The sequence below is a fragment of the Lycium barbarum genome, chromosome 6 (genome assembly GCF_019175385.1).
Source record: "Lycium barbarum isolate Lr01 chromosome 6, ASM1917538v2, whole genome shotgun sequence".
Lineage (NCBI taxonomy): Eukaryota > Viridiplantae > Streptophyta > Magnoliopsida > Solanales > Solanaceae > Lycium > Lycium barbarum.
Window position 1 is genome coordinate 1210218 of NC_083342.1, and position 72089 is coordinate 1282306.

General features: G+C 33.2%; 5 protein-coding genes and 3 long non-coding RNA genes across 8 annotated transcripts; 4 read left to right on the forward strand and 4 right to left on the reverse strand.

Annotated features, from left to right (window-relative positions):
* Nucleotides 1-16400: 16400 nt before the first annotated feature.
* On the reverse strand, nucleotides 16401-17278 carry LOC132599441 (uncharacterized). The gene is made up of 2 exons (XR_009566823.1): nucleotides 17138-17278; nucleotides 16401-16593 (listed from the first exon to the last, which is right to left on the reverse strand). It is a non-coding gene; the product is annotated as an uncharacterized LOC132599441 (long non-coding RNA).
* A 2942-nt stretch (nucleotides 17279-20220) lies between these two features.
* LOC132599443 (uncharacterized) lies at nucleotides 20221-21442 on the forward strand. Its single transcript, XR_009566824.1, has 3 exons — nucleotides 20221-20378; nucleotides 20462-20551; nucleotides 20966-21442. It is a non-coding gene; the product is annotated as an uncharacterized LOC132599443 (long non-coding RNA).
* A 35-nt stretch (nucleotides 21443-21477) lies between these two features.
* Nucleotides 21478-22193, reverse strand: LOC132599442 (auxin-responsive protein SAUR68-like). The gene has a single exon (XM_060312817.1). The coding sequence runs from the start codon at nucleotides 21916-21918 to the stop codon at nucleotides 21478-21480; it is 441 nt and encodes a 146-aa protein (XP_060168800.1). The 5' UTR covers nucleotides 21919-22193.
* Nucleotides 22194-38002: 15809 nt separating this feature from the next.
* Nucleotides 38003-39278, reverse strand: LOC132599444 (uncharacterized). Its single transcript, XR_009566825.1, has 2 exons — nucleotides 39121-39278; nucleotides 38003-38576 (listed from the first exon to the last, which is right to left on the reverse strand). It is a non-coding gene; the product is annotated as an uncharacterized LOC132599444 (long non-coding RNA).
* Nucleotides 39279-42207: 2929 nt separating this feature from the next.
* On the forward strand, nucleotides 42208-48989 carry LOC132600392 (DNA-directed RNA polymerases II, IV and V subunit 11). Its single transcript, XM_060313519.1, has 5 exons — nucleotides 42208-42366; nucleotides 42450-42539; nucleotides 45569-45647; nucleotides 46619-46714; nucleotides 48711-48989. Exons 1-5 carry the CDS (start codon nucleotides 42314-42316, stop codon nucleotides 48741-48743), a joined length of 351 nt encoding a protein of 116 aa, XP_060169502.1. The 5' UTR covers nucleotides 42208-42313; the 3' UTR covers nucleotides 48744-48989.
* LOC132600391 (auxin-responsive protein SAUR64-like) lies at nucleotides 43448-43888 on the reverse strand. The gene has a single exon (XM_060313517.1). The coding sequence runs from the start codon at nucleotides 43886-43888 to the stop codon at nucleotides 43448-43450; it is 441 nt and encodes a 146-aa protein (XP_060169500.1).
* Nucleotides 48990-61437: 12448 nt separating the features above from the next.
* On the forward strand, nucleotides 61438-65555 carry LOC132599445 (alpha carbonic anhydrase 7-like). The gene is made up of 7 exons (XM_060312818.1): nucleotides 61438-61591; nucleotides 61885-62105; nucleotides 63083-63189; nucleotides 63331-63433; nucleotides 63663-63830; nucleotides 64085-64138; nucleotides 65186-65555. The coding sequence occupies exons 1-7, from the start codon at nucleotides 61498-61500 to the stop codon at nucleotides 65267-65269; spliced, it is 831 nt and encodes a 276-aa protein (XP_060168801.1). The 5' UTR covers nucleotides 61438-61497; the 3' UTR covers nucleotides 65270-65555.
* A 1496-nt stretch (nucleotides 65556-67051) lies between these two features.
* On the forward strand, nucleotides 67052-69260 carry LOC132599446 (lysM domain receptor-like kinase 4). The gene has a single exon (XM_060312819.1). It carries the CDS (start codon nucleotides 67237-67239, stop codon nucleotides 69115-69117), a length of 1881 nt encoding a protein of 626 aa, XP_060168802.1. The 5' UTR covers nucleotides 67052-67236; the 3' UTR covers nucleotides 69118-69260.
* The last annotated feature ends 2829 nt before the right edge of the window (nucleotides 69261-72089 follow it).

Below are 72089 nucleotides of genomic sequence, written 5' to 3' on the forward strand. Positions count from 1 at the left end.
AATTAATAACACGCTAATCAAGAAATCTGACAATTTCCTATCTTTTCTTTCTGTTCCTAGTCATTCATTCTTACCTCTCAAAAAGAATATTAAATCTCCTGTTACGTACACACTTTCTTGATCACCCCTAGTCCATATTAGATCTCTACCGTTGGATTTTCTTGATCTAACGGTTGGGGAGTACAGTGATTCATCATCTATTACTTATCTAGAATTGGAAAAGTTAAAACTTGTGAAATTGCAGGCTTTTTTCTGAGAGGAATGAGAATTAGCAGCTTTTTTTTTTATTGGTAATTGTTAATATGGCTTCTGCACTGAAGCAAAAGATCTCTATGATTTTGGTAAAGAATAGTGTGTGTGTACGTGTAACAGACAAAAAAAGTAATGAACCAACGAAGGTCACGACAGAACAGTAAATAGTTCTTCATTTTTAATGAGAAATTTTAGCTTTTTTATTTTATTTTTACCCGGTGTCTATACTCATATTGAAATCTGATTATATTTAGATTAGAGCGGGTAAGACCTCATTCGAGGAGAAGAACTCTCTATCAAGAATTTTTTCATACTCAGAGCTCGAACCAGTAACCTCTAATTAAGGAACGAGCGCAGCTCCATCCGCTGCACTAGATCCTTTAATGGCAGAAATTTTGATTTTGAACCTCAGGGAATTGTCTTTATTAGAGTAGTGTTTTCTCCTTTCATATGAAAATTTTCAAAGTAAATTCAAATTTAATAGGGACCTCAATCAAGTACTCTCTCTGTTTCAGACTAAGTACTTTTACTGTTAGCTTGATTACCTATCTTAATAAAACTACTTACTATTTTTATTAATTTACTCTTAAGCAAATGTTTTAAAAAGTAGTTTTTAATGATTATTTGGTTAAGTACGTAAAACTTTAGTTATTTACATAAGGATAAAAATTGAAAGAAAAAATTTGATATTGATTTTGTGAAACATTATTTATTTTGAATAAAATTTAAAAAGTAAAAACACCACTAATTATGAAATTGAGATAACATTGACATCGGGCAATTTTTCTTTTTCTTTTTTAAGTACTCTCTCCTTCCATTTTTGCTTGTTTGCTTTAATGAGTCATAAATAAAATGACAATTTTACTATATCATCTGTAATTATTACAATTCATCTAATATTAAAATTAATCAAACACATCTTAAAAGTTATACAGTCACTAACAATTTATTTATATTTCTAATTTAATAACTAATAATCAAAATAAAATAGATATAAAATAATAAATTATTTTTTAATTTTATAAGTTGGACAAGTAAAATCAGACGGAGAGAATAGTAAAGAAGGCCCCCTGAGCGCACTCTCCGAGAAAGCTATTAACTCTAACAGGTGACGCAAATCATTACTATCCCTGCTCGTAGGTTATTACTATTGTCTTCTTTCTTCATTTGAGTTGAAAATAAATGTATATCTCCTTCTACTGTTTTCAATAGGTAAGTATTAATTGGCTTACAAGCCGTATGAATTTCTGTAAAAGCTTCTGCACATACATAAACATTCACTTTCTTCGTTTACACAGTTGAGTTATTTGACTATTAAATAGTGGAGTACATCGTTGAATAGCCTCTGTTTCTACGTAAAATTTCGAAGAAAAAAAAAAAGCCATAAGTATTCCTGCACCATAAAGAAATAGATTTTGTATATGACGCTACTCTAAAAGCTAGCTCAAATGAAAGAAGATTGTCTTAGTCATGTAAGGAAATCAATTAACCATTTCATATCCGATATGAAACTCTTAACACTCCTTCGCATGCTCAGACCTCGTTAACTGGAGCGTGAACAGTATAATGGGGCCTAACATCGGTTAACAAAGAATTGGAATGGTTTGGTTTGCTACCATGTAAAAAAATGAATTTTGAGTCTTACACAATCTCAAAAGTTAGCTCAAAGCAAAAAAAATTGCCCAACCCATATAAGGATACCAATTACACACTCCATATCGGATGTGGGTCTCTTAACATGCACTCCGACTAAATTTTCAGTTACACATTTAATCATTGAAGTCTTGTTAGCCGTTGAAATATTATGATGTAGCGTATGTATCTCCTTTATAATCACAACGTCTATAAATAATATACATAATCAGGATAAATAATTTTTACACCGTCAAATTACCCGCAACTACTCTTAAAAGAAAAAGGTATTTTGCCTCTAAAATCTGTTAAAGGTCCCGATGTGCTTTCTGATTAACTATTTTCTTTTTGTCCTTTTACTTTGCTTACATGTACTCTTGTGTAAAAGGAAAAGAACCCTAAATTTAATTGATTTGACAGAAACAATATTGAGAAAATATAGCACTCATTGCCGCGTTTGGATTTAGTTTTTTTCCTTTTCTTTTTCTGTATAGGTTTTTCGAAAACTCAACAAAGTATAGTGTTTTTTTCTCTTAATTTCTGTTTTACTTGAGTTGACCCAAATAATGAGAGGCTTTTAGTTTTGTTTCTGCTAATATACAAAACCTTCTTTCTGCCCAAATTAACTGTTCTACCTTTTGTGCTAGATGCCGACACATTTTCCTAAAACAAAGTTTTTGACATATAATATATCTCCCAAAACAAAAAACTTACAAGCCCCAAACAACAAATGTATCAAAAGTTTTAACTATATATTTTTTGTAATTTGTAGAGAGTTAGACAGCTACAACAACAATATAGTCAGTATAATTTTATAAATAGGATCTGAAGAGAGTCGAATGTATTCAGATCTTACCTTTACCTTTATGTATTAGAGAGACTGCTTCAGAATAGACCCTCGTCTATAGAGTCAGACAAAAAAAATGATTTTCAAATGTTATCATACTCACATATAATTAAGATTGGAGACCGAATTACCACCTAACATTTTTCTGTTAAACTTCAAAAGTAAAAGCTTTTTAATATAGGTACATAGTAGTTTTTGTTGGATCATTAAGGATATGATCGTTTTGTTTGCTAAACACAACTTGATCATCTAACTGAACAATTGGTTTACTTTCTCGTACGACAATTATATCATCGTTCAAAACGATCCCAGAGAGAAATATCCCATGACATTTGTTATTCCTTTAAATTTAGCTTTAAAATACAGTTCCTTCTACAATAATAGGAATAATTAATATAATAAAGCACTTCCTCCGTCTCAAATTACTTATCATGTTTCGTTTTTCGATAGTCAAACTATGTGTACATTTGATCAATATTTTAAAATACATATATTGTCATGATTTGAAATGAAAAAATGAGCTCTTATAGTACTTTTTGTGTAGTTTTTGACTATCTAAATTTTAATGCTAAAATATTTAGTTAATCAAATTCAACTTAATTTCAAAAATTAGTTAAGTAAATTCTTGAGAAGCGAAATATAACAACTAATTTGAAACAAAGATAATATATCTAAAAGAATATTATATCTGTGTACTTTTAACCTTATTGCACGTCTAATTTATTAGTGCTAGTACTTTCTCGTGATGAATGTCCTCTGTGTAAAAGAATTGACCAAAAAACAAAAAAAGAATGTACGCTCAATACACTTTTTAAATTACAACAAAGTGATCGCTGTGTATTTTTTGTTTTAGCTCTGGCAAACGAATAATGCTTCATATCAATTGGAACCTGCTTCATTACTTGTGGTGTAAAATTTGCCCCATTATTGCTAAATTACAAAAATATTCCTATGAATGCTGTTGATTTTCTAAAATACCTTATCCATCTGTATTTTTTATTTTAGATTTAATTTAGTATTATTATTTAATCCATAATGACATTTCTTAGGACTCACGCATAATTATTCTTTGTACAACAATCCCGTATTATTTATTCTTTCACAGAACAGATCTTCATGTATTTATTCTTCATTTTTTAAATTTGTGCATAACAATATCTCGTGTCGTTTATTCTTTCACATAACAATCTTCATATAATATTGTCCATATATTCTTATATTTTTTATATAACAATAGGGGTGGTTTTGTAGGTAGCAAAGAGACAACTTATTATTAATTTCGGCATAAGTTTTATCAAGTTCGGTAGTTAGCTAGGAAGTAAGTTATTCATGTATAAAATTAATGCGACGTTAGGTTTGCAATTTAGAAACCGACATAACTAATATATGTATAAATTATGAGGAATTTGTGTGTAATTTTAGGCAGGATAAAAGATGAAATAATTAATACTCGCCTAATTAATACTCACACAACTAATATCTACATTACTAATACTTGAATTACTAATACCTACATAATTTAACCATCTACCAAAAGATATGCATTACTCCCTCAATCCCATAATAAGTGTCACCTTAGCCAAACAAATATATTTCATAATAAGTGTCACCTTAAGAAATCAAGACATAAATTGGCTAGCTTTTTTCAACTCTATCCTTAGGCAAAAAATGACAAGTTAAAGTAACATCTAAATGATGATTGGGTAAGCCACATAATAACTTGATATTGTTAAATCCTCAATGTCAAAAGGATTTCTACTTGTGCATGCTCTAATCAAAAGGAAAAATAATTTATTTTTATTATATAATGATAATGTAGTAAATTTTATATTGTATTATTAATTTCTTAATATATTTTTTTTATTAAGATGACACTTATTATGAAACGGAGAAATTTTTATTAAGATGACACTTATTATGAAACGGAGAAAGTACCATTTATGTGTAAATAATCAATAAACCAAACCATCCTTTATGATGGAAAAAATAAAGGAGTAATAAAAAGTGCAAAAAGAACAATTATGGAACACTGTAAGGGTACTGAGGACTAGTAAAAATGGCGTCACTATATCACGTCATAACCAGAAACCCTACCAATTGGTACCCTAACCTCCTAACACTTTCCCTGTTACCCAACCACTTTTTCTTTGTCTAGCTACGAATTAATTTATTATTTGCTGCCTAATAATCTTGCTTTATATAATTGCACTTGAGATTTCGAGAAAATAACTGTAGCTTTCTGTATTGGCTTCTGTTAAACAGTTCTTCCGATTTCCGTAATTATTATAGTGTGATTGATGCAATTTAGTTCTCGGTATTTTATATTTTGGATACAGAAAAGGTCAAAAATACTTTATACTAAAAAAAAAAAAACAATTATTCATAATTTTCGTGCTTAGTTCTTATATGCGGATAGAGTCGCTTATTGCAAATAATCAAGATCTCATTTCTCCAATCATACACTGATCCCGTTGTACGTACTTCAATTTCGCAATCAATTGGATGCAATAAATGGATGACACTTCTGCTTCCTGGTTCTGCGGGATCAGCAGCTCATGCCAATTTTGCTAAGCCGTCGGCCTCGCTCATTGCTTTCCCGTGGAACTTGCTCTAATTCCCAGTTTTTGAATTTTGCAAAGAGGTCTGATATCTGTGTTTGATACTTCTGCATTCTGGGTTCTTTTATATTGAAAGTTTCATTCACCTGGTTAACCACCAATTGCGAATCACAGTGTACGTTGATACTTTATGCTCCATAATCCAGAACAAGTTTTAAATCTGCAACAACAGCCTCATAATCGGTTCATTGTTAGTATTTTTTGGGCATTTAATGGCTTGGCGGATAATTTCTCTAGTGGGCACTTTAAGCACTAAGCCTAATCCCGACTCACTTTCATTGGATGCCCCATCCGTGTATAGGGTCCATATCCCAAGGATGACCCCGAAGTTGCGATGGTCTCTTTTTCCACTTCTAAAGTTAATTTTAAACTAAAGTCTGCTACAAAGTTGGCAAGAATTTGCGATTTTATAGCATTTCTAGGTTGATTAGTAATATCAAATTCACTAAGTTCAATCACCCATTTAGCCAATCTGCCTGATAACTCCGACCTATGGAGAATGCTCCATAGAGGGAATATTGTTACCACGGCAATTGGATGACTTTGAAAATAGTGTCTTAATTTTCTAGTAGCATGTATTAAAGCTAAAGGCAATTTTTCTAAATGCGGATACCTTGTTTCGGTAGCTAAAAGAGTTTTACTAACATAATAAATCGGAGATTGATTACCTTCTTCTTTTCGTACCAGAACTACACTTACCAATACCTCTGAAACGGCAAGATCTAGAAACAAGTTCTCCTCGGGATTAGGTTTTGATAGTAACTGTGGACTGAAAAGATACCTTTTGAGTTCTTGCAAAGCTTGTTTACATTCTGGCGTCCACTCAAAATCTTGTTGTTTTTTCAGTACAGTGAAGAATTTGTAGCACCTCTCCGATGATCTTGAAATAAATCCAGATAACGCTGCTACGCGACCAGTCAAACTTTGCACCTCCTTTTTGCTGTTGAGATCATCGGGTATGATTTCTATCGCCTTTATTTGGTTTGGGTTTATCTCTATTCCTCGCTTTGAAACCATGAATCCCTAGAACTTTTCGGAAGACACACTAAATGCGCATTTTTCAGGATTCAGCTTCATGTTGAAATGCCTTAGTATTGCAAAGGCTTCTTTCAAATGAATCAAGTGATCTTCAGTTCTTTCTGACTTTACAACCATATCATCAATGTACACCTCCATTATTTTTCCCAGTTGATCTTTGAACATCGTTGTCACTAACGTTGATATGTTGCACCAACATTTTTTAGTCCAAATGGCATCACATTATAACAATGCAAACCCATCGGTGTTATAAATGTTGTTTTTGTCTAATTTGCAGGATTCATCTTGATTTGATTTTATCCTGAATAAGCATCAAGGAAACTCAACAATTCATGGACGGTTGTTACATCTATCATTTGATCTATATGAGGAAGTGGAAAAGGATCCTTTGGACATGCTTTGTTTAGATCTGTGAAATCTACACACATTCGCATCTTTCCATTCTTTTTTTACACCACTACTACATTCGATACCCACTACATATGCTCTACTGGTCTTATGGATCCGGCGTCTAATAATCCTTGTACCTCTTCCTCTATGAATCTACTTCTATCATCGGGAAATCTTCTTCGGGGTTGTTTCACATGTCTGTGATAAGGATCAATGTGAAATTTTGTGCGTTGCTATCTCCGGTGCTATTCTTGTCATGTTAGCGTGGCAAAAGGCAAAAATATCTATATTGTCACGTAAAAATGAAATATACTTACTCGGTTGGTGCAGTTTGCATCCGATGAATGTACGCTTTTTTTTAGAGATGTGTCATCAAACGACATTGGGTCGAGATTCTCAACTACCGCCGTTGATTATTCTTCTGTTAAAGGATTTTGTATAATTTCTCTTTCAGTATCGTTGATGCTTAATTCCGTTTGTTGCAGTATTTGGTAGACTTATTTATCCTTTTTACTTTCTCTTTCCGGTTCGAAATGCTCTACCTTTGGTATGCCTTTCTTTACCGCCACGGTGTAACAGTCTCTGAAAATTCTTTGCTCACCGTGAACTTCTCTGATGCCCCACGGCCTTGGAAATTTGACCACTTGGTGGTATGTTGATGGTACTGCTTTTATGGCGTGAATCCAGGGACGTCCAACTATCATGTTGTAATCCATCGTAGGGGACATGATTGAAAATGCAGTTTGCAGTTCCACTCCACCTGCTACGACTGGTAAAATGATTTCACCCAGAGTTCTTTCTGTTGAATTATTGAACTCAGTGAGCATGATGGATTTGTTGATTATTTTGCTCGTCAATTTCATCTCCTCTATGACTATGATGTTTATCATGTTGGCAACACTTCCCTAATCAACAAAAACACGTTTAATATCAGTATCTAAGATGCGCTAAGTAATTACTAACCCATCATTATGCGGAAATTGCATATCGTCGGCGTCGGCTTCATCGAAGGTAATACAATCTTCAACGAGAGCCAGTCTATCCCTTTTTTCACTTCTGGTGGTTATTCTTTTGAAGTTCACGCCTGAGGTGTAAGTGACTTTGTTGACATCCACCCCCCCCCCCCCCCTGTAATGTTGACATCTGCACCACCTGTAATAAAATTCGCTACTCGCTTTGGCTCAGGAAGTGGCGGCGGTGCTCCTTGCTCCCTGTTCCGATAATATGCTTGCTTGTCATTCTACGAAAGCAACTCCGTCAAATGTCCTTGCTCTAAAGATCGGCAACTGCCAATCGCAATGCATGACAATCCTCAGTCTTGTAACCATGTCCTTTGTGAAATTCACATAAATGTTCTGGATTTCTTTTACTTGGATTTGATTTCATTTTCTGGGGCCATTTGATCTTATTACCCAACTTATCCAATGTTACAACCACTTTTGATGTCAAAACACAGAAATTATAGTCCGTGAGTTTTGGAGCTTCGGTATTATAATTTTCTCGGGACGTCCCTGCTGCCGGTGGTGACCTATGCCGATATTGATTATTTCTTCGTGTACCTTCACGGATTGCTCGTGGATAATATGGATCATAACGTTCTCTTCTATGCGTTCTATCTCCATCGTTTTTTCTGGAATTGCCCCTACTCGACGTATCCCTGGTTGATGGTGTTGAGTTCCTCATGATCGGATTGATGATATCTTGCTCTATCCGAATTTTTGAACAGTATTTGTAATATATATCGTCCCATGTCTTTGCCGGGTACTCAATTAAGTGTTTGGCGATATCCTTTGTTGACGGCGTTCCATCGGGATGTAATGCATCGGAATGCAATTCCAGTCCATTTGTCTTCAATTTGCAGCAAGGTGTTGCGGTGTTTCTGGAAGCGATGCATAAATTCTTGTAAGGTTTCATCTCTCTTTTGTTTGATGTTGAATATATCTTCCATTCTTTTCTTTGTTTTCCTTGCTCCAGTGTGTGCCTCTTGAATTTATCTACTAAATTCGCAAAGGATTCAAGTGAATTTGGGGGTAATTTTGCATCCCGATCCAGCGTTCCTCCTGTCAATACTTGACCAAACTGTTTAATCATAACAGACTAAGTCATTTTTGGCCCAAGATCACAGGCCCGAATTGGATGTATAGGCAATAATGTGATCTTAAGGGGTCGGTGGTTCTGTCATATTTTTTGATTTTTGGTAATTTGAAACTTTCTGGAACGTGTTGCAAATCTGCAGAATCTTTTCATCGATGATATATGTAGTCACTATCGTCCTCTTTTTTGATAGTGGTATTCTACTGATTCTTTTCTCATGCAGTGTTTTAAAAGGCGGGGGCGTAAGGCGGGGCGTTTTACATACGCCTCGACGAGGCGTAAGCCTCGAGGCACGGGGCGTAAGCCCCATGGGTATTTAATTTTTAGTATTTCTTAAAATAATATAATTACAATAAATATTTTTAAATAGGTAAAATCACATAAAAAAATAAAAGAAAACTGTAAATAAATTAAATATATATATATATATATATAGATATATGTGTGTGTGTGTGTGCGCGCGCGCGCTTGATCGTCACAAAAAAATGATCAAAGCAATCCATTATACACCGCTTATAACTTGTAATTATATATAACATAATTTTACAAGTATAAACAATACAATGAAATAAAAGCTATTATGAAATGCAAATCAATTCTAACATTTTAACTTTCAAACACGGAAAAAAACATAATTTCTTAAAACACTATTACTATCATACTATTCATTTTATCTCCCTATAAGCAAATAATCAATCAAATTTATCAATATTACAATTAAAACATAACTTCTTCATGAACAAAAAATAAAATTATGTGATAATTTTGATACATAGAACTTATGACCAATGACAAGTGAAAATGTACAATTGCGCTATGTGTTTTTTTAAAAAAAAATTAAGTGATATTCACCCTCACGACGTTCTCAAATAGTAAATATCCAATACTACGACTTGTTATATGAGTTACACCCAATCTTCTATTTCTATAGATGAAAAACTATTAAATATCATTATTTTGTTAAACAATTATGAGGGTGAATGATTTTAATTAAGGAATTTAAAATATAATTTGTGTAAGAACTGTTAGGCGAGCCCTGGGCGTTGGGCGTTAGGCATGTTTAGGGCGTACGGTTGGGCGCTTAGGGCGTAAGCCTCATAGGAACTAAGCCCCGCACGCTAGCCCCAGGGCGTTTTGCCACTGTCCTGCCCCGAGGCGAGTCCCGGAGCGAGTCCTGACACTGCCTTTTAAAACAATGTTCTCATGTTCTTTGAATTTTTTCATATGTTCCTCGAACCGCTGCAGTATTGGAACAGGTATAATTGGATTGATATCAACATCGCCATGACTTGTTGCCTCTGCTATCACGCCGAGATCATTGGCGTTGGTTGGCTCTCCATTTAAGTTTCTTTGCTCAAGGGATATTGATTGACTTGAACCAGCAATCCCGTTCAATGGCGGTGGTTGCGAGGGATTTTGCCGAATTTCAATCATCATTTGTTTCATCACCCCCGCCATCTCTCCTTTCAGGAACTCCCGCAAATCCTCTATTGGGATTGAAGCTTGATTTGGGTCCGCCACTGATGTGTTTCCTGTTGTCCCGTTAGTTGGGTCAACCAGTAACTCTTCATTGACGTTTCTGTTTTCGTCAATGGATGGTGTAGATGTAACTCCTGTCATATCTGAATGCAAAAACAGAAGAAAATACTAAAGTAATAACACTTGCGTAATCAAAGATAAAGCAGAAATCAAACTACAAAGCCAACTGTAGAAATTCCCACAGACGGGTGCGCCAAACTGTTTGAGTCAAAATTCGTATTTTACCCAAATATTTGAATTTGTTCTACGGTTAACCACATTTGGTAGTAATTTGATACAGATGAAATAATTAACACAAGCAAATTATTAATTATCGATAAAGACTAAGTAAATAAAAAGAAGAAGTAGACTTATGCCAATTGTGATGAACAGTAGTAATGAATTTCCTCCTTTCCAAGAACGAGTAAGAACTTAATGATCAGAGAATAATGATGATGAGAATAAGCAAAACAATAATCAATAGCAGTATCTTCTTTTCAGTCAGTATTTGATGCTTAGGTATACAAGTGAAAATCCTATTTATAGGTATGTGATCCTATTTGGTGCCCTTCCCGTTGTATGTAAGTAACGGCAATCTTTAATTAATGAATTAATAATTTCATTTAATTCCTTGATTTTGGCCGTTATAAACCGTTTTGTCGTTACTGCATTAACTCCATTTAATGCGTAGTAAAAAAGATCTTGTATGTTGTTTCCGTTGATGTTCTCTTTGTTGACCAGTTCTTCGGTATTAGCTGTCTCTCCGTAATGCTATACTCGACATTACCATCTGATATCTCTACGTTACTGTAAAAATCAACACGTGTCGACTATGTTGATCCACGTTAGATGCATTTTTAACCCATACACCCAGATTTTTTTTTTTAAAAAAAATGTTGAATGCTGAGGTGCGACTCACCATCACTCAAAGACCGCACACGAAATATACTTCTGATATCATCTATAACGACTTAGACCAGTAATGATATTGTCCATTTTGACATTAAAATATATCACTAAAATCTAAAGCGTATTTCCACATATACTAAAACATCTCTCTCATATTTTGTCCATATTAAATTTGTCTAGAATGTCACCATATCTATGATGAAACTAAAAAAGATTTGCGTTCAAGAGAAAACTTTGGAAAGTTAAATGTGAGGTTTGTCTGCAGAGCTAGACTATATCCTACGGTTCGATCAAACACAATAATTTTGATTCAAAGTCTATATGTCATCTTTTTTTAACACATGTACAAATTATTAATTTATAATCACATCACTAATTTAAAAGGATTAAAATTTTAAATTCATAAATTTCAAATCATGACTCTGTGTAAAAAGAGGCTATACTATAGTTTTGATTGTTTCATTATCTTAAGATTTGGGGTATAACACTCAAAAAACATCACATGATGTCAGAAATATAATTGTGCTATACTTGCACGAAAATGTTGAATTGTATAACGGTCTCATACGAGTTGGGTAACATTTGTCAAGAGCTAGGACAAGTGCCACTGGCCAAGATGAAGTTGAAAACATATCGTTAGAAAATATCAAACCCTTCTAATAAATTGTGGAAACTAAGGAGTAACCCAGGGACCTTTTATTTTCAAAATTGCTGCATCAATAAGGTCACTTTCAACTTTTTCTCTTGACTATAATCATTAGAGTGTGATAGTTGAGGAGCCCCCTCCACTCTGCATTTCCAAAAAAAAAAAACAAAAAAAAAGGAAAAGGAAAGAAAAGAAAGTGATAATCTGCATAAGAAGACAATGATATTAAGCTGATCAAGTCTTTAAATTCACAAAGCAATTTCCTCACAATGGTCTATGGAATTCGCATGACGTCTCAAGTCCCTATAACTATTTTAGGATCAGGTATAACATGATGAGGATAATATTTTAGTACTATCAATTTTATTTGTAAATATTTATTCGCATAAGGTATTTACACCTAATCAATCATTTTAACTTTAGCTAACTAATAATTAAGGTAAGAATTTATATCGCTTATTCATGATTAGATAATAATTTTTTGTATGAAATATCTTAGATTTATTGATTGATCGTAAACACTCAATGCCGATAAATTTTTAACCAATTTATTTATATGTAGGGTATTCTTTCACATTGTTATGTTACTTAAGAGGTAATTATAATAAGTAATTATTCCTGATAAGTGACATCGATACCATACAAATATGACAAGTAATCTATTACATTAAAATAAATTGAAATATATTATAGGATAAACATTGTTTACACTATGAGTTAAAGGCAAAAGTTTATTCGTATTCTGTGTTCATATCAAGCCAATATATACAAGCAAGACATATGTTTATATGTAGATCTTTAGCACTTAATGAAGCTTAGTTAACATGTACTCTCACGATCTCATTCACTTAACTATAATAAATTTATATGTGTTGATATAAACACCTGATACAAGTGAGTATTAATTTAAGTAGGAGTTTGGACACGCAATTTTATCTCATGATTTGTCATGAGATAAAATTTCAAATCATCTAAAAAAAAAGGGATGAATTGAAATTTCAAATCTTAATTTCAAACCATGTAAAATAAAGAGCCGACCTCCTAACTACTTTGCACCCAATAGTACAAACGTGAAGCTGTGAAAAGAAACATAGGGTCAAGTTAATTGATTTTACAGTCACAATGACCCTTCATGGAATATAGACTATCAATTATTTAACTCAACAAATCAAATCAAAGTGGGGGCACCTTAGAACAAATCAGTATATATCTACCTATCTATAACCAAATTGTTCCTACACCGAATTGACAACCACACAATTTTGGACGGTCAATACACAAACACATAAAATTACATTGAAAAAGTGGGTTTATTAGGATTCTATATATGTAACATTAGAAAGCAATGGAAGGGCATGGGCCATTCTTTTTTCCACTAGAATAATAATCAAATTTAACCACGTTTGGAAATGTCTAGTTCTATCTAGTATTCATGTTTGGTCTCCACTTTAATAATTTTTAGTCTTCTATGTACATCAAGAAATGATGAATTGTCGTGCCTCTTTAATGGTATTTTGCCTAAATCCCATTATTATATCCACCTGTCTCCCATAATCAGTCATCTACTGAAAAAGATATTTTCAACGTGACAACTGTAATATTAGAAGGGACATGTAATTAATTGCATATACTTTCCTATATTATTGTTAGTTGATTAAAATTAAAGAAGTTTCAAATTTAATTGGAGAAAATCTGAGTATATAGGATACATGAGTTCATTCTCACCATTAAGAGTTGTGATGAGATAGATATGATTCCTCCTTAATACTCTTTTCGGATAAAAAAAAAGAGTTCACTTAGCCATTTGTACACCCCTTAAAAAATACTAACTCTTAGATAAAAATAGGTAATTTGACTAAACTACCCTTAATCAAATAGGCATTGAAATTTGATCATATAACACTTAATAGGGGCAAATATGGAAAAATAAGGTTAATTTTTTCTTGATTTGCTAAGTGGACTCTTTTTTTCATTAAAAAAAAAAGGCTAAGTGAACTCTTTTTTTGATCCGGAGGGAGTAATATATTTCGAGTTCGAAAGAATTAAAAAAGAAGAATGAATTTTACACAAATAACAGGTTGGATTCACTATTTATTTTTCACAGCCGGGATACATAGATTGTATACAATTATGCATATATTCTACATAAATTATACATATATTATATACCCACTATTCTTAGTTTAAGCGGTTAAGTGAGCCGCTATTTAGATTACTTCGTCATGAAAAATAATCCCGGTAGGAACACCTCCCCCTTTAATAAACTTTACACGGCGCAAATCAGAACCCTAAAATAGATAACAAACACCGAATCGAAAACAAAAGAAAAGAGTTCTCTCTGAAAATTCTTTTGGATCATAGCTTCCATTTATTGTGGTATTGAGACTTTGTTTAGAAAATTTACTAACACAGAAAAGGTGAAAAAGAGAAAAAAATTGAGTCTACTTCACGAAAGGACTCGGCCCAATGGACGACCCATTTGTATGGTTAATTAGAGTTTGTCGTGGATACATATTTCTTATTATATACCTTTTGTTATAAACCATTTGTCAAGTTGTAATTTGGATGTATTATTAATGATTATACAACTAGAAGTGTATATTATACGACTTGCACATTAAGTGATAAATACAACTTGCACTTGCAAGTTGTATCTTAGTTGTAGCAAGTTGTATCATAGTTGTATATTAGTTGTGCCAAGTTGTGTCCAAGTTATATAACAACTTGTACAAATTGTATATGTTATAGGTTGAGAGACAAAACTCTTCTATAAATACGGAGCTTTGCCTTCTCATTTGTAACACCAAGAAATGTGATAATACTCTCTCTACAATGTTATTGGTTTGCTTCTGTTAGTTATTTTCAATTATATATCATTTCATAACACCTTTTTCTTAGTTTTATTTGTTAGTGAACAATTGTCAATACCGTACCAAATTGATTTTGTTTAGTTTAATACAATCGTTTTGTCTTTGCTCAGTCTTTACTCCTCTGCCATAATAATTTTTTTATGATATTAGAGCAGTAACATTTACTTATTTTCTTCCCGTTAAATTAATGATCGTCCATCATAGAATTTTTGCATACGTTGGCAATAATTCTGAGGAGACAACTTTTTTTTTTAACTTGTTTTTTCAGGAGAAGGGAAAATGGGGAGGGGATTACAACGTAGGAATTCGAACCCTCACCAACAAAGTGAAAGTTCAGGTAGCCAACCGACTGAGCTACTAGATTCCTACCCGGAGACAACATTTTACTCATCACTTATCAGTAAATATTTTAATTCTATTTGAAATTTACCCTACATCATATTAGTTTACTATGATAAATTGAAGTGAAAATATGTATTAATGATTAATTATAATTTAATGATAATGTTGAATGTAAAGACACATGTGACGACATATTCATCTGGCTGATATAAACACAGTTATTTTGTCTGGTTGAAAATAGTCGACCGGCTGCTTCACTCAAGCAGCACTCAAACGAAAGAATAAGCAAGTGGAAAAATGAATTGGTTATCCATACAGAGAAAGAAAGTCTTCTTCTAGTTCCGCTTCTTGCTCTTCCATTTCAGAAAGACTTATCGGAAATCGCCAGTTGGATTGATCAAACTCTATACATCGTGTTACCACTTAACAGAGTCCTGTGTTTTTAATACACAGTCGCTACCCCCGGTATGTGCCGCTGTGACCCAGTGAGTAACTTTTTTGCCTTAATTGTTGTACTTGATTAACAGTCAAAACAGGTTATAGTAATTGCCAAGTCTCAGGTCGTATCATGTCAAAAATGTGAAGCCCTCATTTAAACTGATTTTGAATAAATAAGAGGATTGTTTGGGCCTCTTTGTTGTGCAATTTTAGATCAGAAGGAATAGATGAGATGAAAATATATGCGGTCCATTTCCTTGGGTGCTGTTCTAAAGTTAGCTCACTGTAAAAGGATTTGGCATGGCAAGGGTAACCCTTTTATATTTTACAATTTACACTATATAACTTGAACCATAACTACGTTTGCCTAATATTAGAGATTTTATAATATTAATAATGCATGGAGACTAGAGTAGACCCACAGGTTGATTAACCAAAGCTTCTTTTTATTTAGTACAAACAACATAAGCACACATGAAATTTCTACTACCACCACTTTATAGACAAAGCTTCAACATAAAAATTACAACACTTCCCACTGCAACATTATTAGACAGAAACAGGAAAATTAAAGTTAGTACCATATTTACTAGTAGTAGCTACTTCAAGTCTACAACCATGAAGGTTTATCATTATTTCTATTTAGGTACCACTTAAAATACACAACCGTGCAAGCATATACATTAATTATCTAACTTCAAGAGCAACCGAAAGCTATTTGTTCCGCATAATTCAGTAGCTTTAGAACTTGCCAGCATCGATCTGTATCATGTCCTCGATCCTTTAGGAACAGTGCCCCCATCACCATTGTTGAAGTCTTGCCTAGGTTTATAATGGTGATTATTCACATTTGTACTTCCTTCCTGCCAAACACCATTATCATCGTCTTCTTTATTGTCGATTAATTTTCTGCTCGTGGCCAAGCTAGAAGTCATCACCAACATAACTAAAACAACCACAATGAACCTCATAACTATTGTACCCTTCATATTTTGTACCCTGCAAATCAAGAATGATAAATAAATTAAACCATACGTTTAGTCATATATTGGGACGATGCAACTAATCAAAAACGTGAATATATGCTTTTGTAGTAAAGATATATAAGAACATGATTATCGATAACTTCCATAATAATAATAAAAAAAAGAGGACTAATTAGGGCTTATGGATCATCAACACACCGGCTAAGAAAAAACAGGTAAATTAAGATACGCCTTTCAACTATCATGTCTTAATTAAGCACGAGAGTTTTGTTCCAGTTTCGTGGAAATACAAGTAGAAAAGGGAATAAAATATAATGATAATTTGATTGTTTGTTGCAAAACAATTCAAAAAAAATAAAGATGTATCATAAATCTCTTCACACTTATTCCAAGCTCAAAGTATCATTTATCAAATAAGAATCCCCTCTGTTACATGGTTTCTTTTTCTTGAAGCATCGTTTAATTAACCAAAAAAATTGTTTGCATGACGGGATGATTTTCTTCTCTTATAATGGCACAATATATATACTATCTAATGCTATGAAATTTAATCTTACCTGGCTAAAGACAAGAAGAACTAAAGGATATATATTTGAAGTTAATTTGCTGTGAGGTATATGAAATTTCTTACGTTGTTTATATAGTTGAATCTAGCTAGAGATCATGTAATTACTATTCATCTTATCTAATTTAGAAATGGGAACTCCACCAAATGAGGCAAAAATAAGTGGGATTGCCATATTAGACAAATAAATGATGGTATTTTTCCGTGGTTTCCTACTGGGTGTTCGGTACTTGTTTTAGGTCCCGAATAATCCAGATTCACGCTTGAAAGTTTCATTTTAGGGGATAAAGCTTCCTACCAAAGACGACTTCATCCCTAGGACTCGAACCTAAAATGTTTAGTTATAGATAGAGGAATACTTAACTCAACGACGTGCTAAATGGTGAATTTTAAGGAAATATCATCTGCATTTTGATATATTAATTAAAATTTAACCCCACATTAATGTCAGTGGGTTTTATGATAAACCAAAAGTCAACTAGTAACAGTTGTATTACTGTATTACTACATGCCTAATTATGACTAACATAATCTCTGATGTTTCTTTGGGATTTATCTATATCTATGTTGTGATTGAATCCTATTCTAGACGAGTTTATGATATATATATTGTTAGTGTAAATAACTTTTTATATTTTCAAGTCTTTCGAAATAAATTTACATGTAAACCTCATTTAAATGTGAGATTTGTAATTTTCAAAATAAGGCTAGTGTATGAGTAAAAATTGCAACTAACAGGTGGACCAACATATGGCTGACACATGTCAGTTAAGGCAATGACGTAGAAAGACCTAACGGTAATGCCGAGCATAGTAATTACGGAGAGGTAGCTAATACCGATGACATGGTCAACGAAGAGAACATCAACAGGAACAACATACGAGATCCTATTGATTACGCATTAAATAGAATTAATGCAGTAACGGCGAAACGGTTTCTGACAGCCAGAATCAAGGAATTAAATGACAATCAATTCAACAATTAATGATTGTCGTTACCTACTCACAACGGGAAAAGCACCAGACATGACCAAATACCTATAATAGTACTTTCACTTGTATACCTGGGCATCGAATACTCACTAAAAAGAAGAGACTATTCTTGATTACTTTCTGCTTATTATTATTATTATTATTATTATTATTTGATCATCAAGCTCTTGTTCATTCTTGGCAAAGGAGAAGTCCATTACTGTTATTCATCATAATTGGCATAAGTTCACTCTTTCTTTTTATTTACTATTTCTTTATAAATTTTTCAGTAACTTGCTTGTATTAATTCAACTATTTTTATCAAATTATTATCAACTGTGGTTAACCTTATTTAACTTTCAATACAAATTTAACTATTTGATCAAAGTACGATTTTTTACTCAAACAGCTAGTTACCACTACAACAGACAAAAATGATCATAGTTTGAAAATTCTTTCTAGACATATGGAACTTGCATGATTAAAATCGTCCATTTTCAAATGCATAGTAATTTGCACTCTGCCTAGTTGTTGTTCTAAAACAAATAAAAAAAATAAAATTATGATCAATTATTTGTCATGCTTCTCCGCCGCAAAAAAAATTGAATGGACTAATTTTGGCATCCAATTTGACAACTAATTATGTTCATTTGCCTTTTGATGAGTCCTTTTGCAATATAACAAAGAGAAAAAATACCTAGGAAGGGATATATGACTTTCCAATTTCGTCCACTTTTATCATGAGTTAATTGTTTGTATGATCTGGGAATTTTGTTCCGATGAGGAAAAAAGTAAACTATGAGTAAATATATTGTTATAAAAAAGTAATTTTACTAGGTAATTTTTATAGTTTGGATGACCATAGAAGTAACTAACTCTTCCTATTAGCATAGTAATTATTTCTCTGATGATACCTCTATCGAAATCCGGGACAATGTTATGGAGTTCAACTCATACGGTTGAAATTTCAGGACCCTGAAGGAATTTGTAAAGATTCTAGAGTGCAAACTTATAAAGGTGAACTCAAATAGTCAAACACATGAAAGTTTTCGGAAATATGAATGGATAAAAATTGAAACTTCATATTTTATTTTGAAATTTGAACCGTATCAGTTTTAACTCCAAGAACATTTCTCATAGTCCTGTACTTCAAGTTGCATGGTGAATATCCAAAGTTTTAAGAGTTTTTTAAATTTTCATATTAAAAAGTGGCTAAAGTTTAATTAATACTATTAAAATGCTAGCCAAAATTTGATGGCAATTTGTAGTCTTTAATTTTTGTCCCTTTAACTTTTTGTCCTTAGCCTAAAATACCCCAAGGTTCTGGGTTCGAATCCAACTTAATCACAAAAGAAAAAATCGCAAGACAAAGTTTCTTAGCAAAATTAGACTTATTCAAGCAAAAGTAACTGTTGTAGAATTCCAACAGAGCAAAAAATAAAAAAGGCAAACCTTTGCCTTATAAAGCACTGCCTTATAAGAAAGAATTTTCGCGAAGCGAATCCGTGCAAAAAAAAAAAAAAAGAAATTAAAAAGTGACCAAATGTCCATTTCTCCTACTTTGAGAGGGCCAATTTGCACGATTGTACTTCATACGGACTGGTCTTTAATTTTTATATCTCAATTCGCTGGTCTTTAATTTTTGTCCTTCGCTTAAAAAGGCGTTCGAAAATACCTCGAGATTATGAGTTCGAAACCAAGCATAGTCGCAAATAATAATAATTTCGCAAGGCATAGGTTCATAGAACCTATTCAGTCAAAGTTACATAGAACCTATGCCCCGAGATGGCAGACTTTGCCTTGTAAGACAAATTTTTTGCAAAAGTCTTGCCTTGCGATTTTTTATTTTTTTGATTGAGATCAGCAACTTTTACCTTGTGATTTTTTCTGTTTTGTTTTTTTCACTGAGCTGAGGTTCGAGTCCAGAATCTCAGTATATTCTCAGCTACTTTTTTAAGCGAAGGTAAAAAATTAAAGACCACAAAAAGAAAGACAATCCGCGCAAAAATAATAAAAATAAAAAAAAAAGCTTTGACAAGTCTTACAACCCAGTGGGCTCATTGACATGTTAATATAGTTGGATTGGATTGGGCCTGTTCAGCAAAACAAGTCCTCCAGCTCCCCTATATATTTGTTCTTCACAAAGCTTTGAAGAAAAGAAGAGCTGCATACGAATTGAAGACGAACAACAACGAAAAAAGAGTGAAAAATGAATGCACCGGATCGTTACGAACGATTTGTTGTACCAGAAGGCGTTAAAAAGTAACTACTTCATTTTTCTCAATACTCTTTTACCTTCTTTTTTTAATGGGTGTAATTTTTTTTTAATTTTTTTTTTGGGTTAGGGTTTCGTATGAGAGGGATACGAAGATAATGAATGCAGCAACATTTACTGTTGAAAGAGAAGACCACACTATTGGCAACATTGTTCGCATGTAAGTGAACACACTAATTACTCTCTTTTTTTTTTTTTTTGTTTGGTCTATTTCTATTGTAAGTTTTATGTTACTTTTATAAATGTTATAAAAAATGAGAAATTTTGACTCCCCCCCCCCCCCCCCCCCCCCCCCTCCCCCGAATTTGTTAAATGCTGAGGTGGATGGTGGGTGAGGTGGGGGGGGGGGGTTGGTAGTGGGGGTGTGGGGTTAGGCCGTGATGGGGGTAGAGTTGGTTTGGGGTGAGCGTGGTGTGGTGGTGGGTGGTGTGGGGTGAAGGAAAATATTTTAGGGAAATTTATGCTCTATGTCTATTGGGAGAAAATATTTACACGCTTTAGCCCATATTTTGAGTTTGTTATCCAGTTTAGCTCGTATTTGTGTATAAACACCTTTTTATAAACTTTATACAAGGTTGATGGTGGGTGGCTAACTGGATTAAACAGTATTGTGCCTGAAAGATGATGCATGACAGTCTTCACCACTATGTATTTGAATATGAATGACCTATTACCAGAAATCAAATCCATGTGATGATGGGGTAGTATGATTCACAGTGAACCATTGAGCATTTTTGTTACATTCCAAATCATTGTATCCTTGTAATATAACTCGCTTTTCAATTGAAATCTTCATAGTTGATTTTCATATAACTAAGACTTGTCTGGGCACGATTTGTGTATCTGTAAGTTTTGATCGAAGAAATTGACTACTTGGATAAAAACAAGTTTTTTTTCCCCTATATATAGTGCCATCCCAAGATGAGAATGCTAGAAGATTTTAATCACCAATTGAGAAATGAAAGATTTCAATCTGGTTAAATTTCATATAAATCTCAATTCCATTTGTATACACACTTTCAACCACCTACTTTTAATCTGATAATCTATTTTGAGCTATCATTTACTAAAGATAATGAACATGACTCAACAAACAAGGAGTTGCTGGTTTCTCCATTCTTGGTGCAATGAAGAAGTTGAAGAGCAACTTGAACTAAGCAAGAGGATCAATGCTTTGTGAAGATCTTCAGCAGTTGCACCTTTCTTGATTAGTGAAACAAGGTACTCCATGAAGGCTGAATCACACAGTAATTTAATAGGACCGCCACTTGGCAGACCAAACTCTTCTTCAGACATATTTAAAAGTTGCAAAATGAGCTCATTTTCTAGACAAGCCAATGGAATCACAAAGTGCTTTTGATCAGTTGTGTACACTACAAACTGGCCTTTTCCGGCCATAAATGATGAAGATGTACTACAACTGTCTGCATCGCTTCTATTTCTTGGAAGTGAAATCCTCTTCCTCTGCTTGGCTGCAAACTTCTGCCATTTCCTAGCCATCTTGATATGTTTCTTAGCACTTAGCATTGTTTTTTCTCTTGAAGATTGGAAACAAGAAAGTTAGAGACGCTTGATAGCTGAATAGATAATGCTTGTGGTTGATGAGGAAAAGGCTTTTTTCTGAGAGGAATGAGAATTAGCAGCTTTTTTTTTTATTGGTAATTGTTAATATGGCTTCTGCACTGAAGCAAAAGATCTCTATGATTTTGGTAAAGAATAGTGTGTGTGTACGTGTAACAGACAAAAAAAGTAATGAACCAACGAAGGTCACGACAGAACAGTAAATAGTTCTTCATTTTTAATGAGAAATTTTAGCTTTTTTATTTTATTTTTACCCGGTGTCTATACTCATATTGAAACCTGATTATATTTAGATTAGAGCGGGTAAGACCTCATTCGAGGAGAAGAACTCTCTATCAAGAATTTTTTCATACTCAGAGCTCGAACCAGTAACCTCTAATTAAGGAACGAGCGCAGCTCCATCCGCTGCACTAGATCCTTTAATGGTAGAAATTTTGATTTTGAACCTCTAGGGAATTGTCTTTATTAGAGTAGTGTTTTCTCCTTTCATATGAAAATTTCAAAGTAAATTCAAATTTAATAGGGACCTCAATCAAGTACTCTCTCTGTTTCAGACTAAGTACTTTTACTGTTAGCTTGATTACCTATCTTAATAAAACTACTTACTCATAGAAAGTAAGAAATATTTTTATTAATTTACTCTTAAGCAAATGTTTTAAAAAGTAGTTTTTAATGATTATTTGGTTAAGTACGTAAAACTTTAGTTATTTACATAAGGATAAAAATTGAAAGAAAAAATTTGATATTGATTTTGTGAAACATTATTTATTTTGAATAAAATTTAAAAAGTAAAAACACCACTAATTATGAAATTGAGATAACATTGACATCGGGCAATTTTTTTTTTCTTTTTTAAGTACTCCCTCCTTCCATTTTTGCTTGTTTGCTTTAATGAGTCATAAATAAAATGACAATTTTACTATATCATCTCTAATTATTATAATTCATCTAATATTAAAATTAATCAAACATATTTTAAAAGTTATGCAGTCACTAACAATTCATTTAAATTTCTAATTTAATAACTAATAATCAAAATAAAATAAATATAAAATAATAAATTATTTTTTAATTTTATAAATTGGACAAGTAAAATCAGACGGAGAGAATAGTAAAGAAGGCCCCCTGAGCGCACTCTCCGAGAAAGCTATTAAATCTAACAGGTGACGCAAATCATTACTATCCCTGCTCGTAGGTTATTACTATTGTCTTCTTTCTTCATTTGAGTTGAAAATAAATGTATATCTCCTTCTACTGTTTTCAATAGGTAAGTATTAATTGGCTTACAAGCCGTATGAATTTCTGTAAAAGCTTCTGCACATACATAAACATTCACTTTCTTCGTTTACACAGTTGAGTTATTTGACTATTAAATAGTGGAGTACATCGTTGAATAGCCTCTGTTTCTACGTAAAATTTCGAAGAAAAAAAAAAAGCCATAAGTATTCCTGCACCATAAAGAAATAGATTTTGTATATGACGCTACTCTAAAAGCTAGCTCAAATGGAAGAAGATTGTCTTAGTCATGTAAGGAAATCAATTAACCATTTCATATCCGATATGAAACTCTTAACACTCCTTCGCATGCTCAGACCTCGTTAACTGGAGCGTGAACAGTATAATGGGGCCTAACATCGGTTAACAAAGAATTGGAATGGTTTGGTTTGTTACCATGTAAAAAAATGAATTTTGAGTCTTACACAATCTCAAAAGTTAGCTCAAAGCAAAAAAAATTGCCCAACCCATATAAGGATACCAATTACACACTCCATATCGGATGTGGGTCTCTTAACATGCACTCCGACTAAATTTTCAGTTACACATTTAATCATTGAAGTCTTGTTAGCCGTTGAAATATTATGATGTAGCGTATGTATCTCCTTTATAATCACAACGTGTTTAAATAATATACATAATCAGGATAAATAATTTTTACACCGTCAAATTACCCGCAACTACTCTTAAAAGAAAAAGGTATTTTGCCTCTAAAATCTGTTAAAGGTCCCGATGTGCTTTCTGATTAACTATTTTCTTTTTGTCCTTTTACTTTGCTTACATGTACTCTTGTGTAAAAGGAAAAGAACCCTAAATTTAATTGATTTGACAGAAACAATATTGAGAAAATATAGCACTCATTGCCGCGTTTGGATTTAGTTTTTTTTCTTTTCTTTTTCTGTATAGGTTTTTCGAAAACTCAACAAAGTATAGTGTTTTTTTCTCTTAATTTCTGTTTTACTTGAGTTGACCCAAATAATGAGAGGCTTTTAGTTTTGTTTCTGCTAATATACAAAACCTTCTTTCTGCCCAAATTAACTGTTCTACCTTTTGTGCTAGATGCCAACACATTTTCCTAAAACAAAGTTTTTGACATATAATCTATCTCCCAAAACAAAAAACTTACAAGCCCCAAACAACAAATGTATCAAAAGTTTTAACTATATATTTTTTGTAATTTGTAGAGAGTTAGACAGCTACAACAACAACATAGTCAGTATAATTTTATAAATAGGATCTGAAGAGAGTCGAATGTATTCAGATCTTACCTTTACCTTTATGTATTAGAGAGACTGTTTTAGAATAGACCCTCGTCTACAGAGTCAGACAAAAAAAATGATTTTCAAATGTTATCATACTCACATATAATTAAGATTGGAGACCGAATTACCACCTAACATTTTTCTGTTAAACTTCAAAAGTAAAAGCTTTTTAATATAGGTACATAGTAGTTTTTGTTGGATCATTAAGGATATGATCGTTTTGTTTGCTAAACACAACTTGATCATCTAACTGAACAATTGGTTTACTTTCTCGTACGACAATTATATCATCGTTCAAAACGATCCCAGAGAGAAATATCCCATGACATTTGTTATTCCTTTAAATTTAGCTTTAAAATACAGTTCCTTCTACAATAATAGGAATAATTAATATAATAAAGCACTTCTTCCGTCTCAAATTACTTATCATGTTTCGTTTTTCGATAATCAAACTATGTGTACATTTGATCAATATTTTAAAATACATATATTGTCATGATTTGAAATGAAAAAATGAGCTCTTATAGTACTTTTTGTGTAGTTTTTGACTATCTAAATTTTAATGCTAAAATATTTAGTTAATCAAATTCAACTTAATTTCAAAAATTAGTTAAGTAAATTCTTGAGAAGCGAAATATAACAACTAATTTGAAACAAAGATAATATATCTAAAAGAATATTATATCTGTGTACTTTTAACCTTATTGCACGTCTAATTTATTAGTGCTAGTACTTTCTCGTGATGAATGTCCTCTGTGTAAAAGAATTGACCAAAAAACAAAAAAAGAATGTACGCTCAATACACTTTTTAAATTACAACAAAGAGCCTGTTTGGATGGGCTTATGGCTTTAAGCTGAAAACAGCTTATAAGTCAAAAAAAATAAGTTGGGGTAGCCCAACTTATTTTTTTTGGCTTATAAGTTGTTTTCAGCTTATAAGCTGCTTTAGATAAGTTAAGTCAAATTGACTCAATTATTTTTTTGAGCTTATTTTAAACACAAAATGACTTTAAGCTAGTCAGTCAAACACTCAAAAAAGCTAAAAACAGCTTATAAGCCAACTTATAAGCCAATCCAAACGGGCTCAAAGTGATCGCTGTGTATTTTTTGTTTTAGCTCTGGCAAAAGAATAATGCTTCATATCAATTGGAACCTGCTTCATTACTTGTGGTGTAAAATTTGCCCCATTATTGCTAAATTACAAAAATATTCCTATGAATGCTGTTGATTTTCTAAAATACCTTATCCATCTGTATTTTTTATTTTAGATTTAATTTAGTATTATTATTTAATCCATAATGACATTTCTTAGGACTCACGCATAATTATTCTTTGTACAACAATCCCGTATTATTTATTCTTTCACAGAACAGATCTTCATGTATTTATTCTTCATTTTTTAAATTTGTGTATAACAATATCTCGTGTCGTTTATTCTTTCACATAACAATCTTCATATAATATTGTCCATATATTCTTATATTTTTTATATAACAATAGGGGTGGTTTTGTAGGTAGCAAAGAGACAACTTATTATTAATTTCGGCATAAGTTTTATCAAGTTTGGTAGTTAGCTAGGAAGTAAGTTATTCATGTATAAAATTAATGCGACGATAGGTTTGCAATTTAGAAACCGACATAACTAATATATGTATAAATTATGAGGAATTTGTGTGTAATTTTAGGCAGGATAAAAGATGAAATAATTAATACTCGCCTAATTAATACTCACACAACTAATATCTGCATTACTAATACTTGAATTACTAATACCTACATAATTTAACCATCTACCAAAAGATATGCATTACTCCCTCAATCCCATAATAAGTGTCACCTTAGCCAAACAAATATATTTCATAATAAGTGTCACCTTAAGAAATCAAGACATAAATTGGCTAGCTTTTTTCAACTCTATCCTTAGGCAAAAAATGACAAGTTAAAGTAACATCTAAATGATGATTGGGTAAGCCACATAATAACTTGATATTGTTAAATCCTCAATGTCAAAAGGATTTCTACTTGTGCATGCTCTAATCAAGAGGAAAAATAATTTATTTTTATTATATAATGATAATGTAGTAAATTTTATATTGTATTATTAATTTCTTAATATATTTTTTTTATTAAGATGACACTTATTATGAAACGGAGAAAATACCATTTATGTGTAAATAATCAATAAACCAAACCATCCTTTATGATGGAAAAAATAAAGGAGTAATAAAAAGTGCAAAAAGAACAATTATGGAACACTGTAAGGGTACTGAGGACTAGTAAAAATGGCGTCACTATATGACGTCATAACCAGAAACCCTACCAATTGGTACCCTAACCTCCTAACACTTTCCCTGTTACCCAACCACTTTTTCTTTGTCTAGCTACGAATTAATTTATTATTTGCTGCCTAATAATCTTGCTTTATATAATTGCACTTGAGATTTCGAGAAAATAACTGTAGCTTTCTGTATTGGCTTCTGTTAAACAGTTCTTCCGATTTCCGTAATTATTATAGTGTGATTGATGCAATTTAGTTCTCGGTATTTTATATTTTGGATACAGAAAAGGTCAAAAATACTTTATACTAAAATAAAATAAAAACAATTATTCATAATTTTCGTGCTTAGTTCTTATATGCGGATAGAGTCGCTTATTGCAAATAATCAAGTATCTCATTTCTCCAATCATACACTGATCCCGTTGTACGTACTTCAATTTCGCAATCAATTGGATGCAATAAATGGATGACACTTCTGCTTCCTGGTTCTGCGGGATCAGCAGCTCATGCCAATTTTGCTAAGCCGTCGGCCTCGCTCATTGCTTTCCCGTGGAACTTGCTCTAATTCCCAGTTTTTGAATTTTGCAAAGAGGTCTGATATCTATGTTTGATACTTCTGCATTCTGGGTTCTTTTATATTGAAAGTTTCATTCACCTGGTTAACCACCAATTGCGAATCACAGTGTACGTTGATACTTTATGCTCCATAATCCAAAACAAGTTTTAAATCTGCAACAACAGCCTCATAATCGGTTCATTGTTAGTATTTTTTGGGCATTTAATGGCTTGGCGGATAATTTCTCTAGTGGGCACTTTAAGCACTAAGCCTAATCCCGACTCACTTTCATTGGATGCCCCATCCGTGTATAGGGTCCATATCCCAAGGATGACCCCGAAGTTGCGATGGTCTCTTTTTCCACTTCTAAAGTTAATTTTAAACTAAAGTCTGCTACAAAGTTGGCAAGAATTTGCGATTTTATAGCATTTCTAGGTTGATTAGTAATATCAAATTCACTAAGTTCAATCGCCCATTTAGCCAATCTGCCTGATAACTCCGACCTATGGAGAATGCTCCATAGAGGGAATATTGTTACCACGGCAATTGGATGGCTTTGAAAATAGTGTCTTAATTTTCTAGTAGCATGTATTAAAGCTAAAGGCAATTTTTCTAAATGCGGATACCTTGTTTCGGTAGCTAAAAGAGTTTTACTAACATAATAAATCGGAGATTGATTACCTTCTTCTTTTCATATCAGAACTACACTTACCAATACCTCTGAAACGGCAAGATCTAGAAACAAGTTCTCCTCGGGATTAGGTTTTGATAGTAACTGTGGACTGAAAAGATACCTTTTGAGTTCTTGCAAAGCTTGTTTACATTCTGGCGTCCACTCAAAATCTTGTTGTTTTTTCAGTACAGTGAAGAATTTGTAGCACCTCTCCGATGATCTTGAAATAAATCCAGATAACGCTGCTACGCGACCAGTCAAACTTTGCACCTCCTTTTTGCTGTTGAGATCATCGGGTATGATTTCTATCGCCTTTATTTGGTTTGGGTTTATCTCTATTCCTCGCTTTGAAACCATGAATCCCTAGAACTTTTCGGAAGACACACTAAATGCGCATTTTTCAGGATTCAGCTTCATGTTGAAATGCCTTAGTATTGCAAAGGCTTCTTTCAAATAAATCAAGTGATCTTCAGTTCTTTCTGACTTTACAACCATATCATCAATGTACACCTCCATTATTTTTCCCAGTTGATCTTTGAACATCGTTGTCACTAACGTTGATATGTTGCACCAACATTTTTTAGTCCAAATGGCATCACATTATAACAATGCAAACCCATCGGTGTTATAAATGTTGTTTTTGTCTAATTTGCAGGATTCATCTTGATTTGATTTTATCCTGAATAAGCATCAACGAAACTCAACAATTCATGGACGGCTGTTACATCTATCATTTGATCTATATGAGGAAGTGGAAAAGGATCCTTTGGACATGCTTTGTTTAGATCTGTGAAATCTACACACATTCGCATCTTTCCATTCTTTTTTTACACCACTACTACATTCGATACCCACTCCATATGCTCTACTGGTCTTATGGATCCGGCGTCTAATAATCCTTGTACCTCTTCCTCTATGAATCTACTTCTATCATCGGGAAATCTTCTTCGGGGTTGTTTCACATGTCTGTGATAAGGATCAATGTGCAATTTTGTGCGTTGCTATCTCCGGTGCTATTCTTGTCATGTTAGCGTGGCAAAAGGCAAAAATATCTATATTGTCACGTAAAAATGAAATATACTTACTCGGTTGGTGCAGTTTGCATCCGATGAATGTACGCTTTTTTTTAGAGATGTGTCATCAAACGACATTCTCAACTACCGCCGTTGATTATTCTTCTGTTAAAGGATTTTGTATAATTTCTCTTTCAGTATCGTTGATGCTTAATTCCGTTTGTTGCAGTATTTGGTAGACTTATTTATCCTTTTTACTTTCTCTTTCCGGTTCGAAATGCTCTACCTTTGGTATGCCTTTCTTTACCGCCACGGTGTAACAGTCTCTGAAAATTCTTTGCTCACCGTGAACTTCTCTGATGCCCCACGGCCTTGGAAATTTGACCACTTGGTGGTATGTTGATGGTACTGCTTTTATGGCGTGAATCCAGGGACGTCCAACTATCATGTTGTAATCCATCGTAGGGGACATGATTGAAAATGCAGTTTGCAGTTCCACTCCACCTGCTACGACTGGTAAAATGATTTCACCCAGAGTTCTTTCTGTTGAATTATTGAACTCAGTGAGCATGATGGATTTGTTGATTATTTTGCTCGTCAATTTCATCTCCTCTATGACTATGATGTTTATCATGTTGGCAACACTTCCCTAATCAACAAAAACACGTTTAATATCAGTATCTAAGATGCGCTAAGTAATTACCAACCCATCATTATGCGGAAATTGCATATCGTCGGCGTCGGCTTCATCGAAGGTAATACAATCTTCAACGAGAGCCAGTCTATCCCTTTTTTCACTTCTGGTGGTTATTCTTTTGAAGTTCACGCCTGAGGTGTAAGTGACTTTGTTGACGTCCACCCCCCCTGTAATGTTGACATCTCCACCACCTGTAATAAAATTCGCTACTCGCTTTGGCTCAGGAAGTGGCGGCGGTGCTCCTTGCTCCCTGTTCCGATAATATGCTTGCTTGTCATTCTACGAAAGCAACTCCGTCAAATGTCCTTGCTCTAAAGATCGGCAACTGCCAATCGCAATGCATGACAATCCTCAGTCTTGTAACCATGTCCTTTGTGAAATTCACATAAATGTTCTGGATTTCTTTTACTTGGATCTGATTTCATTTTCTGGGGCCATTTGATCTTATTACCCAACTTATCCAATGTTACAACCACTTTTGATGTCAAAACACAGAAATTATAGTCCGTGAGTTTTGGAGCTTCGGTATTATAATTTTCTCGGGACGTCCCTGCTGCCGGTGGTGACCTATGCCGATATTGATTATTTCTTCGTGTACCTTCACGGATTGCTCGTGGATAATATGGATCATAACGTTCTCTTCTATGCGTTCTATCTCCATCGTTTTTTCTGGAATTGCCCCTACTCGACGTATCCCTGGTTGATGGTGTTGAGTTCCTCATGATCGGATTGATGATATCTTGCTCTATCCGAATTTTTGAACAGTATTTGTAATATATATCGTCCCATGTCTTTGCCGGGTACTCAATTAAGTGTTTGGCGATATCCTTTGTTGACGGCGTTCCATCGGGATGTAATGCATCGGAATGCAATTCCAGTCCATTTGTCTTCAATTTGCAGCAAGGTGTTGCGGTGTTTCTGGAAGCGATGCATAAATTGTTGTAAGGTTTCATCTCTCTTTTGTTTGATGTTGAATATATCTTCCATTCTTTTCTTTGTTTACCTTGCTCCAGTGTGTGCCTCTTGAATTTATCTACTAAATTCGCAAAGGATTCAAGTGAATTTGGGGGTAATTTTGCATCCCGATCCAGCGTTCCTCCTGTCAATACTTGACCAAACTGTTTAATCATAACAGACTAAGTCATTTTTGGCCCAAGATCACAGGCCCGAATTGGATGTATAGGCAATAATGTGATCTTAAGGGGTCGGTGGTTCTGTCATATATTTTGATTTTTGGTAATTTGAAACTTTCTGGAACGTGTTGCAAATCTGCAGAATCTTTTCATCGATGATATATGTAGTCACTATCGTCCTCTTTTTTGATAGTGGTATTCTACTGATTCTTTTCTCATGCAGTGTTTTAAAAGGCGGGGGCGTAAGGCGGGGCGTTTTACATACGCCTCGAGGCACGGGGCGTAAGCCCCATGGGTATTTAATTTTTAGTATTTCTTAAAATAATATAATTACAATAAATATTTTTAAATAGGTAAAATCACATAAAAAAATAAAAGAAAACTGTAAATAAATTAAATATATATATATATATATATATATATAGATATATGTGTGTGTGTGTGTGTGCGCGCGCGCGCGCGCTTGATCGTCACAAAAAAATGATCAAAGCAATCCATTATACACCGCTTATAACTTGTAATTATATATAACATAATTTTACAAGTATAAACAATACAATGAAATAAAAGCTATTATGAAATGCAAATCAATTCTAACATTTTAACTTTCAAACACGGAAAAAAACATAATTTCTTAAAACACTATTACTATCATACTATTCATTTTATCTCCCTATAAGCAAATAATCAATCAAATTTATCAATATTACAATTAAAACATAACTTCTTCGTGAACAAAAAATAAAATTATGTGATAATTCTGATACATAGAACTTATGACCAATGACAAGTGAAAATGTACAATTGCGCTATGTGTTTTTTTTTTTTTTTAAATTAAGTGATATTCACCCTCACGACGTTCTCAAATAGTAAATATCCAATACTACGACTTGTTATATGAGTTACACCCAATCTTCTATTTCTATAGATGAAAAACTATTAAATATCATTATTTTGTTAAACAATTATGAGGGTGAATGATTTTAATTAAGGAATTTAAAATATAATTTGTGTAAGAACTGTTAGGCGAGCCCTGGGCGTTGGGCGTTGGGCGTTAGGCGTGTTTAGGGCGTACGGTTGGGCGCTTAGGGCGTAAGCCTCATAGGAACTAAGCCCCGCACGCTAGCCCCAGGGCGTTTTGCCACTGCCCTGCCCCGAGGCGAGTCCCGGAGCGAGTCCTGACACTGCCTTTTAAAACAATGTTCTCATGTTCTTTGAATTTTTTCATATGTTCCTCGAACCGCTGCAGTATTGGAACAGGTATAATTGGATTGATATCAACATCGCCATGACTTGTTGCCTCTGCTATCACGCAGAGATCATTGGCGTTGGTTGGCTCTCCATTTAAGTTTCTTTGCTTAAGGGATATTGATCGACTTGAACCAGCAATCCCGTTCAATGGCGGTGGTCGCGAGGGATTTTGCCGAATTTCAATCATCATTTGTTTCATCACCCCCGCCATCTCTCCTTTCAGGAACTCCCGCAAATCCTCTATTGGGATTGAAGCTTGATTTGGGTCCACCACTGATGTGTTTCCTGTTGTCCCGTTAGTTGGGTCAACCAGTAACTCTTCATTGACGTTTCTGTTTTCGTCAATGGATGGTGTAGATGTAACTCCTGTCATATCTGAATGCAAAAACAGAAGAAAATACTAAAGTAATAACACTTGCGTAATCAAAGATAAAGCAGAAATCAAACTACAAAGCCAACTGTAGAAATTCCCACAGACGGGTGCGCCAAACTGTTTGAGTCAAAATTCGTATTTTACCCAAATATTTGAATTTGTTCTACGGTTAACCACATTTGGTAGTAATTTGATACAGATGAAATAATTAACACAAGCAAATTATTAATTATCGATAAAGACTAAGTAAATAAAAAGAAGAAGTAGACTTATGCCAATTGTGATGAACAGTAGTAATGAATTTCCTCCTTTCCAAGAACGAGTAAGAACTTAATGATCAGAGAATAATGATGATGAGAATAAGCAAAACAATAATCAATAGCAGTATCTTCTTTTCAGTCAGTATTTGATGCTTAGGTATACAAGCGAAAATCCTATTTATAGGTATGTGATCCTATTTGGTGCCCTTCCCGTTGTATGTAAGTAACGGCAATCTTTAATTACTGAATTAATAATTTCATTTAATTCCTTGATTTTGGCCGTTATAAACCGTTTTGTCGTTACTGCATTAACTCCATTTAATGCGTAGTAAAAAAGATCTTGTATGTTGTTTCCGTTGATGTTCTCTTTGTTGACCAGTTCTTCGGTATTAGCTGTCTCTCCGTAATGCTATACTCGACATGACCATCTGATATCTCTACGTTACTGTAAAAATCAACACGTGTCGACTATGTTGATCCACGTTAGATGCATTTTTAACCCATACACCCAGATTTTTTTTTTTTTTTAAAATGTTGAATGCTGAGGTGCGACTCACCATCACTCAAAGACCGCACACGAAATATACTTCTGATATCATCTATAACGACTTAGACCAGTAATGATATTGTCCATTTTGACATTAAAATATATCACTAAAATCTAAAGCGTATTTCCACATATACTAAAACATCTCTCTCATATTTTGTCCATATTAAATTTGTCTAGAATGTCATCATATCTATGATGAAACTAAAAAAGATTTGCGTTCAAGAGAAAACTTTGGAAAGTTAAATGTGAGGTTTGTCTGCAGAGCTAGACTATATCCTACTGTTCGATCAAACACAATAATTTTGATTCAAAGTCTATATGTCATCTTTTTTTAACACATGTGCAAATTATTAATTTATAATCACATCACTAATTTAAAAGGACTAAAATTTTAAATTCATAAATTTCAAATCATGACTCTGTGTAAAAAGAGGCTATACTATAGTTTTGATTGTTTCATTATCTTAAGATTTGGGGTATAACACTCAAAATTTCACATGATGTCAGAAATATAATTGTGCTATACTTGCACGAAAATGTTGAATTGTATAACGGTCTCATACGAGTTGGGTAACATTTGTCAAGAGCTAGGACAAGTGCCACTGGCCAAGATGAAGTTGAAAACATATCGTTAGAAAATATCAAACCCTTCTAATAAATTGTGGAAACTAAGGAGTAACCCAGGGACCTTTTATTTTCAAAATTGCTGCATCAATAAGGTCACTTTCAACTTTTTCTCTTGACTATAATCATTAGAGTGTGATAGTTGGGGAGCCCCCTCCACTCTGCATTTCCAAAAAAAAAAAAAAAAAAAAAAAAAAAAGGAAAAGGAAAGAAAAGAAAGTGATAATCTGCATAAGAAGACAATGATATTAAGCTGATCAAGTCTTTAAATTCACAAAGCAATTTCCTCACAATGGTCTATGGAATTCGCATGACGTCTCAAGTCCCTATAACTATTTTAGGATCAGGTATAACATGACGAGGATAATATTTTAGTACTATCAATTTTATTTGTAAATATTTATTCTCATAAGGTATTTACACCTAATCAATCATTTTAACTTTAGCTAACTAATAATTAAGGTAAGAATTTATATCGCTTATTCATGATTAGATAATAATTTTTTGTATGAAATATCTTGGATTTATTGATTGATTGTAAACACTCAATATCGATAAATTTTTAACCAATTTATTTATATGTAGGGTATTCTTTTACATTGTTATGTTACTTAAGAGGTAATTATAATAAGTAATTATTCCTGATAAGTGACATCTATACCATACAAATATGACAAGTAATCAATTACATTAAAATAAATTGAAATATATTAATAGGATAAACATTGTTTACACTATGAGTTAAAGGCAAAAGTTTATTCGTATTATGTGTTCATATCAAGCCAATATATATAAGCATGACACATGTTTATATGTAGATCTTTAGCACTTAATGAAGGTTGGTTAACATGTATTCTCACGATTTCATTCACTTAACTATAATAAATTTATACGTGTTGATATAAAAATCTGATACAAGTGAGCATTAATTTAAGTAGGAGTTTGGATATGCGATTTTATCTCATGATTGTCATGAGATAAAATTTTAAATCATTTAAAAAAGCATAATTTTAAATTTCAAATCATAATTTTAAACCATGTAAAATAAAGAGCCGACCTCCTAACTACTTTGCACCCAATAGTACAAACGTGAAGCTGTGAAAAGAAACATAGGGTCAAGTTATTTGATTTTACAGTCACATTGACCCTTCATGGAATATAGACTATCAATTATTTAACTCAACAAATCAAATCAAAGTGGGGGCACCTTAGAACAAATCAATATATATCTACCTATCTATAACCAAATTGTTCCTACACCGAATTGACAACCACACAATTTTGGACGGTCAATATACAAACACATAAAATTACATTGAAAAAGTGGGTTTATTAGGATTCTATATATGTAACATTAGAAAGCAATGGAAGGGCATGGGCCATTCTTTTTTCCACTAGAATAATAATCAAATTTAACCACGTTTGGAAATGTCTAGTTCTATCTAGTATTCATGTTTGGTCTCCACTTTAATAATTTTTAGTCTTCTATGTGTATCAAGAAATGATGAATTGTCGTGCCTCTTTAATGGTATTTTGCCTAAATCCCATTATTATATCTACCTGTCTCCCATAATCAGTCATCTATAGAAAAAGATATTTTCAACGTGACAACTGTAATATTAGAAGGGACATGTAATTAATTGCATATACTTTCCTATATTATTGTTAGTTGATTAAAATTAAAGAAGTTTCAAATTTAATTGGAGAAAATCTGAGTATATAGGATACATGAGTTCATTCTCACCATTAAGAGTTGTGATGAGATAGATATAATTCCTCCTTAATACTCTTTTCGGATAAAAAAAAGAGTTCACTTCGCCATTTGCACACCCCTTAAAAAAATACTAATTCCTAGATAAAAATAGGTAATTTGACTAAACTACCCCTAATTAATTAGGCATTGAAATTTGATCATATAACACTTAATAGGGGCAAATATGAAAAAATAAGGTTAATTCTTTCTTGATTTGCTAAGTGGACTCTTTTTTTTATTAAAAAAAAGAAGGCTAAGTGGACTCTTTTTTTGATCCGGAGGGAGTAATATATTTCGAGTTCGAAAGAATGAAAAAAGAAGAATGAATTTTACACAAATAACAGGTTCGATTCACTATTTATTTTTCACAGCCGGGATACATAGATTGTATACAATTATGCATACATTCTACATAAATTATACATATATTATATACCCACTATTCTTAGTTTAAGCGATTAAGTGAGCCGCTATTTAGATTACTTCGTCATGAAAAATAATCCCGGTAGGAACACCTCCCCCTTTAATAAACTTTACACGGCGCAAATCAGAACCCTAAAATAGATAACAAACACCGAATCGAAAACAAAAGAAAAGAGTTCTCTCTGAAAATTCTTTTGGATCATAGCTTCCATTTATTGTGGTATTGAGACTTTGTTTAGAAAATTTACTAACACAGAAAAGGTGAAAAAGAGAAAAAAATTGAGTCTACTTCACGAAAGGACTCGGCCCAATGGACGACCCATTTGTATGGTTAATTAGAGTTTGTCGTGGATACATATTTCTTATTATATACCTTTTGTTATAAACCATTTGTCGAGTTGTAATTTGGATGTATTATTAATGATTATACAACTAGAAGTGTATATTATACGACTTGCACATTAAGTGATAAATACAACTTGCACTTGCAAGTTGTAGCAAGTTGTATCATAGTTGTATATTAGTTGTGCCAAGTTGTGTCCAAGTTATATAACAACTTGTACAAATTGTATATGTTATAGGTTGAGAGGCAAAACTCTTCTATAAATACGGAGCTTTGCCTTCTCATTTGTAACACCAAGAAATGTGATAATACTCTCTCTACAATATTATTGGTTTGCTTCTGTTAGTTATTTCCAATTATATATCATTTCATAACACCTTTTTCTTAGTTTTATTTGTTAGTGAACAATTGTCAATACCGTACCAAATTGATTTTGTTTAGTTTAATACAATCGTTTTGTCTTTGCTCAGTCTTTACTCCTCTGCCATAATAATTTTTTTATGATATTAGAGCAGTAACATTTACTTATTTTCTTCCCGTTAAATTAATGATCGTCCATCATAGAATTTTTGCATACGTTGGCAATAATTCTGAGGAGACAACTTTTTTTTTTTAACTTGTTTTTTCAGGAGAAGGGAAAATGGGGAGGCGATTACAACGTAGGAATTCGAACCCTCACCAACAGAGTGAAAGTTCAGGTAGCCAACCGACTGAGCTACTAGATTCCTACCCGGAGACAACATTTTACTCATCACTTATCAGTAAATATTTTAATTCTATTTGAAATTTACCCTACATCATATTAGTTTACTATGATAAATTGAAGTGAAAATATGTATTAATGATTAATTATAATTTAATGATAATGTTGAATGTAAAGACACATGTGACGACATATTCATTTGGCTGATATAAACACAGTTATTTTGTCCGGTTGAAAATAGTCGACCGGCTGCTTCACTCAAGCAGCACTCAAACGAAAGAATAAGCAAGTGGAAAAATGAATTGGTTATCCATACAGAGAAAGAAAGTCTTCTTCTAGTTCCGCTTCTTGCTCTTCCATTTCAGAAAGACTTATCGGAAATCGCCAGTTGGATTGGTCAAACTCTATACATCGTGTTACCACTTAACAGAGTTCTGTGTTTTTAATACACAATCGCTACCCCCGGTATGTGCCGCTGTGACCCAGTGAGTAACTTTTTTGCCTTAATTGTTGTACTTGATTAACAGTCAAAACAGGTTATAGTAATTGCCAAGTCTCAGGTCGTATCATGTCAAAAATGTGAAGCCCTCATTTAAACTGATTTTGAATAAATAAGAGGATTGTTTGGGCCTCCTTGTTGTGCAATTTTAGATCAGAAGGAATAGATGAGATGAAAATATATGCGGTCCATTTCCTTGGGTGCTGTTCTAAAGTTAGCTCACTGTAAAAGGATTTGGCATGGCAAGGGTAACCCTTTTATATTTTACAATTTACACTATATAACTTGAACCATAACTACGTTTGCCTAATATTAGAGATTTTATAATATTAATAATGCATGGAGACTAGAGTAGACCCACAGGTTGATTAACCAAAGCTTCTTTTTATTTAGTACAAACAACATAAGCACACATGAAATTTCTACTACCACCACTTTATAGACAAAGCTTCAACATAAAAATTACAACACTTCCCACTGCAACATTATTAGACAGAAACAGGAAAATTAAAGTTAGTACCATATTTACTAGTAGTAGCTACTTCAAGTCTACAACCATGAAGGTTTATCATTATTTCTATTTAGGTACCACTTAAAATACACAACCGTGCAAGCATATACATTAATTATCTAACTTCAAGAGCAACCGAAAGCTATTTGTTCCGCATAATTCAGTAGCTTTAGAACTTGCCAGCATCGATCTGTATCATGTCCTCGATCCTTTAGGAACAGTGCCCCCATCACCATTGTTGAAGTCTTGCCTAGGTTTATAATGGTGATTATTCACATTTGTACTTCCTTCCTGCCAAACACCATTATCATCGTCTTCTTTATTGTCGATTAATTTTCTGCTCGTGGCCAAGCTAGAAGTCATCACCAACATAACTAAAACAACCACAATGAACCTCATAACTATTGTACCCTTCATATTTTGTACCCTGCAAATCAAGAATGATAAATAAATTAAACCATACGTTTAGTCATATATTGGGACGATGCAACTAATCAAAAACGTGAATATATGCTTTTGTAGTAAAGATATATAAGAACATGATTATCGATAACTTCCATAATAATAATAAAAAAAAGAGGACTAATTAGGGCTTATGGATCATCAACACACCGGCTAAGAAAAAACAGGTAAATTAAGATACGCCTTTCAACTATCATGTCTTAATTAAGCACGAGAGTTTTGTTCCAGTTTCGTGGAAATACAAGTAGAAAAGGGAATAAAATATAATGATAATTTGATTGTTTGTTGCAAAACAATTCAAAAAAAATAAAGATGTATCATAAATCTCTTCACACTTATTCCAAGCTCAAAGTATCATTTATCAAATAAGAATCCCCTCTGTTACATGGTTTCTTTTTCTTGAAGCATCGTTTAATTAACCAAAAAAATTGTTTGCATGACGGGATGATTTTCTTCTCTTATAATGGCACAATATATATACTATCTAATGCTATGAAATTTAATCTTACCTGGCTAAAGACAAGAAGAACTAAAGGATATATATTTGAAGTTAATTTGCTGTGAGGAATTTGCTGTGAGGTATATGAAATTTCTTATGTTGTTTATATAGTTGAATCTAGCTAGAGATCATGTAATTACTATTCATCTTATCTAATTTAGAAATGGGAACTCCACCAAATGAGGCAAAAATAAGTGGGATTGCCATATTAGACAAATAAATGATGGTATTTTTCCGTGGTTTCCTACTGGGTGTTCGGTACTTGTTTTAGGTCCCGAATAATCCAGATTCACGCTTGAAAGTTTCATTTTAGGGGATAAAGCTTCCTACCAAAGACGACTTCATCCCTAGGACTCGAACCTAAAATGTTTAGTTATAGATAGAGGAATACTTAACTCAACGACGTGCTAAATGGTGAATTTTAAGGAAATATCATCTGCATTTTGATATATTAATTAAAATTTAACCCCACATTAATGTCAGTGGGTTTTATGATAAACCAAAAGTCAACTAGTAACAGTTGTATTACTGTATTACTACATGCCTAATTATGACTAACATAATCTCTGATGTTTCTTTGGGATTTATCTATATCTATGTTGTGATTTAATCCTATTCTAGACGAGTTTATGATATATATATTGTTAGTGTAAATAACTTTTTATATTTTCAAGTCTTTCGAAATAAATTTTACATGTAAACCTCATTTAAATGTGAGATTTGTAATTTTCAAAATAAGGCTAGTGTATGAGTAAAAATTGCAACTAACAGGTGGACCAACATATGGCTGACACATGTCAGTTAAGGCAATGACGTAGAAAGACCTAACGGTAATGCCGAGCATAGTAATTACGGAGAGGTAGCTAATACCGATGACATGGTCAACGAAGAGAACATCAACAGGAACAACATACGAGATCCTATTGATTACGCATTAAATAGAATTAATGCAGTAACGGCGAAACGGTTTCTGACAGCCAGAATCAAGGAATTAAATGACAATCAATTCAACAATTAATGATTGTCGTTACCTACTCACAACGGGAAAAGCACCAGACATGACCAAATACCTATAATAGTACTTTCACTTGTATACCTGGGCATCGAATACTCACTAAAAAGAAGAGACTATTCTTGATTACTTTCTACTTATTATTATTATTATTATTTGATCATCAAGCTCTTGTTCATTCTTGGCAAAGGAGAAGTCCATTACTGTTATTCATCATAATTGACATAAGTTCACTCTTTCTTTTTATTTACTATTTCTTTATAAATTTTTCAGTAACTTGCTTGTATTAATTCAACCATTTTTATCAAATTATTATCAACTGTGGTTAACCTTATTTAACTTTCAATACAAATTTAACTATTTGATCAAAGTACGATTTTTTACTCAAACAGCTAGTTACCACTACAACAGACAAAAATGATCATAGTTTGAAAATTCTTTCTAGACATATGGAACTTGCATGATTAAAATCGTCCATTTTCAAATGCATAGTAATTTGCACTCTGCCTAGTTGTTGTTCTAAAACAAATAAAAAAAATAAAATTATGATCAATTATTTGTCATGCTTCTCCGCCGCAAAAAAATTGAATGGACTAATTTTGGCATCCAATTTGACAACTAATTATGTTCATTTGCCTTTTGATGAGTCCTTTTGCAATATAACAAAGAGAAAAAATACCTAGGAAGGGATATATGACTTTCCAATTTCGTCCACTTTTATCATGAGTTAATTGTTTGTATGATCTGGGAATTTTGTTCCGATGAGGAAAAAAGTAAACTATGAGTAAATATATTGTTATAAAAAAGTAATTTTACTAGGTAATTTTTATAGTTTGGATGACCATAGAAGTAACTAACTCTTCCTATTAGCATAGTAATTATTTCTCTGATGATACCTCTATCGAAATCCGGGACAATGTTATGGAGTTCAACTCATACGGTTGAAATTTCAGGACCCTGAAGGAATTTGTAAAGATTCTAGAGTGCAAACTTATAAAGGTGAACTCAAATAGTCAAACACATGAAAGTTTTCGGAAATATGAATGGATAAAAATTGAAACTTCATATTTTATTTTGAAATTTGAACCGTATCAGTTTTAACTCCAAGAACATTTCTCATAGTCCTGTACTTCAAGTTGCATGGTGAATATCCAAAGTTTTAAGAGTTTTTTAAATTTTCATATTAAAAAGTGGCTAAAGTTTAATTAATACTATTAAAATGCTAGCCAAAATTTGATGGCAATTTGTAGTCTTTAATTTTTGTCCCTTTAACTTTTTGTCCTTAGCCTAAAATACCCCAAGGTTCTGGGTTCGAATCCAACTTAATCACAAAAGAAAAAATCGCAAGACAAAGTTTCTTAGCAAAATTAGACTTATTCAAGCAAAAGTAACTGTTGTAGAATTCCAACAGAGCAAAAAATAAAAAAGGCAAACCTTTGCCTTATAAAGCACTGCCTTATAAGAAAGAATTTTCGCGAAGCGAATCCGTGCAAAAAAAAAAAAAAAGAAATTAAAAAGTGACCAAATGTCCATTTCTCCTACTTTGAGAGGGCCAATTTGCACGATTGTACTTCATACGGACTGGTCTTTAATTTTTATATCTCAATTCGCTGGTCTTTAATTTTTGTCCTTCGCTTAAAAAGGCGTTCGAAAATACCTCGAGATTATGAGTTCGAAACCAAGCATAGTCGCAAATAATAATAATTTCGCAAGGCATAGGTTCATAGAACCTATTCAGTCAAAGTTACATAGAACCTATGCCCCGAGATGGCAGACTTTGCCTTGTAAGACAAATTTTTTGCAAAAGTCTTGCCTTGCGATTTTTTATTTTTTTGATTGAGATCAGCAACTTTTACCTTGTGATTTTTTCTGTTTTGTTTTTTTCACTGAGCTGAGGTTCGAGTCCAGAATCTCAGTATATTCTCAGCTACTTTTTTAAGCGAAGGTAAAAAATTAAAGACCACAAAAAGAAAGACAATCCGCGCAAAAATAATAAAAATAAAAAAAAAAGCTTTGACAAGTCTTACAACCCAGTGGGCTCATTGACATGTTAATATAGTTGGATTGGATTGGGCCTGTTCAGCAAAACAAGTCCTCCAGCTCCCCTATATATTTGTTCTTCACAAAGCTTTGAAGAAAAGAAGAGCTGCATACGAATTGAAGACGAACAACAACGAAAAAAGAGTGAAAAATGAATGCACCGGATCGTTACGAACGATTTGTTGTACCAGAAGGCGTTAAAAAGTAACTACTTCATTTTTCTCAATACTCTTTTACCTTCTTTTTTTAATGGGTGTAATTTTTTTTTAATTTTTTTTTTGGGTTAGGGTTTCGTATGAGAGGGATACGAAGATAATGAATGCAGCAACATTTACTGTTGAAAGAGAAGACCACACTATTGGCAACATTGTTCGCATGTAAGTGAACACACTAATTACTCTCTTTTTTTTTTTTTTTTGTTTGGTCTATTTCTATTGTAAGTTTTATGTTACTTTTATAAATGTTATAAAAAAATGAGAAATTTTGACTCCCCCTCCCCCGAATTTGTTAAATGCTGAGGTGGATGGTGGGTGAGGTGGGGGGGGGGGGTTGGTAGTGGGGGTGTGGGGTTAGGCCGTGATGGGGGTAGAGTTGGTTTGGGGTGAGCGTGGTGTGGTGGTGGGTGGTGTGGGGTGAAGGAAAATATTTTAGGGAAATTTATGCTCTATGTCTATTGGGAGAAAATATTTACACGCTTTAGCCCATATTTTGAGTTTGTTATCCAGTTTAGCTCGTATTTGTGTATAAACACCTTTTTATAAACTTTATACAAGGTTGATGGTGGGTGGCTAACTGGATTAAACAGTATTGTGCCTGAAAGATGATGCATGACAGTCTTCACCACTATGTATTTGAATATGAATGACCTATTACCAGAAATCAAATCCATGTGATGATGGGGTAGTATGATTCACAGTGAACCATTGAGCATTTTTGTTACATTCCAAATCATTGTATCCTTGTAATATAACTCGCTTTTCAATTGAAATCTTCATAGTTGATTTTCATATAACTAAGACTTGTCTGGGCACGATTTGTGTATCTGTAAGTTTTGATCGAAGAAATTGACTACTTGGATAAAAACAAGTTTTTTTTCCCCTATATATAGTGCCATCCCAAGATGAGAATGCTAGAAGATTTTAATCACCAATTGAGAAATGAAAGATTTCAATCTGGTTAAATTTCATATAAATCTCAATTCCATTTGTATACACACTTTCAACCACCTACTTTTAATCTGATAATCTATTTTGAGCTATCATTTACTAAAGATAATGAACATGACTCAACAAACAAGGAGTTGCTGGTTTCTCCATTCTTGGTGCAATGAAGAAGTTGAAGAGCAACTTGAACTAAGCAAGAGGATCAATGCTTTGTGAAGATCTTCAGCAGTTGCACCTTTCTTGATTAGTGAAACAAGGTACTCCATGAAGGCTGAATCACACAGTAATTTAATAGGACCGCCACTTGGCAGACCAAACTCTTCTTCAGACATATTTAAAAGTTGCAAAATGAGCTCATTTTCTAGACAAGCCAATGGAATCACAAAGTGCTTTTGATCAGTTGTGTACACTACAAACTGGCCTTTTCCGGCCATAAATGATGAAGATGTACTACAACTGTCTGCATCGTTTCTATTTCTTGGAAGTGAAATCCTCTTCCTCTGCTTGGCTGCAAACTTCTGCCATTTCCTAGCCATCTTGATAAGTTTCTTAGCACTTAGCATTGTTTTTTCTCTTGAAGATTGGAAACAAGAAAGTTAGAGACGCTTGATAGCTGAATAGATAATGCTTGTGGTTGATGAGGAAAAGGCTTATAGAAGGGGGATTATTTATATACTAGGGGCTGGAGAAGGATTTGAGTTGGAGTTGAAATTTTTTCCGCTAACCGATTAGGCAAATCCATCTGCTATTGTCTGTTAGTCATGCTGATATGGGGCTCTTAAATTTGTGGATGAAGCTAAGATTGAATGTATGTGGCCTTTCAAAACGTTTGATTACTTGCTGTCTGGTTGATGATTGATGTGGCTCATGGAAGAAGTTTATTGAGATTCTAGCTAAAGTTGCCACACTCAGTTAGTTAGGCAAAGCAAATCATGTGTTGCTGTTTAATGTGGGACCTTTGGAATTCTGGACATGGCTGGTTGTCTAGTGTTAGGCAAAGAGGTTGATGCATTTCTTTCATTTAAATTTCTGTGTGGAGTAACAACAAATAGAGCTAAAGTTTCTTATTTGTCAAATTTCACCCTTCTTGTGACTTGTCGGTTGTGGTGCTTGGGGTGAGGGTGGATGGGATGGCATGGGTGGTATGAAGGAAAATATTTTTAGGCAATCTATGTATACTGGGAGAAAATACTTACGCCACATAACCCATATGTTGAGTTTGTTACGCGGTTTAGCTCATATTTGTGTATAAACACCTTTTGTACACTATTATACACTTCTATAAAAGGTTGATACATTACGTATAGAGCTTTCCACCCAGGTATGTTGTTGTATAATATTGTATATTGGGCCACAAACATAATGTTGAGTTTTCTTTAATCTCTTTCATAATTGGTGAATATGAACCAACAACAACAACAACATACCCAGTGAAATCCCACAGTATGGTGAATATGAACCATTACATAGATATTATGGTATAAAAAAGAACATAATTGGGAGACAAGGAAGAGGACGACAAAAGGATCCTGATGGGTTTTTATTCTTAGTCCACAACAAGTACTCTTGTTTCTTCTTCAGTATATAGCCAATAGAAGCCTTTTTTCGTTCGGACAAGAATTCTCTTCGATGTTTCTCTTTTGGGATTTTCTTGGTGAATATCCTTTCTACTCCACTTTCAACCCCGTAAAGTAGTCTTCGTTGGTATTATCCACACTTAAGGACAATCACTGTTCTTCTGTTTCAAGCATCTGAACAACTATCTAATGTTATGTTTTATGTCAAAATATGGTTCTGATCCATTAACTAATAGATAAAGGGACGAATGGAGAGTTGGTCGTGGTGGCGGTAATGGTGGCAATGGTGGTGGAGGGGAAGAAAATTTTAGTGGCGGAAGAACAAATAGAGGGGAGGGTAAAATGGGTTAGGGGTGTTGAGGTGGCATGCCACGTGGCATCCATCTCATCAGATGTGTGGCAGCCACGTAGGATTGGATGTCCACCTTGGACAACTTTAACGGTTGAGGGGTATATTTGGCCCCAAAGTATAACGGCAGGGGTATATTTGACCCCAAAGTATAACGAGGGGTATATTTGGCCCTTTTCTCATAGTACAAGGGTGTATTTGGCCCTTTTCCGTTTTGAAAATCCCTTATTTCTATTGGATTTTCAGTTATTTTTCTCATATTCTTGGTAATGACCTGATTTTTTTGGTAATATTGACATGATTTTTGAAAATAACAGGCAACTGCATAGGGATGAGAATGTCCTGTTTGCTGGATACAAATTGCCTCATCCTCTTCAGTACAAAATCTTGCTCAGGGTATTGTGCCTTTTTTCTCACTTTGTTGTGTTTTTTCCTCGTATAATTGCGCTATTGTTAGTTTCATTGTAGTTTTTGTTAGTCGCTTTTTTGATATGTTGCGCTTAATTTATTTATTTTTAAGTAGAAAAGTTCATTAAATAGCATCCAGGGGACGCAAGATAAAGAGTGAGCTCCATTAGTAGGTATTACTAGACTAGTTCTAAGGAGCTATCACTATTATGTACACTATGCAATTTACTGTAGTGAAAAAGGTTTAAAAGACACCTCGTTTTTAGAGAATTAATTGTAGTTAAAATTCCATTAAAACATCTAGGCTTCCTCTCTGTCCAACAACAACAACAACAACCCAATGTAATCCTGCAAGTGGGGTCTGGGGAGGGTAGGATGTACGCAAACCTTATCCCTACCTTGAGAAGGTGGAGAGGCTGTTTCCGATAGACCCTGGCTCAAAATACACCAAAAAAAGCATGCAGGGACTGACTGCCAAATCTTCTTGATGGCTTTTCCAGCATCCACAATCCCCAGCTTGTGTATGCATCCTTTATGTGAAGGGCACATGACCAATGAACCCCAAAAATGGATAAAAATAAGTTCCAAATGTAACATTTAGTTTCAGATTCATGCTGGCACATGTAGCATCTGTTACTTAGTGTAAATCCTCTCTTGCATAGGTTATCTTGCATCAGGTGAAACCAAGGCCAATTTTCTAACATTCCAAGGTTGTATCTTCTTCAGTGGTGTAGGAAAAATAGAATCTTTATTCGGCTAGCAATATTCAGTTGTGATCATTCTCCCTGTTCTGGGGCGTATATCCTGAAACGGTTGCTGCTCGAGCAATCGTGTCTTTAATCTCTTTACAAATTGTTTATAATTTGTCTGTTGGATACTATGATGTTTTTACTGCAACCGTGTTTGTTTATGCACTTTGATCTCTCTGGATTTGACCTATTGATTTGTTTGATTGCCAGATTCAAACAACAAGCCAGTCCTCACCTATGCAGGCATATAACCAGGCTATAAATGATCTTGATAAGGAACTTGATCATCTTAAGAATCAGTTTGAGGTACATTTATCTTTTAAATTTTTAGTCTAGCTTGTTTCAAGTAGACTGTGTCTATATATTATCATAGTAATTAACGCACGCTTCTTCTCTGGCTTTGAGTTTTTAGATATTCTGTAATGTTTCATTGTTTTAAGAAGAAGAAAATCAAGAGAGTTATAGTATATTAGGAAGTCTTAAATATTTGGACAATCTTAAATAGATAATCCAGCTTGTATTCTTGCAAGTTCACTTTTTACTTGAATACTTATATGGTTCTTCAGTACTTCTTTCGTTTACTTTTTTTTTTTTTCCGGTTGGTTTCTTATGGTTCCCGTTTTTTCAGTACTTAAGATGAAGCATCACTTCAAAATCTTTTATGTAGTGTTTTCTTTATTTTTTATATGAAAGGCTATGGTTCTATGCTGGGTTGGATGCAAAGTATTTGAAATGAGTTTGAGCTTCTTTACCGTCTTGAGATACAATAAATGATAGGGAGGACAACCTGTTAGATAAGCTCTTATACTGAAGTTCTTACAATTTCTTAGCTCGAACTTGAAACTGATTTAAAAACTCAATTTAAAAGCTGATATGAGAATGTGTAGTGATGCCTATTCTTCCAGAGTTCCTTATTACTTTTCAAAATGGATAGCTGGGTCCTATGGCAGTTCTCCTGGTTGATATTTCATGTCGGGACAGCTCAAACTCAAAGAAACTCCTTAATATTTCCTTCCCTTTTCATGCACCAACATGCCCAGTTTAGTCTCGCCATGATTGTCTTCCCTTTTACCACCTAATGATCCAAAATGTAATAAACCCTTGAACAGACAAAAAATACTTGTTACCTTTCTCTCCCTTCCCTATTGCTATTGAAGGACGATTCCACTTATTCGCTATCAGTGACCTTGTCCTAGAAGCTGCTCAATTATGCCTTGAAAAAGCCTTGTAGGTCTTAAACCTTTGAGACTGAACAGTGGTGAGTGGTGACCATGGACTGGGTTGTCGTACTTCCACCACTTGCTTTACCTTGGTCATTGATGCCACAGGAAAGCAAACAGCATTTATAGACTCCATTACATAACTTATGTGAAGGTTAAAATGATGAAAGGAGAGAATGTGAAAAGTCCTCTTTGCTGGCCTCCTTTTCCGTTTTCTAAAACATTTAACTTTGAGAACCTTCAAAATCTAGCCATATGAATGGGAAGATTGAAGAAAACATATCATTTTATCTCTATATCCACTATGACTACAGTTAGACCGAAAAGAGCTGATTGAATCTAGTTGGAAAAGAGAGATGAAATAGAGAGAGAACGATAGCTGTTGCCACAGGAAGAGCTGCTGGCTAGTCTTACACTAACCTAAGCCTTCTAACTCGGAGGAGTTTCCAGAGAAAGAAAGTATGTAGAAGGGACATAAGGCGTGTCCGTGGCTATTAAGCTATAACTCAAATCTTGTGAGAGGTTCTTCACATGATTTGAGAAGATTAATGAAAATTTTGCTTCGTGAGGTTAGGATATCAAAAGAAAGAAAACAGAAGTCAAGTTAGTTCTTTGCATTTTACCTTTGATTCTCTAATCCTGAATTATTTGTGTTGATAAAACCAAAAAAAAAAAGCTAAATAGTAAAGATGAGTGAATCCGAACCCTATTATCACTAATTAGAATAGGAATCTCATCGACAAACAAAATCCCCCTATCAGGGATGCTATATTCCTTTTTTGTGTTTGTTGTTTTTCATATTACTCCTTCGCTTTAGTAATACCCTGGTCCGTCTGGTCATTGTATGGGAAAATATTCCTACATATATTTGAACTACTTACTATCTGGAGAGTTGAATTCATCGGAAGAACAGGCTCTATAGATGTTCTATAAAACTTCCCAACAGAGTTTTGAAGTCACTCTATGGGCTTGTGTCAGATGTTGCATTTTCGTTTTCCCATGGTGACAAGTGAATGATTTTTACTTTAAACATTTCTTTAAGCGTTCATACTAATAATGCTAAGTTTGTTTCTCGACTGTAGACTGAGTTGGCCAAGCACACGAGGGACTACTAATCTTTCAACAGTGATATTTGGTTCTCAACAACCGTCGCCTCGTGAAATTTCCTGGTTCGGTGTAGGCTAGGAGTTTGTTTTGTCAAGTCTTGGGCTGTATGTAAGTCTTGGTCTGTATGTATGATGTTCAACTAGTAGCTACAGTTTGGCCTGGTTTTAAAGTTGTACTTTGAGGGTCTGGTTTATCCCTCAAGTTTAGGTTCAGAAATTGCTTGTGCAGGTTTAATTTAAACTATTTGGCATGCTTATGGTGTCTATTTGGTTTAGTTTGGTTTTCAACATAGCATGTCAAATTTGTTATATGTGTCTAGTGAGTTGTGAGTGTATACTTGCTTTGCATGATAGTGAAAGGTGCACTACTTATCAGGAAAGAAAAAAAAAAGTGCAATACTGGCACACTTGCTTCTTAATGTAGGTGGGTGCCTGCAAATTCTGTGTGTGAAACATACGTGTGTGAGAAGGAAACTACTTTAGTGGTTGTTGCATGGGTGTTGGTGTTTTCCATATAATATCAAGATCATAAGATGCTTGGTAAATGTGGCTTTCATTGGAGCAATCAACTTATCTGCCAAGGAGATATGCTGCTCTCCGACTAGCTGTTTTTCTTGTCTGACCTTGAGTACGTGGTAGCTCAGTTATATTTCTAGAAAATTTCTGCCTTTTCATCGTTGATGAGCATACAAAACTCAAGATTTTTTCTTAACCAACTATACTAGGCCTGTTAGTGTCACACGCATAATGTAAGTAATTCTGCTAATTAAGAACACTCATTCCTGAAATTGTCCAGTTTCTTGTCCTGCCGGTCATTTGTAGTTATACTACACTGACTGTTACTTCTATTTTTTTTCTTTCTTAATAACTGCTCATAATTGAGTTTAAACCTCTGCATTATAATATGAACCAGTAATATCTATGGACTTAACATGCTGAAAGGGAGTTTTGAAAGCAACAGGGAATTGTTGTACCTCACTTCCTTTTCGATGTTTGCTTAAAAAGTGTGGATGCTTAAAGATGGAGACCAAAAGAAATAGGCTGAAAGGAGTTAAAATTTGCATCATAGATTACAAATTTTTGTCGGGGCAGGGGATTTGATGGTAACTAGTACACACAGCTGTCATTAAGGGTTAAAAGCATTTATGATAAACATATTTAGTCCTCGAGGAAAGCAGAAGTTTCTTTAATTAGATTGGTCATTTAGTTTAATTATATATGTCTCTGTGTGTTTGTGTGCACACATACAACCACCGCCTCTCGGTGAGAGCCATTATCAATTAACTTTCAGTAAGTCTTTCGTGTAACCTTGCTCCTCGAAGGGCATTAACAAAATGAAGAATTCTTGGAATAGTTAAGCTTTTTGTTTCATTGTAAATTAACTAGTTTTGAGATGGTGGTCAACCCACAACGCTCCTCCTTTACTGGGTTTGTGACTGGCAATTTGATAAGCTCACATGGATGGAGTTTAATATGGTCTAAGATGAGCTCAATTTTCCTGGGATTGAGGCATAGTTTTGTTGTTGTTAAGCTTTTGGTTTATAAGAACGAGTTGGAAGAGGGACGAGGGTGTTTAGTTGAGTGGAAGAGCTAAACCAATAGCTAAGTCTTTCAACTTTATTAGGAAAAGCTTTTGTGTGGATAATTCTAACTATTTGACATCAATTGTCAGAAATATTAGCTGAGTTTTAACTATGGAGTTGTGGTCTTATCTTTGGCAGCATTTTGAGATTGTTTCAATGCAATAACTACTGGTCAATCCAAGCTGGATTGCTTCACATATTTTTAAAATGATTTGAGAATATTTGGGATATTGTTGAAGTTTGAATTGCTGCCTATATGGGATTCTTTTATGGAACTGTTGAGACTGTGGTATGGAGTGCAAAAATTAATGGAAGTAGCGCGTAGAGTATGGAATAAGTATAGCTTGCGTACTTGCATACGAGCGTTCCATCTATTTATAAGTCTTGTTATCCCGGTAGCTTCTTGTTTAGAACTATATGTATTTAACCCTATTTAGCGTCTCATTGTTTGTGTGCATGGTATAAGCCATTATGTGGTCATCGACCGATCATGAAGTCGAGATGGAATAGGTCATTGTTTCAACTTATTTTCATGCATTACTACTAGTATAGGGTAGAATGATTTTTTCCCCTAACGCACAAAAAGTAGCCACCACATTGTGACATGCCATTCATCTAATTTAGCTCGACACAAAATTTTACTTGGACAAAAGTAGGATATGCATTCTAAGTTAAAATCTGGAAGATTTTGTGGGCTTCAGTTGCAACTTGGAAATTGGACCTTCTTAAGGTAAATTAAAGTTAGCAAAGTTGATGAATTAATATGGCTAATTAGTATCTTATGAACATGAAATTGGCATATAGAGACATGCTGTGCTTCACACAGATTTCTTGGACTTGTGAAGTTATCTGTGTAATTGTCGCAAAGAGGTTGACCTTTTCTCATTTGCTCAATTACTGTAAGCTACTGTAATAAGTTATATTCTCACATAAGTTCATCCTTTCCTTGTCATTATTTTATTTTTGAGAAGATTAGAGACCAGATAGAGTTAAATAAATTAGGTACTTGTGGTCATATCATAATTGGAACTTTCGGTAGACAGTTCACTATACATCGAATTGGGACCCTTTGTGGTATAACCGTTCATGGATTAGCCTTCATTTCTGTGAATTGTTTCACTCATCATTGCTTCAGTTTTGAAATTCCATATATGTTATTACTAAATGCATGTTGAAAGGTTTATTATCAAACATGGACTATCCTTCCTTGTTGTGGATTGTTTCGTTCATCACGGTTTAGTTTAGGTTGTGGACCAACATATATATTGTTATTATTATTATTATTATTATTATTATTATTATTATTTATCTTAACAACTGTTAAGTAAGAGCCCGTTTGGATTGGCTTATAAGTTAACTATAAGTTGTTTTCAGCTTTTTTGAGTGTTTGACTGGCCAGCTTAAAGTCATTTTGTGCTTAAAATAAGCTCAAAAAATTAATTAGACTCGTTTAACTTAGCTTATCTAAAGCAGCTTATAAGCTGTTTAGCCAAAAAAAAATAAGTTGGACTACCCCAACTTATTTTTTGGCTAGCCCATCCAAACAGGCTCTAAACGAAGTTTCAAGTTTTCTACAGTCGAAAAAATAAAAAGAAAGAAAGCACTCCTATATAATAGTGATAAAAGTATGTTTCAACGTCTGTCTGCTTCAAATTTCTTATTCATAGAGCATCAAAATCAAATGAATGATTATTTTGTATGTATATTTTTTGATATGAGAAGCTGAACAATTTCTTTTTCTCTTTGTTTATAACTATAAACTCTTCTTGTAGGAAACAAAAATATTTTCTGAAAAATACGAAGGTTAATTTCTAAGACCTACCTCCGGGTTTAATTTCATAATAGTAACCTCTTGTAATTTTGTAATATTATATTTACTTCTATTATTTTGATTTTTTGTAACAATTGGTTTATCCTGCTTGTAATTAATACTTATATTTAAAATATGACTAATTTACCCTTTTTAATGCCAATGAACACAGAATTCAAGCAATCATTCTAAAATTGATAACTAATACTCCTTCCGGATCAAAAAGAGTGTTCACTTATCCTTTTTTTCCTTTTAAAAAAAGTGTCCACTTATCAAATCAAAAAATAATTAATTTTATTCTTTCAAAATTACCCTTATTAAGTGTTAAGCTATCAAATCTCAATACCTATTTAATTAGGGATAGTTTAGTCAAATTACTTATTTTTGCCTAGGAGTTAGTATTTCCTTAAGGGGTGTGCAAATGACTCAGTAATGCTCTTTTTTATCCGGGGGTAGTACAAGTTATGCCAATTTCCTTTTAGTAGGTGTTTGGACATGCGATTTCATCAATCATGCAAAAAGGCATGATTTGGCATTCCAAATCATCATTTTAAATTTTTTAAATGTAAAAGTTGACTCATAAGTTTATATTTTGTAAAAGTAGTTCCATAAGTTGGTAAATATATTTACCAATCATGTTTACCAACCATTTATGTCAAATATTAAAAGATCTACAAGTTGGTAGTATAGTAATATATTTACTCTTACCAACCATGTGGGAGGATTATATTAAAGATTAGTTATGCTACAACTCATGTTTAATTTTTCATTTTATTGAACTAAAGTTGGTCAATTGATGTTGTATTTTTTAGAAAGGCCTTCTAGTAGCGTATTAATTTTGTTATGAACTATGACTTGCTCATTTAGTAAGATTGTATAAGAATTGGGAAAGTTTTGATGATTCACAACTTGTGAGGTTTTATGTCTATAAAAAAAAATACAACTTAGGAAATTCAAACTGCATGTCAAAACAAACTTCAAGTTCAAATCATCATAATTTCATCTCATGATTTCAAATCATGTCCAAACGGCTTCTTAGCTGATTTGATATGCAAATCTGGAACTTTCATTACGATGATAATAGCAGATACACATTTATCATCAGATAATGACCATAATTAAGGCCAACATTTTGACCATCGGTCTTAAAAATGCAATTACGCAAGACAAAACAAAAGATCAAATTGCCAGCATGATCATTCACCGAATTAGTACTAATTAACCATTTATAGCTTTTATCAATAATTACTGATTTGAAGAATGAATTTTAAAGTATCCGACAAGAGTGCGATAATGACAATATTTTTGGACAGTCAAAGCAACATAATTAAAAAAAAAAAGTCTTATGTGGTAATAAGGATCTAGAAACAAAAAATGGCTACAAAATACGCTTCATCGAAGAAGATAGTTTCAAAGAAGATATTCATAAAATAAATTACTGAGTAAAATTTTGAATAAGGACAAATTAGTCATGTTGTAGATGTTTTGCCTCAATGATAAGTGAGTTAAAAGAATTGCTATGAAAATAAAAACAAATTATAAGTGAGTCTAATATTGCAAACTACAAGAATAGTATTATGAAGTCAAACTTGATGGAAGGTTTATAAAATTATGTACTCTAAAATATGTTAAAAACTATGCACTGAATATAGAAATTAAGTTGAAATTTCAAGTTTCTAATTATCAAAAAAAGAGAAGAACTCTTAAATTAGATAACATGAAATAATTTTGGACTAAAAAAGAAAAAGGTATTTTAGAATACCTCAATTTTTTTTCTCATCTTTTTTCTTTTTGTACCAGCCTTGAACTCATGACCTAATGGTGTGGAGAGAACTCCCTCAACCACTTTGAACAAGAGTGACTGATGTTCCTTTTTCAACTGACAAAATTATTTATTTGAAGTTTAGTGATGATACCAAATGGGCCAAACCAACAAATTACAAAAATTGGGCGGATTGTCCTTCATGTGAACTGGTCTTTAATTTTTGTCCCTCAAAATCGGTGGTCTTTAATTTTTGTTCATACTTCTCATTGAATGAAAATTTGTGGGTCAAAGTTACCTTATTCGCTAGTCTATGAAACCAGAGGCTCGGGTTCGAACCCTAGCAGAGATAAAAAAAAAATCGCAAGACAAGATTTCATAGCAAACTATGCCTATTCGGCAAAAGTTATGCCTTAAGTTCCTATGTAGTTCCTTTTCCGGTATAGTGCTACAAAACTATACCAGACATGGCATATATAGTTCCCGACATAGTTTCTATGTAACTACATAAAAACTAGGCCTTGTAGCATAGTTCTGTAGGATAACTTAATTTCTACAAAACTATGCCGAACAAGGCATACTTTACATAGAAACTAAGCCTTAAGGCATAGCTAGGATACACCATAATTATATCTTACGGCATAACTTTTGCACGAATAGGCATAATTTGCTATGAAATCTTGTCTGGCGGATTTTTTTCTTTTATGATCTACTGGGGATCGAACCCAGAAGGCTAGAATCTCAAGAGTATTTTTAGCCACTTAAATTGCCGAAGGACAAAAATTAAAGACACCGCCGAAAGAGGCCATTTGTGCGAATGACCCAACAAATTATAAAATGGCCCATGATAATTGAAAATCAGTGGGCAATTCGGTGGTCTTTAAATTTTGCCGCTCATATTTATGCTCTTTAAATTTTACCCCTCATATTTGTGGTCTTTAAGTTTTGCCCTTCGCTTGGATACCTGAGGTTCTGGGTTCGAACCCCCGCCCAGACATAAAATAAAAAAATAATTTCGCAAGGCAGGGCTGGGAGGAGTGTATGTCGGATCCGACATAAAGTCCTTAAGAAAAAACTAAAGTTATGCCGGAGGGGGCATAACTTTTCCTTAAGGCATAGTTTAGTTATGCCTTAGGGAGCAAAACTTTTCCTTAAGGAACTATGCCTGATGGGGCAGACTTTTAATTAAGGCATAACAAAAGTATGCCCCGTAAGGCAGAACTTTTTCTTAAGGCATAAACTTTGCCTTATAAGGCAAACTTTTAGTTATGCCTTAAGGAAAAGTTTCGCCTTATGGGGCATACTTTTAGTTATATCTTATGGGGCACACTTTTAGTTAAGGCATAACTAAAACTATGCCCCATAAGGTGGAACTTTTCCTTAAGGTATAACTAAAAGTTTGCCTTGAAAAGTAAAAATAAAATAAAATATATGTCTCAAGGCAAAGTCTGCCCCCTCCGGCATAACTTTAGTTTTTCCTTAAGGATTGTATGCCGGATCCGGCATACACTCCCCCAGCCCTGCCTTGCAAAATTATTTTTTTATTTTATGCATGAGCGGGGGTTCGAACCCAGAACCTCGGGTATCCAAGCGAAGGGAAAAACTTAAAGAACACAAATATGAGGGACAAAATTTAAAGACCACCCTAAAAGAACAGCAATCCGTGCAAAAAAATGTAAATAAGTCCAAGATTGTGTGGGCTGTGTCTAGGAATCAAAAAGATTTCACAACTGTATATTAAAATTTATGAAAACTCATGGTCTAGTGCACAGATGAACTAACTGAAGGTTGAACATGCTTAATCAGAAATTACAAGGACCGAAATTAAGATATCTCGACATTTTAGGAACTAAAAGTGTTATTTTCCTTTTTGTTTTAAAGTAGATGTCATTTGTTGCATTCCCTCTGTCTCAAAATAGTTATCTTGTTTTTTAGCATTAATAAGGGAAGTATTTGATTATTTTACCCTCACTACAAGAAAAATTAGATTTGGCAACAAATTTTTTTCTGCTGCCATAGATTGATTATTGTTGCAAAAAGTACTTTTGACAACAAAAAAAATATTTTGTTGCATGAATTTTCCCAACGGCTGTTATTACAACAGCGTGCAACAACTTTTTTTTTTTTTTTGGTTGTCAAAAATGCTTTTTGCAACAATTATTAATACTATGACAACAAAATTAAATTCTTTGGCAACAAAAGAATCATTTACCAACAATAAAACTAAGTTGTTGCCAAATATAAAAAAATTTGTTGCGATTTCTATACTTTCTTGTAGTGGCTCTTAAAATATTCCACTATGTTATCTCTATTCAATAAGTATTTATTGTATATGCATTTATTCTTTCTGGATGATTTTTCTGTTTACCTTTCTCAGGTAATTAAATTAATCCGGGTAATTCCAACATTCAACAAAGGGGAATATAAGATTACGTGTGCATACACGTGGGATTCATAGTACTTGAACTGATATTTGAAAGCATAATTCAATGTGAAAATTTCTAAAATACTTGAGGAAATTTCAACCTCAATTCGAAAATACTTGAGCAAATTTCAACCTTCGACTTCGATGCTGGAACCGTTTTCCTAATGCCACACATGCTTGAAAATCTTAGTTCATTGTATGAGTTTAATTTATAATACACAGAGAGTATTAAAAAAAATTACAATATCAAATAGCCAAACAGATATTTAACCAATTCTCCATAGAAAGTGAAATTTATAATTTCGAAATTATAAAACATTTTGCTTGTTACAACAAATTTAGATAATCTAATACTGGCTTTGAAGAGAAAAAAACCAGATAGATCAGGAACACTATAAAATTTGCACAATCATTAAGTTTTGACCCCGTTAAGAAAATTGTAGAAATAGATTTGCGGTCAGTGTTATGTTGCAAAATCGTGACGAATCACTAATTTCAAGTTAATAGATGGAATCCCTCCTCATTGACCAGATATTTCGAGTTCGAACAGAGGTGGCCCAAGATTTGAAGGCGGCAGGGACCCCATCCACTAGAAACAATTCAAGATATTGCTAGAATTAGGAATTAGATGCGTGTCATCTAAAGCAAACAGAACTTAAACAACAGACTAGCCAGTGGCCCCAACCAAATTTTATCGATCTAGGTGCCTAATAAAATATATATTCACTCTTCAATATATATATAATACACATAAAAAAGAAGAATTTTCCAAGATTACCGGGTCCGGTGACCCCCCCCCCCCCCCCCCCACCTTCCGCATAGGTTCGCCTGGGATCCGCCCTGAGAGTGGAGAAATATCTGGTGGAAAATGTTAATTTAATAAATTTTACGCGGTGCAAAATCTGAATTAATCGTGAGCTAGTGGTTTCAGGAACTAGGTGGTTAAGCAAATAATAATAATAATAATAATTAACCTTAATTTCTCGTTCAACATTTCTGGCTGAATGGTTTAAAAAGGTAATAGCCTTAATTTCTCGTTCAACATGTCTGGTAAATCTCAAGAAAGTAAAGCAGAATTAGGTAAGTGGTTTGACAAAAAGAAGCATGTACGAAAAGAAGAAATCAAGTTAATGGGCAGATAATATTCTACTTAATCAAATTAATGTGTACAGGTGTAACAAACATCTGAAAAGTTTTCCATCTTGAAATATAAAAACTTTAAAAAATGATTTAAATGGACTAGTAAGTAACAAACAAATGGTGGATTCTTGAAGATCAAAGCAGCCTCCAAGAAAATTTTAACCTGCTTAATTAAGTAATACGATTATTAAAGATGATTCTTTCTTCTCCCTTCCTTGGGCAGAAAGCCACGATGTTTGAAGTTACACGAAGTTTCTTTCTTGCATCAAACTTTTTTGTTCCCACCGTCGAGGTTGTGGTAGGGTAGTAAATAACACTATATTCTTTACCAAAACTTTTATCCGAGCCTTGGGAATGGTCGCCTTTGATGGTGAGAGTTTAACTGATGTAGGGTTTTCTGGCAGGAAATCGGACAAGTCGAGCCTCAAATTGAAGCAGACTAAAGTGGATCCAGGATTTAATGTTTATGGGTTCCTGTCGCAACTGCAAGTTAATACTATAATAACAATTTAGTTCATAGTCAAATACAAGGATGTACATATATGTTTAGTGGATTTTTTTAAATTTATATATAGGGTTTGGTAAAGTAGTTGTTATGTGATCGGTAGGTAATGGGTTCAAGCCATGGAAATAACTGCTTGTAGAAATGCAAGGTAATACTATGTACAATAGACCCTTGTGATCCTGCCCTTCCAGGACCCCGCGCATCGTGTGAGCTTAGTGTGCCGGACTGCCTTTTTTAAGGTCTCAAAACTACTGAGTGCATTTGAACTCATAATTGACCCTCTATAACCTGCATCCTGAAAGTGAATATCGAACACCGAATGGAAACTAAAAAAAATCTCACATTGAGGAGTAATAGATTTAAATATAGTCACCACCATAAATATGAAGAAATGAATAATATCGGCCTCCATTCTTAATCAATCAAGCTTGTAATAAAAAGAATTCTAATAGAAACTATTTTTCTTTAAAATGAGTCCTAAGCTACACGAATTTGAATTAGTTGAGTCGGTGTATAAATTTTCGATATATTCGAGATAGGTATACAAAAATATAGAGAGAGAGTCAAAGTTGCAGAAAAAAAAAAAAGTTAGCCATTAGTCAGGGAGGATTTCAACTAATCCTTCCACAAATGACAACCAAAGAATAGGAAAAACAAATATTTAATTATGATTATCGTTTTCGTAATCTCCCTTCAATTGCAATAAATCTCATCACACATCATTATACTGTTCTCGGTCCATTTCGCCAACCTTTCTATGTTGTGTGGTAAGAAACTTTTTCTTTTTCTCCTAAGTGCTCCAGTAAAAATTAACGACCATTTATTTGGTCCCAATTTCTGCATACGATGAGAAAAATAGTCTATCTGCACCTAATATATATATTTGCATCAAACGAAAAAGTGCATGACGTATTTTTATATGTAACGATGATCAATTAATACAGCATGTATTTTCTGTTTGTCAAACATGTTTCCGAAAAATGTGTTTTTGAGCCGAGGCCGAGGATCTGCGGAAAACAACCTCTTTACCTCACAAGGCTGGAGTAAGGTCTACGTACACTCGCCCACCTCAGACCCACTTGTGGATTACACCAGATATATGTTGTTGTTGTATTTCCTATTTAATTTTCGACATTTATGCTTAAATACATTACTTGATTTGATGCAAACATCGAACTTGAATAAATATTTCTCACACATATATATTGGCAATAGATCAATGAATTTAATCTTATAAAGTGAAAAAACATATTATTAATCGTGATTAGGTGATAAAAATATATCAGAAAGAATAAAAATTGTCTCTTATGCTTGGTGTTAGGTTCAAATTAATCCCTTAACTATACTTCTAGGCAGTTTTAGTCTTTTACCGAAAGTGAGCACTTTTAGTTTATGACTTTAAGTATTTTAGCAAACTCTTATATTTTAGAAGAATTGTGAGGGGAAAATTTAGCCAGAAAGATCGGGGAAAGTCTCATCAAGTCCTAGAACGCAAAAATTGTACGAGACACCAAAAATAACATAGTTTGCACCTCAAAAGATTGTACCATACTCTAGAAAATAGATCGAAAATATCAAAAACTGCACCTCCAAATGTAAATTTCCAATAAAATACTTTTTTTTTATACGTTTTCGATCAAAACAGAATTTATAATATTTGTCGGTGAAAAAAACTCTCATTTTGAAAAAATAAATGGAACAATCAGATTGCAAAATCATTCCATAAGTTTGTATGCTTATTATTAATGAAATGAAATGTTCTAGAAACACTTGGTAGGTCATCAGAACGATCAGCATATATACCTTACCTATAAATGTCATTGTGTCAAAGAATAATTTCAAGTATCAACGAATTAAATAACAGAAAAATGCATTTAATTAATGTGTCGCCACAGGCAGTTAGTCTCCTAGGCTTCTCAAGGGTGTCTAGAAGGTGGCAATTAAAAAAAGCATATTTTCAGTCTGTAGCACATGATCATATGTTAAGGTTTGATTTTCGTCATAGTGTTATGTGATTAATTAATTATAAGAGAACATCTTTTACTATAGGACATAGGATTTAACTTATAAATATGATGGTCTAAAAAGTTACATAATTAGTACTTTATAAATGGTTATGGCGAGTAATCTATCTTAGTTTTCAGATTATTAATTTTACTTTTCAAAAACGTTTTGTAAAATTATCTAGGTAATCTGATAGCATATAAATAATTTTTTTATACTATCAAGTATCAACGTATAGAAGTTAAATTCAAAGGGATATTGTCAATAATTTTTACATGCAAATTACAGTATTTTGTTGCGGTAATATTGGAAGGTGAATTCCAAATCCCAGTACTCCACGCAGCAGCCAACAAGTTGCACTTTGATAAACTCCTCCTTTTTTGGTTTATTTTCTATACTTAGATATTTTTTCGATCAGTTTCAATTTATGTGAAACCATTTGACTAGATACGGAATTTAAGAAAAAACAGAAGATTTTTAAACATGTGGTTTTAAATGAGTCACATGTGGCTATAAATCACTGCATAAAGGTAAATTGTTTCCAACTATAGAAAGTGACAATTCTTTTTACACGAACTAATAAGAAAATAGGTTCACATAAGTTAAAACTGAGGGAGTAGTAAACAATGTATCCCTGACAATTGTGCAAGCGCAATAATTTTTTATTTGCTTAAAACAAGTGCAATAATATGGTGACGACAAATGAATCATTTAGGGAAAAAAACATGCATTCGATATCAACAAAATCATAGAGACAAAAAGAATTTATTTTATTAAAGGACCTTTTTTCAACAAAACAAATTTGATTAAAAATTGAATAGAATTTCCACCATGAAGTGTCGAGGAAATATATTTGAAAATGAGCTGTCCGTTGTCTTTTCATATTTGTAATTTGTTTTCAGTAAAAGAAACAACATACGCTTCAAACCTGATATATTTGACATGTTTTCACCAAGAATTTTTTGGGATTGATAGAATATATCTCCATCCTTAATTAAAAATTTTGAGTGCGAGCCCGAAATTTAAAAAAAAAAAATCTTATAAGAATCGCTTCCCGGCCCCATAATGAGCACACGCAACACAAACCCAAATTATTAGGACTCCAATATAAATATTGAATACTGGAAGAAAAAATGTTCAGCCAGCTCAAATAGCTAGAAATTAATTAAAAAGGACCTTTTTCAACAAACGAATTTGATTAAAAATTGAATAGAATTTCCAACGTGAAGACTCAAGGAAATATATTTTAAAAAGGGGCTGTTTGTTGTCTTTTAATTTACAATATGTGTATTATGTATTTATGTTCTAATTAACAGAAATAACATATGCTTCAAACCTGCTCACAAATAGCTAGAAACTTCTTAATTCACACAGAAAGTATAGTCAAAGGCACAGCTTTTAAGATCTTCTTGGTCAGTTTCACATTTTACTTTCCACTAATACAACTTTAATTTTTCTTCTATAAAAGCATCCATTAAAGGTTAAGTTACCTTAACAACAAAACACAAAGTTCTTTTTCTAAAGTGGGAAAAATATGGATACAATGCTTGCAAGAACCAACAAAATCTTGTTCCTTTCTTTTCTTCTTCTCACAAGTGCATTATTTCTTGCAACATGTCATGAAGTTGGTTAGTATCTTTAGATTGTGTCTCAATTTAGTTTTTTCTTTTTCGTTTTCTATTAGTATTCGGTACCCGCATTGGGTCCGATTAAATTTGGATTCATGCTGAAAAGTCTTACATTGGGTAAAGCGCTCCCTAATTAATAAAGGCGACTCATATCCAGTAGGGCTCAAACCCGAGATCTCTGCTTAAGAATGAAGGAGTACTTACCACTCCACCACAACCTTTATTTCTCTCAGTTTAGTACTTTTGTAACAATCATGTGTTCTAATTATAATATTTTCATTATTATTTTACAGATGATGAAAGTGAGTTTAGTTATGATGAAGAAAGTGAGAATGGACCAGCACATTGGGGTGAAATTCATCCAGAATGGAGTACGTGTAATTCTGGAAAATTGCAATCTCCAATTGATCTTTTGAATGAGAGAGTTGAAGTTGTTTCTTATTTGGGAAGACTTAAAAGAAGCTACAAAGCATCATCCTATGCTACTCTTTTGAATAGAGGACATGATATGATGGTAAGAACAAAAAGATCACAGTTTTTATTCTGCTTGGTACGATGGGTGTCATTTTTTATAAAAGTATATTTCATAAGTTGTTTTTTGTTGTTGGGTTACAAGAAAAGGAAAACTGGCTTTCGTTACCAATGGACGGAAATTATTTTTCTTACAATGACCTTAATTTTTTGTTTCCTATAAGTTGCTCCAACCACACTTATAAATGATCTTTAATACTCAATTCTTCGATTTGACCATCCGGCATTCAAGATTTACTTGTTCGACTAATTCGGATTAATTCTTGTCATGCATGACCCACAAAGCCGGAAGTGTTCCCTAGCTACAGCCTACATGGAGTTTCTCCATTTTTAGGGTTTAAAATCGAGAAATATGATTAAGGATGGAAGGATCTTATTCATCCTCAACACTCCTTAGTAGTAAAAGTACATATTCAAATGTTTCATCAAAACACTATCTGATTTGCAAATATTATTATTATTATTATTATTTAACATAACTTTTTTCGGAAAATATCTTCAACTCACCGAACCAAAGAACATAAAACATTCTATATAAATTTGGTGTAAACATAATTCTAGATTTGCGATAATTTCAAGCCTCAATGGCATATAAAGTTGGAGTAAACCCAATTTGTTTGGTAATGCTGAACTATATAGGTCCTCTTTATCAACAACTTGACCTACTACATGAAATTAATCAAATATACAATCATTATTTTTTGTTTGGTGTTATTCACTATTTAACCTACCACGAGCGAAAAAAAACAACAAGTTATTTTTTGAATATGCGACAATATTGTTAGGTGTTTAATTTCTTGAAATTAAGAGGGGAGTTATGGGAACGTTACGTTGAATAGTAATTTATATTAATCTGTAAATATATGCGTAAATTTTGGAAAATTCTCATGATACTTAACAAGTGGTTTATTTTTCTTCTCTTGTGATAAATTTGATGAATATAATTATTTATTACTGCAGTTAAGATGGGAAGGTGGAGCAGGACATATTGAGATAAATGGAACAAAATATCAACTCAATCAGGCTCATTGGCATTCCCCTTCTGAACATACTATCAATGGAAGAAGGTCCTTAATTTATTTATTTAATAATAATAATAATAATAATAATTATTATTATTATTATTATATACTTTCTTGTTTATTCTTGTTTGTAATATTCTTGAATTTACATATTTAAGTAGTGCCATTTTGTATGAATAACTGCAGATTTGATTTGGAGGTTCATTTGGTTCATGAAAGTGAGGATGGAAAGACTGCAGTTGTTGGAATAATGTACAAGATTGGAAGAGCTGATTCCTTCTTGTCTAAAGTACATTACACTAAACACAACTTTTAATTCAGAGTTAATTTTCATACGCCAGAATATTTACACTATTAAGCTACTTAGAAGATGACTATAAATAATTATTCATAATTAGTGGAATTAGTAACCTAACAATATAGGATATGTAATTTACTACGACAAGCGAATTACACTGATAATGTAAATATTCTTTAACACTATCGGTATATGTAATATGGTCGATCTTTGATTTCAGATCGAGGGTGATTTAAAAGCTCTAGCACATACAACAGGTGTGGAGAGAAAGATAGGAGTAATTGATCCAAAAGAAATAAAGTTGGGTAGCAGAAAATATTACAGATATATTGGCTCGTTGACTGTTCCTCCTTGCACTCAAGATGTTGTCTGGACTATTGTAAGAAAGGTAATTTCAAAACTTCAAAGGTTTTTTTTCTTCTTCATTGTAACGTAGTTCAAAGGAAGCTTTGAAGCAACGGTAAAACTGTTTCAGTATAATCGATAGGTCTTGAGTTTCGAGCCGTAGAATCAGTCAATACTGATACATCGTGGCTTTTTTGGGACTTTAAATTAAACACAAAGTACTTAGTGTACCAAGCTATCCTTTTATTATAACGTACTTTGAAGTTAATATTCGACTTCGTCTTTACGTTTTCTTAGGTGAGGACTGTCACAAGAGAACAAATGAAGCTAATCCGCGAGGCGGTTCATGATGTGAGTTGCGACACTTCAATTCCAAATTAACTATGTTATTACAATTTAGAATTATGATTATTGCCTAGTAATTATCAATTATTCTCCATTACATTTAACTTAGAATATACATTGACATTATATTGATTTTTATGCTATAAGTTTGGTTAGGGAACAAGTTATCTCGGGATAACTAATTCTGGGATTAGTTATCTCGGGATTGTTATCCCACCCTCTATGTAGGATAAAAAACACTACAATCCCGGGATAACTTATCCGGGTATTAGTTATCCCGCGATTTTATCCCAACCAAACGTAGGACAAGGCGGTACTAAATTTTATCCCAGGACTATTTTTGCTTATTCATCATACCAAACGACCCCTAATAGTATATAAAAAATTTACACCATCAAATTTATTAAGTTAACCTAAAATGACATGTAACTTTTCGTAGCAATAAGTCTAATATGGTAACTAGCAAAACCGAATAATAACCCCTTATATATCTAGTTAAATTGTTTATACTCAAGGGCGGACCCATGCACGTTGAGCTAAGGGGTGTATTGTCGGAGCTAAGGGTGATATATATATATATATATATATATATATATATAAATAAACGAATGGACACCTCTTGACAAAGAATATGTTTTGTTGAGATATATGGTTTAGCGCCTAGTTTTGGTCTTTGATGTTGGAGGTTAAACCTCAGCACAAGCATGTTTTTGGAAAAACAACATCTTTTGCTTAAAATTGTGATTAAGCATTATTGAACCCACGACCTCTTCTAACTTAATACTTAACTAAAGTATTAGATTAAGTTGACCTACAACAACGTAACATGTAACTTTTCTTATTAAATCTGATATGCTAACTTGAAAAATAGATTAATAATACGTTGTATCCAGTTAAAACACCTTTATAGATATACTATCAATATACATAACTTAAATCCATTTATATTACCGAATTAGCCTTTTTATGAGGAATTATTTGTTGTTGTATGTCAATTTAACCTAATGGTATAGATACTAATGCTCTCTCCATCATGTTTTTTTCCTTTTGCAGGAATCTGATACAAATTCCAGACCAGTCCAAGCAGCAAACAAACGACCGATCCTACTCTATAGACCAAATGATCCTAAAGAATAATTGAAATGGCTCTACAATCCCAGAAGGATTTAATCATTTTCATAGTTATAATTATCATGATGATTTTGTTTATAGTAGAACAAAATTAAGCTCAGTATATGAGCTGAGCTAGAAATGGCCATATTCCATAAATGGTTGTTACCTTTCTTTAATTTTTTTTTTTTTTAGTAACATGATCGGAATTCTTTCCACTATATAGTAGTATACATATTTCTTTGTTGTATTGATCGATCATTCAATATTTAATTGTAGCCAAAATAATTGAAGACGTTTAGTTCTTTGTAAATTTTACCATCAGGCCCCTCATTGTTTCTGTCGCTGACGTATTTGTCTTAATCAATTATTCTACCAATAACCCCACAAAAAGCAAAAAATGTAGGAAGGTTCATTAATTATAAATTAGTAACGCATCAAATAATTAATTATTGGACAAGATTATGTCAAACATTCGGCAAAGCACAATATCTATTCCACGAGCCTTGCATTTGTCCAACAGATAGACTAATATGGTCTAATGAGGAGTAATTTTACAGAAGGTCATGACTCAAACTTTTACTTTATTGTATCAAAATTACTACTATCAGTTTTCTAATGAAAGAATCACTCAACTTTGTCTAAGTATCATAAGGAATCACTAAACAACTTCTTTGATAACTAAAAAATCACTCAACTTTACCTAAAGTATCATGTTAGGCGGGTCCAAGATTTAATGAGTTCATACAACAACCTCAAATTATAATTAGACTCATAGTTAAACATTTATAAATATTTAGTGATTTTTTTAAAAATACATAATTAATATAAAAAAAATTTACTCGGTTCACGTGAACCCAAAAGTTTTCGCCCATTATCTTTATGATCCTATAAGGAATGTATATAGGTGAGACTTACATATATATTTTTAAGGGGTTTTGTTTGGTTTATAGTTTATTTATGTTTGAATTGTGGTACATGGATTTCTTATGCCATAATGAATAATAATATAGGGATTGCTACGCGTTGAATAATGTATGGGTTGTTATAAGGTGAATTGATATTAGAATTATTATGTAGGGTTTACCTACTTTAAAAGCGTTTTCTCTTTAGGTACACTTGACCATTTATTTTTATTTTTTGGGTTTTCACCCAATATTTAATATCTTTACTAGGGTCCCGACTATATTTGAATTTGCATAAGACGTCTCCGTACTTGAGCACCTCAGAGAAGAAGTGGAAAAGGAAAGAGCTATGTCACACTATCAGCTAGATACCTTAGCAGGTGCCATCAGAAAACGTCAAGAAAATATTCCATACTTTTTCTGTCTACTTGCCAAGTAGATGACAGTTGGATATACAGATTGTGGCCGGCTGTTGATGTTGCCCTTAATTCCACAACAAAAACTCAGTCACAGTACGTTATTGCAATAAAGAAAAGAAAAAAATTAATGATCATTTTATCGAGTTTGTTTGAGTTAGCTGATTAAAAGTGTCCGATAAATATCAAGAACTGAAAAACACTTCTAAGTGTTGTAGCTAAATTTATGAATAAGCAATTACGTATTTGACTAAAAGTGTTGAAACTAGTAATAACTAGTTGATATGTTTGAGTAAATACTATTAAAATGTTGGTGTGTTTGAGTAAATACTATTAAAATGATTAAAATATCATTACAAGTGCTTATAAGCTAAAAGTCATAAGTTGTTACAGGTAAATAAGTTCAAAAGTGCTTACTTATAAGCTTAATTGCCTAAACATCCTCCATATACTTCTCTGCTTGGCCTGCCCTGAAATCTAATTGTACCTTAATTTTTTATATTAGTTCTTCCATCATCTTTAATTTTCTCCCATATCAACATCATTCCTTCATTTGCCACATTCTTGCTTCTTGATTCTTCATGCTTAGTCTATTTTGACCATAAGATAATTGGCCAACTTTCACTTTTTCTCTTGAGCAGAATGCACACCATCTGATTTTATTTTGCATGCCATGATTTTTCAATGGCTTCTAGTACTAATTTGGATCTTTATTGGCTCAAGCTATGGCCAACAGTTCTATGATCCAACCTCATGTTTTTCTAGTATCACTTCTCCAGGCACAAGATACACATGTAGTAGTTCACCAAAAAATTCCTGTCAGACATTTTTGGTTTATAGAGCCAACCAAGATTACACAACAATCTCTGCTGTATCTTACTTGTTTGGAATATTGGACCCTGATGAACTACTCAACATGAACAATGTCACGTCTTCGTCACAGATTCTTGAAATTGGTAGAGAAGTGATTGTTCCAATTCAATGTTCTTGTTTAGGTGAATTCTTTCAAGCAAATGTTAGTTACATTGCACCTACAAACACGAAATTCGACGATGTTGCTTGTGGTGTTTTTGAAGGTCTAGTTAAGTCTGTCACACTTTATGAGCAGAACAAGAAAATCAAATTTTCTGATGAAATTAAAGGTGGAACAGAGTTGCTTGTGCCTTTGAAATGTGCATGTCCTGATAAATTCTTTGGTCCTGGATTAAAGTACCTTGTGACATACCCTTTTATTACAGGTGATGATACAGGAAAAGTAAGTGAAAAATTCAGTATTCCTGTTGAAGATATATGGGGAGCTAATAATTTAAGTTTTGATCCCCCTGTTTTTTCTAACACAACAATTTTGGTCCCCCTTAGAGGCGAACCGTCAATAAATTTCAGCAATATTCATGATTCTGAACCTCCTAGCCCTGGTTTTCTACCAACTCAACTGGTCGAAAAATCATCCAAAAATCCGAAAATAAAGAAACTCTATATTGCAGGATCAGTTATTGGTTTTTTTCTTGTTGCTGCAACTTTAGTTGCTTGTGGTTTATATGTAAGGGCCTTAAAGAAATTCAAGGCAGAGCGGACAATACATAAGGGGTCTTTTAATTCAGGTTCATTAACTCCAAGAAGCTCGCCTCCAATATCCGGTCCAACGCCTGCTAGAAGCTCAACGAATTCGTGCTTTTCTCCTGATTTGCTTGCAGGAATAAAGTACACTTTAGGGGAGTACAACATAGATGAATTGACAAACGCGACGGGTAATTTTAGTGAAGAGACTAAGATAAGTGACAATGTATACAAGGGATGTGTTGATAATAATGCAGAAGTACTGATCAAGAGAATAAGATTTGAGGACACTAGACAAGTAATTGATGTACATTCAAGAATCAATCATGTGAATATTGTAAAGCTTCAAGGTGTTTGTTATGGCGAGGATGATATAACAGGATCTTATCTTGTATTTGAATATCCATCCAATGGGACTTTAAGGGACTGTTTGTCTAATTCCTCTATTTCTTCTCTAAAGTGGCATAAAAGGACTCAAATTGCTTTTGACATTGCCACAGGGCTACACTACTTGCACTTTTGCACAATTCCACCTTATACACACATGAACATCAACAGCAAAAACGTCTTCTTGACCCCGAATTGGAGGGCAAAATTGGCCGTTTTTGGAGCTAAAGCAAGCATTGGAGCAACCAGGGAAGTTGGAAGTATCGGGAGTCTAGGAGGGTGGATTGCCCCTGAACATCTAGTACATGGTTCGGTGTCTGAAAAAGTGGACATTTTTGCATTCGGAGTAGTACTACTCGAGCTCATATCGGGGAAAGAAGACGTTGATGGGAATTTCTTGAGGGATTCAATTACTTTTTTGGGAGGGGGAGCTAATGAGGGAGGATGTTTTGAACAATTGAAGAATTTTATTGATCCATGCCTTATGGAAGATTACCCTTTAGCAGAGGCATTGTGTTTAGCTGTTTTAGCTAAAGCTTGTATTGAAGATGATCCTCTTCATAGGCCATCGACGGATGATATAATTAAAGTCCTTGCAAGAATGGTATGAGTTCATAAACACATTTTTCCATCTGGTGTCCGGTACCAGCATTAAGGGCCGACTAAATTCGGGTTCGCAACTGGAAACACATTTCATTCATATTGTACTTGCAAGGCAATTTATGTCACATTGTAGCTACATTATTCACTAGATCTACCTGTTCTGTTCCATCTTTTTTGAGACTGTACACATGGTCTGTACCAATATTAGTTTAACGTTAAACCAAGATTTGATTTAAGTTAACCTACAATTAAGAGAACAAAAAAAGGAAAAGATTTGAACAATTTTTTTGGTTTCCCATTCGGTGTCTGGTACCCACATTAGAGCCCGATTATATTCGGGTTCGCGCCACGTAGAGCTCCATTCGGGGAGAAGCGACTTGAACAGTTAATTGAGGCAAAATTGCACGAAGCCCCTAATGGAAAAGAATCAAAACAATAAATATTACTTGCTTTATTTATGTCAAGGTATATGATTCGTCACAAAAATATTTTTTTTTTTTTTTAAATTTACAATATTAAACATGTCATGCTGTTTTTGTGATTACGAAATTATGTTATAAGCAATAAATTAAAAAACTTAAATTGAATTTTATAAATATAAAAATCAAATATTCTTCGTAAAATAGATAAAAAATATCATATAAAATAATAATAAAAAAATTATATATAAGATATACGAGCACTTGCTTGTTATTTTTCCATAGCATCTTCCTAAAGTTCATAAATACACCATCTTATGCGTTTGTTAGGGAGCGATTTATCTTTATTATAGATTTTTCAGCACAAACCTGGCTTAGTTGGGTTTCTAGCTCATATACTGAACTCATTTTTCCTGTAATTAAGCACCTAATACAGGAAAAACGAGTTCAGTATATGAGCTAGAAATGGCCTTATAGCATTAATGGCTGTTGCCCTCCATTTATTTTCCTAACATGACAGGAATTGTTTCCACTGCATAGTATATTTCTTTGTTGTATTAATTATTGGTCATTCAATATGAAATTGTAGCAAAATAATTGAAGCATTTAGTTCTTTGTAAATTGTACTATCAGGCCCCTCAATATTTCTGTCGTTGACGTATTTGTCTTAATCAATTATTCTCCCTACAACCCCACAAAAAGCAACATATGTAGGAAAGTTCATTAATTATAAATTAGTAAGGCATCAAATAATTAATTATTGGACAAGATTATGTCAAACATTCGGCAAAGGACAATAGAGATTCTACGAGCCATGCATTTGTCCACAGCATAATTTGCACTATTACAAAAATCAGATGCCGCTATCACTAATTGACAAATTAGACTAATATTGTTATAAAATATATATATGAATGTCCATATAATCTAGGTTTTCCACATGTCCTAAATAAGAGTAGGTACATGTACATTCTAGGTTTTCCACATGTCCTAAATAAGAGTAGGTACATGTACATTTGGTGGCATGTATGAAATGAAGAAAATGAAGCAAGGTACATGTACATTTGGTGGCATGTATGAAATGAAGAAAATGAAGCAACACAAGTTTGATTTTAACTCTTGGTGTTGTCATTGATGACTTCATCAAGAGATTTACCATCTGTATAAATAGATGGTTAAGTTCTCAATTTGTGAAGAGATATAAACAAGAAGTGAATACAATCTCTCTCTCCTTTCTACAAAGTTATTAGTTTGCTTCTCTTGTTTATTTCCAATTATATAGTTTTATAACACGTTATCAGCACGAGACTCTACCACTATTAATTGGATTCCAATAGATTGACGAGTTGCTCTTTTGATTGGGGTATGATACTGATCCGAACACTCTATCTACGAAAACCTTTTGATGAGGAAGGTTTGCACTTTGAATTCGTAGCTTTATTACTCAACCTCAAAGGAAAGTAATTGAGATGTAAGTATTTTTCTGTCACGTAAATTTATGGCTACGTATACCTCAAATAAGTCTGGTAGATTTATTGATTATGTTATTATATATGTCAATGACTTCAATATTTTCTTATTACAATAAGTTGCACAAATGTTTTTTGAATATAGCTACTATCTGTATCTATTCTTGTTAATCATGGAATTTTAACTACTGGACAACACGGAAGTTTAGTTTGTAATGATCCAGATATGTAATATTTAAATTATCTTAATCATGTTTTTTATGATAATTTTTAATTTATGCCTATGTCACATGAAGTGATAATATTATCATAAGCATATTGTGATTACAATTGAAGATATGTTAGAGAAAAATACTCTACGTTATGTGGATACCTTGATTTGCTCCTGAAGTAGCAACATCTTAAAAGAGGTATTAAGCTATCATAATTTGATATGCTCAGAACACGTAGAGATGATTTTGTTCTATTCCTGAAGAATGAGAATTTTTGATAAATGTTACAAATACATATCCATTCCCTGAAGTGAATGTGATAATATGTAGCAAAGCTTATAAATATAAACGTGCATTTGATTATTATGTGTTTGAGCTTAGATACAAAATACTCAGTTAATGATGAATCTCCCTGAAGGAGATGTTTGAAATATTGAAGTTTAGAATTCAATATTTATTTCGTGACACAAGTAGTGTCAAAATTTGCTTTCATGGTACCAGAAGTATTTAAGAAATATTTGGTAATAGAAATTAATGATCAAAGGCTCCAGAAGAGTTAATTATTTATTTACAAGTATCATGATACTAGCAATGTCCAAATAATATCTGATTATGATAAATAAATTGAAGTCTCTTGAAGATGTTATATATGATAATATCATTCATCGTAGATCGTAATTGGTACGATCGGAACACTGTAGTAGACCTGAAGTTTACTAACAATAAAAATGGTTATCATATTGAGACTACAAATAATCGGAATATTAAATATCTTCAAGTTACTATGGGTAAGAAATACACAAGTGAAATGTTACCCGAGCATGATGAGATCACATATCACGATAAACCAGAAGTTTATTGATATACAATTTCATGCAA

Excerpts from the sequence above, each read along its gene's own strand:
- LOC132599442 (XM_060312817.1), bottom strand. The coding sequence starts at position 21,918 with ATGCTAAGTGCTAAGAAACATATCAAGATGGCTAGGAAATGGCAGAAG.
- LOC132600392 (XM_060313519.1), top strand. The coding sequence starts at position 42,314 with ATGAATGCACCGGATCGTTACGAACGATTTGTTGTACCAGAAGGCGTT. Across the intron at positions 42,540-45,568 it reads ATTGGCAACATTGTTCGCAT|GCAACTGCATAGGGATGAGA; the intron begins GTAAGTGAACAC and ends TGAAAATAACAG. Across the intron at positions 46,715-48,710 it reads ATCTTAAGAATCAGTTTGAG|ACTGAGTTGGCCAAGCACAC; the intron begins GTACATTTATCT and ends TCTCGACTGTAG.
- LOC132600391 (XM_060313517.1), bottom strand. The coding sequence starts at position 43,888 with ATGCTAAGTGCTAAGAAACTTATCAAGATGGCTAGGAAATGGCAGAAG.
- LOC132599445 (XM_060312818.1), top strand. The coding sequence starts at position 61,498 with ATGGATACAATGCTTGCAAGAACCAACAAAATCTTGTTCCTTTCTTTT. Across the intron at positions 63,190-63,330 it reads CATACTATCAATGGAAGAAG|ATTTGATTTGGAGGTTCATT; the intron begins GTCCTTAATTTA and ends GAATAACTGCAG. Across the intron at positions 64,139-65,185 it reads TCCGCGAGGCGGTTCATGAT|GAATCTGATACAAATTCCAG; the intron begins GTGAGTTGCGAC and ends TTCCTTTTGCAG.
- LOC132599446 (XM_060312819.1), top strand. The coding sequence starts at position 67,237 with ATGATTTTTCAATGGCTTCTAGTACTAATTTGGATCTTTATTGGCTCA.